At 45.8% G+C, this 65,791-nt stretch overlaps 3 protein-coding genes across 3 annotated transcripts; all 3 read left to right on the top strand.

Annotated features, from left to right (window-relative positions):
* The first annotated feature begins 16,114 nt into the window (after nucleotides 1-16,114).
* LOC114773832 (macrophage mannose receptor 1-like) lies at nucleotides 16,115-25,208 on the top strand. Its single transcript, XM_028965996.1, has 4 exons — nucleotides 16,115-16,174; nucleotides 23,718-24,110; nucleotides 24,244-24,573; nucleotides 24,661-25,208. Exons 2-4 carry the CDS (start codon nucleotides 23,747-23,749, stop codon nucleotides 25,026-25,028), a joined length of 1,062 nt encoding a protein of 353 aa, XP_028821829.1. The 5' UTR covers nucleotides 16,115-16,174; nucleotides 23,718-23,746; the 3' UTR covers nucleotides 25,029-25,208.
* Nucleotides 25,209-29,929: 4,721 nt separating this feature from the next.
* On the top strand, nucleotides 29,930-31,744 carry LOC114773831 (macrophage mannose receptor 1-like). Its single transcript, XM_028965995.1, has 4 exons — nucleotides 29,930-30,036; nucleotides 30,300-30,695; nucleotides 30,828-31,157; nucleotides 31,245-31,744. Exons 1-4 carry the CDS (start codon nucleotides 30,000-30,002, stop codon nucleotides 31,610-31,612), a joined length of 1,131 nt encoding a protein of 376 aa, XP_028821828.1. The 5' UTR covers nucleotides 29,930-29,999; the 3' UTR covers nucleotides 31,613-31,744.
* A 12,169-nt stretch (nucleotides 31,745-43,913) lies between these two features.
* On the top strand, nucleotides 43,914-45,938 carry LOC114773833 (macrophage mannose receptor 1-like). The gene is made up of 4 exons (XM_028965997.1): nucleotides 43,914-44,007; nucleotides 44,215-44,610; nucleotides 44,744-45,073; nucleotides 45,165-45,938. The coding sequence occupies exons 1-4, from the start codon at nucleotides 43,971-43,973 to the stop codon at nucleotides 45,530-45,532; spliced, it is 1,131 nt and encodes a 376-aa protein (XP_028821830.1). The 5' UTR covers nucleotides 43,914-43,970; the 3' UTR covers nucleotides 45,533-45,938.
* The last annotated feature ends 19,853 nt before the right edge of the window (nucleotides 45,939-65,791 follow it).

The following is a 65,791-nucleotide window of genomic DNA, read 5'->3' as shown; positions in this document are numbered from 1 at the left end:
CGCCGGGTCAACAAGCCGTCCATGAAGACAGATAGAAAATCACAACGTCACTGCTGATTAACATCAATGTCATAAAACAATTCAGTTTTCTCCACCACGCTGCTGCCTGGCGCCAGATTTATTTGGGTAAGGGTGGGTGTGTGTGTGTGTGTGAGTGTGTGTGTGAGTGTGTGTGTGTGTGCACGTTACATAACAGGTGTTGTATTCACCTGCAATGAAAAATGGGGCCGTAATAAATCCATATTTCTTCGACGAGATTAAGTGATGTGGACGAGTTCATGCAATTGGACTGATCCTGACAAAGTGCTCCAGATCAGCTGGACCACTGCAGACCAGAAGAGCAGAGCTACGGAGAGCAGGTGACTACAGGGATGAGTGGATGGAGAAGATCTCAGGTCCACGTTGCTGTTGTACTTGTGCAGAGATCATCCGATGCCACTTGTCCCCAAACATGTACAATCTTCTGTCCCACCTGCTTCCTTCTGCAGTCCAAGTTGACTCTCACGTTCCTCATGTGATCGCAGAGCCCTAAATTCCCAGCCGGTCATCTTCCATGCGTGTCACCCGGGAGGACAATCCAGATCAGATTGTAAATGGACACGCTGGACTTTTCATCTCGACACTGATGGGCATCCAAGACGAGACGTCGCTGTTCACCGCTGATGTTCCTATTCAGGTCCAACACTTGACATGCTCTGGTCTAATTTGATTACATTTACAGCATTTACCGGACGCCCTTGTCCAGAGCACCTTACAATCAGTAGGTACAGGGACAGTCCCCCCTGGAGACACTCAAGAGTTCTGCTCAGCGACACAGTGGTAGTGATGGAGGTTACTAGGATACTATCAGCCTGGTTAGAAAACCCTGTTCCAGGTAGAACACGTTTGCTGGAGTAATGCAGCCTCATTCTGAGTCTGGAACAGGGAGCCGTCAACCTGACTGGGTTTCGGATCCGACCTTACGAGACCAGATCTTTGCGTAAGAAGCTTTCTGATGTTGCCCACCGCTCACTCAATATAATATTCTGGAGGCTCAGCAGCTGTGAACGTGTCCTGCTCACAGATCAGAGTGGACACATTTTTTACATTTTTACATTTACAGCATTTACCAGACGCCCTTATCCAGAGCGACTTACAATCAGTAGTTACAGGGACAGTCCCCCCCTGGAGACGTTCAGGGTTAAGTGTCTTTCTCAGGGACACGATGGTAGTAGGTGGGGTTTGAACCTGGGTCTTCTTGTTCACAGGCAAGTGTGTTACCCCACTAGGCCAAACAAAGAGAGAAGGCAGTCGAGTGCGGTGCCAGCGTTGGTGCCACTGAGGTGCCACTGAGCAAAGCACCGTCCCCACACACTGCTCCCCGGGCGCCTGTCATGGTGTCCACTGCTCACTCAGGGTGATGGGTTAAATGTAGAGGACAAATTTCACTGTGTGCACCGTGTGCTGTGCTGCTGTGTATCACGTGTGACAATCACTTCACTTTCACTTCACTCAAACCCGAGCAAGAAATGCAGTAACTCAGCGGCGGAACAGACGGCCGGAGCGACGAAGCCAGAGAGACAGGGGAGCGGCACAGTCTGGTGGCTCCAGACGCTGGTAGAAGAAGACAGCAGAACGTTCTCCTCCCAGCCACAGCGCGTGATGCTCCTGAAACACAGGGCTTGTGGGCAGGAAGACGTCTGAACGGCAGCATCAGACGTCCACCTTCATGATTTAACCAGGTCTGGCGTCCTCAGAAGTCCATCTTCTCGACTGAATTAGAATTGGAATTAGTAGTCCGCCGCCAGTACTGAATCCGTGGGCAGTTTAATGGGTCTGTGCTTCTGAAGAACAACGTCGGCAGTGTTCTACAGGTACGTGGTGATGGTGGGGCTGTTCCACCAGCTGGAAACCCCTGAGCAGGGAGGGCCACAGTGAGGCAGACCTTTTACTTAAAAACGAATGCAACTGCACGGGCCTCCATTTCCCAGACTTAATGCACAACAGCAGCCCGTAAGCCCCTCCCACTTGGCGGAGTGAGACCCAAGGTCATCTTCTTCCAGCCGACCGAAAACCACATGAGGCGCGGCCCCAGCGTCAAACGTGGAGTCTGAGATCTGGATCCAAACACCATTAAGCCATCAGAACCAATCAGGATGCAGTCCCCTCAAAACCCAAATGAAACTGTGCAGCAGCCAGACGTCTTCTGCTGAATGGGCTGGAACGTGGATCACACACACACACACACACACACACACACACACACACACACACTTCTCTCCCACATGCAACACACCGCAGTGGTGGGTTTTTTGGGATAGGGGTGATTACGCTCCCGTGGCCCGAACGACATTAACTTGTCATTTTATTATTGAAAAGGTTCTTTAGGGGTTTCCATGGAGATCATGAGATTCTTTCTGTGACACAAACACACACACACACACACACACACACACACACACACACACACAGATGTAATTTGGATTTTGTTTTTCCTTCCTCTTCCAGCACAGCTACACGATCGCATTATCCTAAATGAACTCAAGCGTCTGGGTGAATTATTTTCCATGGCCGCAGACGACCCGTTCACGAGTGTGAGTGTGTGAGTGTGTGAGTGTGTGTGTGTGTGTGTGTGACTGACTGGGCCACTCTGGCCTCTGGCTGCATGATGACATTATGAGTAAAGGACATAAAATCTTAAAAAAAGGGGGCTGTGATGATTCCGGCTGTTTAAGGAGCGTTTCCAAATAATGAAACATGAAAAGGAGAATAATTCCCCGTTAAAGTGGGACAAAGCTGTAAACGAGGTGATTTAGGAATTTTCTTCAGGACAAGGTGACATTAAAAATGTCAGACGTAATTACCTGGGAGCAGGTGTGTGTGTGTGTGTGTGTGTGTGTGTGTGTGTGTGTGTGTGTGTGGTTCGCAGCTGGTGTCACGGTTACCTTGACCTCCATTTAAAGCCCGGCGTTCCCGGCCTGGCGTTCCGTTCTCCGGCTCTCGCCTCGGGATGTCCTCAGCCGCGCATTCCGCTCTCCGGCACTGCCACGTCAATCAGAACTCAGGAGTCGCCCAGCTGTATGACTGACAGTTTCATTTAAACCTGCACACACACACACACACACACACTGAAGTAGTGCTGAAAAGTGCAAAGGCATTCTGGGAAAATGAATTCAAGGTCATTCGGGTTAGTTGCTCCTGACAGGTGTGTGTGTGTGTGTGTGTGTGTTTGTGTGTTTTTTCAGCATCACAAATGTTCAATAACACACACACACACACACGCACACACAGACACACAGACACACCCCAGGTGAGGTGAGCTGATACAGACCGGAAGGCCGTTTGGGAACAGATTCGCTGACGCTGAGCGTACGCGGGCTTTGCTGCAACTGCATTTCCTGGAAGCCGAACAGGAAGTACGCGTCTCGTCTCCACGGCGGCATATGTGGGGATCACAGCCAATAATTAATTACAATTCGCCACATTAAAATACATCATACAGCACTTCTGACACGATTGGACGCCATTTGATGTTCTGAGATGGTTCCAGGTTCGTTGAATGGGTTCAGAAACATGGTCAACACAGCAGGTGAGGAAACTTGTTCAGGCACGAGGCCAGAAGTGTGTGTGTGTGTGTGTGTGTGTGTGTGAACAGTGGCTAATAGCACATTTTGTTGACCTCCTAATCTGCAGTGGAGGAACATTTTGAAACGTGTGAACGCAGGCGCCTCTCGGGACACCGCAGAACTCCGGTTCTCTTTTCCCTTTAGAACGTCTGCAGGAGCAGCTTGAAGCGTCTGTTGTGTTTCAATTTCACAACCACATGATAAAATGAAAAACGTGAAGGTGATGAACAAAGCACACTGATGTCACACACACACACACACACACTCACACACACACACACACACACATGGAGTGTTATTTATAGGCTCCGTTGTATCACTCATCAAACCAAAACATCACACATATGGAGGGTGGAACACGACAGCGGAGAACGTCTGAGACGTTTCACAGATACACACACACACACACACACACACACACACACATGGTGAGACAGAGAGAGAGAGAGAGAGAGAGAGAGAGGGGTGAGAATGGTGATTACAAGTCCGTGATTGGTCAGGGTTGTGTTGAGGGGGAGTAAACTACTAAGGTCATCTGAGGTCATCAAGTTGTTACTCAGAAAGTGTGTGTGTGTGTGTGTGTGTGTGTTATGAGTGTTACTGTATCCAGGTTCTCTGGGAGTTCAAAGGTCTGACGGAATGGAATTCTTGACTGGAAAAAATGTGAAGGATCCAGAGTTCTGACCACACACACACACACACACACAGAGAAAAGCCCAGAGTAACGCACACTTTATTAACAGTTACAGAGCACACACACACACACACACGCACACACACACAGAAAAGCCCAGAGTAACACAAACTTTATTAACAGTTACAGAGCACACACACACACACACACACACACACAGAGAAAAGCCCAGAGTAACGCACACTTTATTAACAGTTACAGAGCACACACACACACACTCACACACACACACACACACACAGAGAAAAGCCCAGAGTAACGCACACTTTATTAACAGTTACAGAGCACACACACACACACTCACACACACACACACACACACACACAGAAAAGCCCAGAGTAACACAAACTTTATTAACAGTTACAGAGCACACACACACACACACACACACACACACCAGTTTGTCCAGTTCACTGCACAGGACCTCATTTACCAATCGACTCCGAGGACACCGTTAACACACCCTGTGGTAAACCAGCATGTGTGTGTGTGTCTGCTGGAACCTCATACATCTTCTCCTTATTGGCTGCTGCACTTGTCAGTGTTTATAGTTAGAAGAATGTCGCACAATAACCGTATTTTCGCTCAGAAACGTCTGTTCTGCGGCTGTTCTTTATAAAGCGCTCCGGCTGGTCCAATTTAACGCCGCCTTTCATCGTTCTCCACTTCTCCCCCCCGCCCTCCGTCCTCGTCCCTCGTCACAAATGAGCCGTTTCCCTCTCGAGCCACGCTTTGCTCTTTTCAGGCATGAAGGAGCGCTGTGGCGGCGAGGGGCGGGGCGGCGAGGGGCGGGGCCGGGTCACCGAGGACCAGCAGAGGATGACGGGGCTGGCAGAGCAGAGCAGGAGCGAGACGGCGACTAACTGACGGTTCAATTACTCTACAGAGCAGAGTTTCAACGGGGGTTCTACACCAGACCAACACCAGGTTCTGGAGCCTCATTCAACTCCTGGTTTTCACGGAAATCGAGCGTGAAAACTAGGAGCGAAGCTCCTCAACCACTGAGACCGAACAAGTACTGAAACTGTGTCACCCCAGCAGGTAGACAGTACATCTGTTCACTATCTGTTCACCTCTGGACCTGGAGGCCTTCTCAGACCCCCTGAGGGCAAACACACACACACACACACACACACAAATACACAACGTGGTGTTCCAGGCATCGGCACAGAACCACGTTCCGTTTTATTGGACACTTCAGTGCGACTGAGGAGCTGAAAGGAGATGATCCTTCATCTTCAGAAAGGGCTCCCAGGTCTGCATCCACAGATACGACTGTTACATTTACATTAAATTACATTTACATTTACAGTATTTACCAGTACTTACAGTCAGTAGTTACAGGGACAGTCCCCCCCTGGAGACACTCAGGGTTAAGTGTCATGCTCAGGGACACAATGGTAGTAAGTGGGGTAGTAACCTGGGTCTTCTGGTTCATAGGAGAGTGTGTTACCCGCTAGGCCACTAACACCGTTGACTGGAAGCAGTGAAATGTGACTTTACGATTCCTTTCCGTACGTGACACCCGCGTAACGGCCAGTAAAGCGGGGGGCAGTGGTGGCCCTGTGAAGGGCTGTGGGTTCAAGTCCTGATGCGCCACCGAGCAAGGTACTGTCCCCACACGCTGCTCCCCGGCCACCTGTCATGGCCGCCCACTGCTCACGTGTGCCGCGCATCACAATCGCAACCACTTCACTTTGGCTGTAAAAGCATGAAAATCCCTCCTCTAATGAGATTAGAGTCCCCTCATTTGTACCCGCCGCAGATTCCTTTTCACGTCCCAGAACCCGATCAGGGTGGAGCAGCAGAGGAAGTGGAAATAATGGACAAACGTCTCCAGTGCATCAGGTGGAGCTTTTAGCCTCTCGAATTAATTTGGCGCCATTAGTGCAGCCTCACGGGCCGCGGGGGGGAGGGCGGGGCGAGGCGTCTTCGTCTCAGGCAGAGGTGCATTGTGGGCCCATGGGGCTTTGAGCCTCTCCGAAGCCATTGCGCAGACATCGATCTCAGCGCCGACTGTGAAATTGAACTGTCAGGTGTTCCGCCGAGCTCTGATATCACATCGATCTGGAGGCGCGGGGCATTCTGGGAAAAAAAAAGAAGCACAAAAGCACAACAGAGAGACACACACGAGGGAACGAATACATAACTACTGCCTGGCTGTAGGACTTAACACACACACCACACACCACCATCACAACCACCGTCGGCCCTCCTGAGAAATACAGCAATCATGACGCCGCTCCTGACACCAACATCATTTTCAGGAAGAGTCGGAATGTCATGAGATATAACATTTGTTGTCCCAGTCAGACATCAATAAAGACAATTTGAATTAAACTCCACCCCTGTCCCCGCCCCGCTGCCGAGATCTTGAACAAATGGCCTCGTCCTGAATATAGAAGGTGACCACCTTTTCATCCGCTGAGGTCCACCTCCTCGCACCAGGAGAAGGCCCCTCTGACTGAGCTGTGTAGCTGAAACCCGACGTTTGGTTGCCTTCTGTTGCATCAAGTCAACTTAATTTAAACACATGGTGGTAAACACACACACACACACACACACACACACAAATCAGAAAACACACATCCTCCACCCGCCTGCACCACTGGACTGTCATGGGAAATATATGCAAAGCCTCCAGTACTCACCAAATTCATTTATTTACCCTGTGTGTGAGTGTGTGTGTGTGTGTGTGTGAGAGAGAGTGTGTGTGTGTGTTTTATAAACAGCAGTCGTTCTGTTCCGTTTCTCATGGTGACATATTTTTCTCCTCATTTGCTCTGACTTGATGGGTTCTCACTCTGGTTCTCGGACGTGGAGACTCAGGACTGACATGAAATATATTAAATTAAAACAATTTCATTAGAAACGCTACATGTGTGGGTCACGTGAAGCAGGACTGAGGAAGCTGCTGAGAAGAAGTAAATAGCGAGATAACGGGAGAAGAAATGTTTTATATATAAGGGTAAATACGTAATGGCTGTGTGTCTCAATGTGTGTGTGTGTGTGTGTGTGTGTGTGTCACATAATGAATGCAAAGCCAGCTTAGCCCAACTCCATCATTGACACCCCGATCGTCTACGTCACCTCAGGGAACAAAACAACTAAATCCTTAATAAAACTGGGCCTGCGATTTGTGTGTGTGTGTGTGTGTGTGTCTTATCTGATGCGTAACCTTGTTCTGTTTGCATTCTTGTCGTCTGCTGATCAGCCTGAATCAGTTTTCGACGCAACAAAGCGCAGGGAAAATAATCACAAATACAAATATAAATGCAGCAGCGCAGCCACTGACGCCCGGCAGAATTATCATAATCATATTTTCATGTTTACCTACTCAGCTTCACACTCACACACACACACAGTTACACGCACACACACACACACACACACACACACACACACACACACACACACACAGCAACAGACCTGGGAAATCTGACCAGACGTATTGGAGAGATGAACTTTCTGAAGATCTCCTCTCATGTGCTGTAGTGATGATGATGGTGATGATGATGATGATGATGATGATGATGAGGGGGTGCTGACCAATCAGAGAAGTTCTTGTCCTGCTAATGGAGATGAGGATCTCCACTGACCCTTTACAAGTTCAAGAGCTAAAATGGAAACGTTCGTAGAGGAAATTCCTCTGATCTCCCATCTCACCCACATGGAGAGGGGAGAGTGTGTGTTTGTGTGTGTGTGTGTGTGTGTGTGTGTGAAATCAGACGGTTGTCTCTCCTGCCCAGTGTCCACTGTTTTATTTGGCATATCCAGACCAGACCCTCCTGAAGAATGCGGCTTTAATCCTCAAATCGCTGCACAAACATGGCACTGCCGTCTCGGCCGCTCAGCGCCACATTCATCCACGTCACCATCAAACAGCACGGGTCTGGCGGTTAAACAACCAGTAACTGGTTTTATTAATCAAGATACACACACACACACACACACACACAAGCAGGATGTTCAAAGAATGGAAGCAAACATCTGAATTCAGGACACACATCTTTTAAACTTGGAACATTTTCAGTAAATAAGGATTTTAGCTTGATTTTTTGTAATCTGCTGCAGGTGGTTTTAATTCTTTTTTCATTCCATAGCTGTGAGATGAAGGTGGAAGTGGTGGATGAGGGTAAGATGTGATGCTGCTCCACATGCTAATATGGTTTTAATAACTGTGTAATACACAGAATAGTTGATGGAGGGGTGCTTTATACACATAATAGGGCAAAAGGTAAAAACCACTGAAAAAGACACATTCCTGCATTGCCGAGGTACCAGACCATGGAGCAGATGTGATGCTGGTGAACATGGACCCACCACTGGAGCTCTGAGTAACATGAACCAGAATTCAGTATTCAGTATTCAGACAGGCAGACAGATAGATATAAAGACAGACAGGTGGACTGATGGACTGATGAATAGACGGCTGGACAGATGGATGGATGAACGGATTGATGGATGAATAGTGTATGAATGGATGGATGGCTAAATGGATGGATGACTGCATGGGTCAATGGATGGGTAGATGTATGGATGCATGTAAGGAAGGATGGATAGATAAATTGATGGATAGATGGACACATGGATGGATGGCTGGATGTAGATGGAAGTATGGATGGATGGATAGATAGACGGACAGATAGATGGACAAATGGATGGATGGATTGACAAATGGATAAATTAATTAATGGATGGATGGATACATGGATGGATGGATTGACGGACAGATTGGGATGAAAGAACAGATGTATGGATAGATAGATGTATGGATGGATGGACGGACGGAATGCATAGATGAATGGATGCATAAATAGATGGATGGACGGATGGAGATGGAAGAATAGGTGAATGGATGGACAGATGAACAAACAGATGAACGGATGGATGAAAACCCTCAGTTCCTTCTATGAGAAGGTCTCAGACCATAATTGGCCTTTAGAGTATAAATATGCCATCAGCTCGGGATGAGGAAAAAACAGATTCTGGCTGATGGGGCGAGGACATAAATCAAAAGTAAAAAGCATGCGAAGGGACGAGTGAAGGGAGGCGTATGGTTTTGTGGTGTGGCTTGTACTGCTGAGCCGACCATAAGCTGCAGGATGGGGTTCTTCTGCCAAACCTCAGCGTTCCGTCCCTCCTCTCTGTTCTCGCAGCGGGATCTGCGGCGCAAAAGGAAGTTACAAAGACGCGACTGTTGAGGACCAGCGTCCTCCGCGCCGAGGAACATGGGGAACAATTTTAGGTTCCCTCCATCACCCACACAGCACATAAATCTCACAGGCGGAGCTTAACCCCGAAATCCAACATGACGGCGTCTCAACCTCACCTCCATCACGAGTGGAAGAACACATATGTACAAACACACACTCCATACACACAATATACACAAGAATGTATCACACACACACACACACACACACACACACACATACTTTTATATACAGCATATCCCCACAGATTGATATGATGAGAAGCAGCTCCAGACGTGGAACCACGATGGACGAATTACAGATGGAGTATTGTGAAGTGGGGCAAACGTTTTAATATCTTTTTATTGCTCAGCTCATTAAGTGCTGAGGTCGGCGCTGTAATTGCTTCCCTGTGTCTACAGAGCGTTTAACGTGCCATCCGCCTGACACCAGCTCGCATGTCCCTGCTGCCATTTACTGACCACCTCCATCTCATTCCAGCAGCAACACACACGCACACACACACACACGCGCGCGCATACACACACACGCATACACACACACACACACTCTACTCCTACAACATTCAAAGTCAATATTATACCCAATACACACACTAACATTTACATTTACATTTCCAGCATTTATCAGACGGCATTATCCAGAGCGACTTACAATCAGTTATTACAGGGACAGTCCCCCCCTGGAGACACTCAGGGTTAAGTGTCTTGCTCAGGGACACAATGGTAGTAAGTGGGGTTTGAACCTGGGTCTTCTGGTTCATAGACGAGTGTGTTACCCACCAGGCTACTACCACCCCTAGATTAGATTAACACACAAAGTTAATCTAACGCATTTACACAATTATACACACCCACGTGCATGCAAAAAAAAAAAAAAACACAATTGCTGAGCCTGAAACACACTCCAGCACCAGCCATATGGACCTCATTAGATAAATTACTGAAGAGGAAAGCAAAGCATCTGGGTGGGAGAAAGTGGGTGGAGTTCGACTGCACAGTCGTCACTGTCACAAGCCATTAAGCACTTGCGATTCGCCGCGTAGCGGAGAAACAGTGACACGTCAGCTCGCCGCCGTCATTTCTCTGCATCTGTCACAGACGTCCGGCCAAAAACAACCTCCCCCTCCCCGCCACTCCAGCCACTCGCCCGCGTCCTCGTCCTCGGTTCTGCTGACCGCAGCCTTTTTATTTATTCCCCCCGGTTTATTTATCTTGCTGAGAAACACACAGATGGTTCCACCTCGAACGGGACAGGGACTGGAGGCCAAACACACAAACGCGAGACGAGAGAAAGTGAGAAGGAGCAGATGACTCTGGACGTTTGCAGACTTCACGTTGGAACAGAACCCGACGGGGGGAAAAAACCAGGAGAAGGAACCCATGACAGCATCGCGAGGCTCCGACTCAAACCAAACACGGAGCAGCAGACCTCAGCAGAACCAAGGTGCAGCTCCAGCTGATGGAGGGCGGCCAGCGTGGATGGAACAACCGAGGCAGCGCAGTTCACGCCGCGGGCAGCACGAGTTCAGTGGGGTTAGAAAATGACAGAAACTTGTTCCCTAACAGGGTGGGTGTTGAATACTCAGAATACACAGTATTCTGTACTCAAAACTCCTTTGAAATGTGTGGGTAAAACAGCTGGACAGCAAGGCGTGGCCTCATGCCTCCAAGATTGTGAGTTCCAATCCTGACTTGGACAGTGAATGTCCACAGTGCACACAACCAAATGTGTCCTCTGCTTTTAGTCTTCACCTTGGTGAACAGTGGGCACCATGACAGGGGACGGTGCCATGTGTGGGGACGGTGTTTTGATCAGTGTCACCTCAGTGGCACCATGGCGGATTGGGATTCGAACCGGCAACATTTCTGCCCCTTGTGTGGGCAGAGTTTCTGTGTATTCTCCGGGTTCCATGGTTTCCTCCAATTTCCTTCTTTTAAAAATCAACATGAATCTGTATCCATGTTGGATTCTGCATTGCCATTAAGGGGCAATTTTGGGGCAAATCTGGCTAAAGGTGTGACAGTGTTAGCACTAGCATCATGCTACCTGTCACAAAAAGAAAACATGGACGAAATCAACATTGATCAGTTTATCAGAGACAGAGTAGAAAACAGATCAAGAGGAAACAAAGAACGATGTTCCGATATTGTGAAGAAAACGTTCTTCAGTGATCCGTTTTATTGCTGTTCCTCTGAAATGTTCTAGTCCGTCGCTGAGCTAAACTCGGCCGCATTACGTAGTTGCTGTGTGGCCTGAAGTGACCCCGCTGTGGTTTCATGGCAGGTCAAAGGTTACTCGAGCTCCACCCACAGCCCGGTGTTACAGTTCACTGATGACTCAGCAGGACAAGCCATGATGCACATAAAACACACACACACACACACACACACACACACTGATTCATTCAATAATCTGAAATAAGCATGCAAACACACCGGCACACCTCATTAAATACACAATTATATTCATAGACACACAACACCAAAATCTAGCATATCCAGTAAACCAGAAACACACACACACCTGCATTCACAACACAGAGGCGTACATGGAGCTGAAACACTGACTCGCGCTGTTGAACATAATTCTGGAGGAGAGGAGCAGCGTATTATTAATACTGATACTGCGCCTCCATTCAGGGAGGATGGGGGACACAAAGGGGACACCTGGAGATCTGGAGGGAAACAGATGTCTGCTTTCTGTGTGTTTTTGACAGGATTTTTTTTTTATTTTTCTGTAGAGGTTATTGTAAACGCTTCCTCTCCCCTTCATTACAGATCAGCGACAGAACAGAGCCCTGAAGCTCAGAAACCAGACCGTCCACACTAAACTGGTCCGTTACCACATGGGGTGACAGACCGTCAACCTGAAATGAGGAGCAGCGGTGGCCTAGCGTTTCCGTAACCAGAAGGTTGCCGTTTCGAATCCCGACCCGCCAAGGTACCACTGAGGTGGCGCTGAGCAAAAGCACCATCCCCACACTTTACTTTACATTACTTTACTTTTACTTAGCAGATGCTTTTATCCAAAGCGACTTACAGGAGGAAGACACCAGCAAGTCTCGTTTGATTTTTATAGATTTTGAGTTTACAAAAACTAAGAGTCCTGATAAGGACGAACTTGTCAGGAATAGAAAATGCTCGGAGATTGTTAAGTGCTAGACGAAGAAAAACCATAATATTATTTATTTATTCATTTTTATTTTGTGCAGTGTGTACGCATGTGAGTGTGTAAGTGTTAGATTTGTGTGAAATACTTTTTGAATAAGAGGGTGGGGAGCCGGGGAGCACACACTTCTCCCCGGGCGCCTGTCATGGCTGCCCACTGCTCACACAGTGCGACGGGTTAAATGCAGAGGACACATTTCACTGTGTGCTGTGCTGCTGTGTATCACAATGACAATCACTTCACTTTCATGAAGGGGAGGAAAGGGCTCAGAGAGTCACAATACAACTGAAACAACGCAGCAGGTCCTTCTTACTCAGGTCTTTTTCTGGTAGAACATTATGAGCCCCTGTGTCCTACTGGAAGGTTTATTTTTTTTATACACACATACACACACACACACACACACAATAGTTTATGGTGTTTGACAAAGAGACACAGTGCCCAAACAAACCGAGTCAGACACTCTCGGTCGTGGGTGGCCAGGGTTTGTGGATGTGCGGGTTCCGAGCACAGACTGATGAAACCTTTAATGCTGGATAGATGTGCATCATTCCTTCCTAGCAGCAAAAGCTACATAAGTAGCGGAACTTCAGAAGCAGAACTTTGAAGGTGTTCCGGTGGGATGGAGCATGGTGTTCGTTCTCCGTAATCCGTACACTCTGCAGAAACAGTTCAGAAGCGGCTTGAGGGACATGACAAGGCATTCCAGGTTTTCCCCAGATCTCAATCTGATCAATAATTAGCGCCGGAATGACTGAACACTGCGACTGGGTCTTCTTTTCTGACCCGGGGCTTTGTTCTGCAAAATGAATCCTGACTGGCTAAAAGTTGTGTTAAATCATGCCACACACACACACACACACACACACACAAACTCTCAACACCTCTACACACCCAGAAACACACGGCCGATGAACATGAACAGACTGGACTTCCTTGTGAAGGTGGCCTTGAGCGACAGACACGCAAATCTGGATTTTGAATATCAGCATCATCTTGCTCTATAATATGTTGCGGGTGAGCGTGTGTGTCCGCGTGTCTTCGTCAGAGACCGCAAGAGACAGTACTCACAAAGACACCCATTCAGATGTCTAATAAATACATCCAGAATTAAAGTAGATCCCAAATTGTTCTTCTGCTTTTCATGCTTTTAACCCGGAGCTGACCTACTCTGCCACTCACGACTAGAACGCGCTGTTACGAATTTCCATCCGTAGTGGAGACGCTGGCCTGATGGTTCTTCTGCTCAGATGCCAGCCGCGAGGTTTCAGAACACGCGAGGTCGGAGTGAAACTCTGGCCTCTCCATCTGCAGCCTCACCTCCCTGTCCTCCCCTCGCTTCGCCCTTAACTAATGCTGTTTGTTGAGCATCGGTTACACCGGCCCGGCCCGGTCTGTTTGGACTGAACGGCCGCCAAAATTCCGCATGGTTCCGAGAGATAGAAAAATCCTGCCGCTTCCAAGGACAACAGAGAAGAGATGAGAAAAGAAGAGACGAGCGGAGAGAGGAGAAGAGGGTTTTATATCATTGTTATTTGTGTCATCAAATCCTGTACCCGGTCCCCATAAAGAATCCGGTCCCCATAAAGCAACACGCACTTTACACCTAATTGTAGGTGCAAAATGCACAAATAGTTTGTGGCACTATGAAAAAGGAGAAACAGACCGATTTTAAAAGCTTGTGGCTAAAAAGGGATAAATTTAAAGATGTAATGTACATTTGGGCATGGCCGAAAGACTTTGTGAGATGTCCTGTCCTCTGTCCTCAAACAGCGTATACAACCTAATCCTTTTATTGCGCTTTTTGGAATCAGCGATGATGCATGTCATATCTTTCGCTTCCCCTTTAGCCGGACGTGCAGTCTTACTCAGAAGGAAAGGTGCTGCTCTTCCCACCCGTGGTCAATGGATGAGGGACCTTATGTCCTGTCTGAGCCTCGAAAAGATAAGATACTCGTTCAGTGCATCTGATAAATGCTGTAAATGATAAATGCTGTAAATGTAAATGTAAGTATTTTACAAGCCTTCAGTCTCAGAATCCGACTATTAGAATCACCCAGTAAAGTTCCAGAAACTATATTGTCGTCTGGTTCTTTTTAATTAACCAATCTGGCATGAGGACGGGGTTATTATTATGTGTTATATAGGTTGTTGGGTTTAGAATTGCATGCGTTATTATCATTATTGTTCTTCGAATATGACTAAATTGCCATTTTTCCTAGAATACTCTACTGCAACGTTACCCGATCTTTGTAACTCTTACAGAATTTATTTACTTAGTGAGGTCTTTTTTATATTGTGTGCTTGGTATTTTTTTCTTTTTTGTTGTTCTCTTTCTCTTGCTTAAAGTCAATCAAAATATCTTTGGGAAAAAAAAGATTTTGTGAGATGTGATACTCATCTAATTTGCATATTATAATGTTATCAATGTTATCTGTGAACGTATTTCCTCGGTTTCACAAATAAACTTCTCACTGTCGCATTTGTCAAACAGACCCAGCCACCATTGCCATTGCTATTTCCAGGCCTATTCAGATCAAGATCACCCCTGCTGTGATCTACCACGTCTCCCACCTCTTTGGGGTACGGGATATAGAGAACTTGTGCTCTGGTTACTTTCGGCACTATTTCCCCCCACCCCTGCTGGCTCGACCTCAATGTCCTGTGGACACCACCACCACATTCATCACTACTTCCCCATTCCAGTTGGGAAAAGCGTCTAAATAAACACCCCGTGCTTCATGCAAGGAAGTGAAAGAGATTATTTTTGTCATTGTGAGACACTGCAGCACAGCACACTGTGTCACGGTGAAACGTGTCCTCTGTATTTAACCATCAGAGAAGTGTGTGAGGACGGTACCTTCATCAAGGGGATCTCGGTGGCACCTTGGCGGACCAGGATTCAAACGGGCAATCTTCAGATTACGGGGCCGCTTGTTTGACTGCTAGGCCACCAGTGTCCTGGGAGAATCACTAGAATTACGAGATGACCGATGGTCATTTCCAAAAGTCAAATATTCATCCTCACAGTTCCAACTTTTTATCAGCCACTGAACTTCATCTCATCGAGAGATGGTGAACATGCTGACTTCAGAAACCTGGTAAACCTGGGATTTAAATAAGAATTTGAATAACAGCCTCAGTGGCCTCTGGCTCTGTACATAGTGGTACATCATTTGCATCCCGCGGAGATTCAGTCGCTACTCATCCTGCACCCAAATCATCATGGAAAAGTAAAAAGAGCCGCCACGACTGACATTTCAGATGCAGACGACTGAATTGATGAATACCGTCGCGCGGGTCCAGTTCCAGGCAGGTACCTGGTTCCCTGGTTCCTGACATTTGAACGAAATGAAGTTAAAGTGGAGTGTGGGGATGGCTCGGCCAATCGCGCTCGTCCCCGTGCCGCGATAAGGTCAGCTGTCAGGAGGCGGTGTTTCTCGAGTGGAGCCTGTACGCAACCTTTACTTTCACGGCCTTTATTACGGTACGCACGAGGGCCACTTTACACCCTTCATCTGCAGAGCGGCCATCACACGACCAGCAATCCCTACACGGCCAAGTACTCTGGGAGAGGACAGAGAAAAGGGCGGTAGTATACTAGCAGGTAACACACTCGCCTATGAACCAGAAGACCCAGGTTCCAATCCCACTTACTACCATTGTGTCCCTGAGCAAGACACTTAACCCTAAGTATCTCCGGGGGGGGACTGTCCCTGTAACTACTGATTGTAAGACGCTCTGGAAAAGGACATCTGGTAAATGCCGTAAATGCAGGAATCATGTGGGATAATAAAGATTTGTTTTTATTAACTTCATAATTTTAATGTTTCGTTTCTCTTAAGGCATGATTTTGTAATTATACTGGGTTTAATTCATGTGCTATATCTAATTGATCTTTATTTGCAATCTAAATAATGTCACATTACATCTATTGGGGCAGTGGTGGCCTAGCGGTTAAGGAAGCGGCCCCGTAATCAGAAGGTTGCCGGTTCGAATCCCGATCCGCAAGGTGCCACTGAGGCGCCACTGAGCAAAGCACCGTCCCCACACACTGCTCCCCGGACGCCTGTCATGGCTGTCCACTGCTCACTCAGGGTGATGGGTTGAATGCAGAGGACAAATTTCACTGTGTGCTGTGCTGCTGTGTATCACATGTGACAATCACTTCACTTTACTTTAGTGCCTTTATCAATTACTTCAATTACAAAAAAAATCTAATCAAATTAAGTAGACCAGACTTCTTGGGTCCTTATCATGTACACTTAGTTAATCTCTTTTTTTAACATGAAAGTTGTGTTGATCAGATACAAACCTGAAAAACAATACTCTTAGCAAGCCAGTACAAAATCAGACCAGTTCTGGACGTGGTTCCTTCAGTTTTCTTTCAAACATTCGCTCGGTATCTCACTATGGGAACGCCCTCAGCGTGACCGATCGCGGAAGCACCAATGACACCACGTCCGTCGCAGACGGACCAATGGCAGCTGCACCCCGGGAGCCCCGCCTCCCTATATCAGGTGCCGCCGCCCACCGGAACGGCCTTCTCGCACTCTTCCCCGTGAAGATCTGCGGTCTTTCCTCAGTGCCCGGATTGTGGCTGCCCCCTGCTTACAGTTCACAGGCGAACCGTCAAGGACCTCGCCACAGAACGCAGGTCTGCGGTCACCCTCCACGTGGTACCGAGAGGTCTTCCTTTGTCTTAGTTTCTGTGGAGGAACAGTGGGCTCACCCCCCGCTGCCCTCCGAATACCGCCTAACGCGTCAAGGCGAGGGGTAGGAAAGCAGAAAAAAAGCGAAAGGACGCAATTCGACGCTAACGCGTTGTGGCGAGTGTCCCCGGCCATTTAGAGCTCTCACCAGGTTCTAATGGCCAGCCCCTCTCCCGCCGGGTCCTCCGGGACAAAGGGCGTCGTGTCCCGCTATTGCCCCGCTGCCTGTGGTTTCAGTATCTCAGGCAAGGACCCGCACCCCATGTGCATCACGTGCATGGGGGTGAAGCACGCTCGGGCGTCGCTTGCGGACCCGGATGGCTGCGCTCACTGCAAAGCCATGTCGGTGAAAACCCTGGAGAGGAGGCTGCGTATCGCCGCGTCCACACGCGCCGACACGTGTCTGCTGCCTAAAACCGCGGCGGAGGGCGCCTCAAAACCCCCTCCACCCCGCGCCTCCACGAGTTGGGCGGACATAATGGACGTCGAGTCCCCTATGCTGCCCCCGCTGTTCGACGAGCACGTGTTCGAGGACAGGGAGGAGGCAGACGTCGAGGAGGAGGATGACGATCAGCTCCTCCGAGACGAGCCAGAGGAGGACGACGAGGATGCCATTCTCCCGGATGCGCAGCCCTCTAGACCTCCCAGCGCTCACGGCAGCGAGCCCTCCACGGGGGACTTCGGTTTGGTCGAGGTGTGTAAAAGAGCCGCGGCCAGGCTGGGCATTGCATGGCCAGCCCCCCGTGGTGACCTCGGGGTTGAGAGGGACTTTTTCGACGGGAAAAGACTCCCTTCTCGTCCGCCCGCATTCAGCCAATCGCTTCCCGCGGTGCCTGCGTGTGTGACCGAGGTCAGACGGTCCTGGGATAAACCCTTTTCTAACCGCGTTCCCGTCAAGGGCTACTCGGGTTTGGATATTGGCGACATGGAGGAGCTGGGGCTCTCCAGCCCCCCCACGGTCGAGGCTTCGGTGGCTCATCACCTCCACCCGACCAGGAGGGCTACATTTTCGACAACAGGACCGTCGCTCCCAGGTAAAATGGATCGCTTTACCGCGTCCATTTATCAGAGGATTTTTAAATCTTCCGCGCTTTCCGCCAGGGCGCTTAATGTGACCTCGCTCCTGACGGCGTACCAAGCCGAACTGCTCGAGGAGCTGGGAAAGCAGCTGGACTCTGGCAACCCCGATCCAGCGACCTGGGTGGAGATCTGCATGATTTCAGACCTGAATCTGCGCACTTCACGCGGCGCGATTCAGAGTTGTGGCCGTGCAATGGGTCTCGCCGTCGCGGGCGAGCGCTCGTTGTGGTTAAACTTGTCCAGTCTCACCGACCGGGAGAAGGTTGATTTTCTCGACGCGCCGGTGGACTGTAAGAACCTTTTTTCGGCCCAACAGTCGAGGCAATGCGGCAGAGGTGCGATCTCCAGAAGAAAGAAGGAGAAGCCTTCGACTTCTGTCTGCCTCGCAAGCCGGCGCCGCGCGCCCCTCCCCCGCCCCCCCGCCCGGGACCCCCGCCTCAAAACCGGGGTTTCCGATCTGACTTCAGGTCACCTGGCCCGCGGGCCACGGGGAGGGCAGCTGAACCCCAAGCTCAACACCGGGCTACCAGCTTCAGACCAGCCTCCCCCCAGCGGTAAGAAGCGCCGGCAGACCTAGGGATTCGTTTCCCTCACAGCAGGGGCATCACCAGCACCACGTGGTCTCTGGCCTCCCCCCTCCCTTGACCGACGTCACGCTCGCCCCTCCCCCAGCAAAACGGGTGATGGTGTGCACGTCGGCAGAACGTTCTGTTCAATGTTCAGCGGCCACTTTTGTTCCCCCGCTTCATTGCAGGACCAAAGCACCAGTTCACACCGTGCTTCCTCTTACGCCCTCCCCTCAGCTCGTTCGGTCGAGTTTGAATGTGGAGCGGGTGAGACGGGTTTGTCCCAGTTAATTTTCCGTTCCCTTGCCGTTCTCAGGGTTCATTAAAAATTGCGCTGCCGCATCCACGCCTAGGGCTGAGGGCGCAGGCGCACAAACAAAAACGAAACTTAAGCAGAGAGTGTCATGCCTCTGCGCCTACACCAGATGAACCCCCTTGCGCGCCGTGTCGACAGCTGGCGCGCATGCGCAGTTCACCCCTGCGTCCTGGCGACGGTAGGGAAAGGTTACAGGCTGCAGTTTGCGGCACGTCCCCCCGCGTTCAACGGGGTGGTTTCGTCGCTGGCAACTGGGGATGCCGCTCAGGTTTTGGAGGCAGAAATAACCTCCCTTCTGAGCAAACGGGCAATAAGGCCCGTCCCCGTGGAGGAAATGCAGCGGGGTTTTTATTCTCGCTATTTCCTGGTTCCAAAACGGGACGGAGGGCTCCGCCCTATTCTGGACCTGCGTGTACTCAACAAACACCTCAGGCAGTTCAGATTCAGAATGCTCATTCACAAGGGCCTTTTTCGCTCGGTTCGTCCCGGCGACTGGTTCACTACAGTGGACCTGCAGGACGCGTATTTTCACATAGGAATCTATCCTGCCCACAGGCGGTATCTCTGGTTCTGTTTCCACGGTGTGGCTTACGAGTTTCTCACGGTTCCGTTCGGCCTGAGCCTCGCGCCCCGTGTGTTCAGCAAATGTATAGAAGCAGCTCTGACCCCGCTCAGATCCTCGGGCGTCAGGGTTCTGGCTTATCTGGACGATTATCTGCTCTGCGCCCGATCGCAGGCAGTGCACGAAACGAAAGTACTGGTGACCCACCTCACCAGCCTGGGTTTCAGTATAAACTACGCCAAGAGCGCACTGGTTCCGTCCCAGACCGTAGAATATCTGGGCCTCCAGATAAATTCTGTGTCTTTTCGTGCTTCACTGTCCGAGAGACGCATACTGTCGTTAAAACAGTGCGTTGGTCTGTTCAGCAGCGGCAGAGCGGTCCAGTTCAGGACCTGCCTGCGCCTGCTGGGACTCATGGCTTCTACTGTTGCAGTGGTTCCGCTGGGACTGTTGAACATGAGGGAATTTCAGCGCTGGGTGTCAGCGCTGCGTCTCTGTCCCCGTCGGCACCTCGGCCGTTCTGTCACGGTCTCGGAGGACTGCCTCACGGCTCTCCACTGGTGGCAGAGGGCGGGCAATTATTTGTCCGGCGCGCCACTGGGTGTCGTGTCCGTAAGGAAGACAATGACCTCGGACGCCTCCCTCACGGGCTGGGGCGCCGTGTTCGAAGGCAGGACGGTCAACGGGCTCTGGCCATCACGGCTTCGGGACGCCCATATAAACTACCTGGAACTGTTGGCGGTTTTTCACGCTGTGGTGCATTTTCTCCCCCACCTGCGGGGCTGTCATGTTCTTATCAGGACGGACAATACAACCGCGGTGGCATATGTCAACCGGCAGGGCGGGACGCGCTCACGCCGTCTGCACGGTCTGGCGCGGAGATTAATTCTTTGGAGTTACGCGCACCTTGCGTCACTGCGTGCGACGCATGTGCCGGGTTTGGTGAATTCGGGGGCGGACCTCCTCTCCAAGGGGAACCCCCTGTACGGCGAGTGGAGGCTCCACCCTCAGGTGGTTACTCAGATCTGGGAGAGGTTCGGCAGGGCTGCCGTAGATCTCTTCGCCTCGCGCGGAGACGCGCAGTGTCCCCTGTCCTTCTCTCTGAAAGACAGCGACGCGCCGTTGGGGGTGGACGCGCTGATGTACGCGTTCCCACCCCTGAGCCTGATTTGCCCCACACTCTGGCAGTCTGACTCTCCTGCTGGTGGCCCCCCGCTGGCCGGGAAGGCCGTGGCTGGCAGAGATATTTCAGCTTCTGTGGGACGAGCCCTGGCAGCTCCCGCCGCGCAGGGACCTTCTGTCACAAGCGCGCGGGGAGATTTTCCACCCCTCTCCAGGTCTGCTGAATTTGTGGGTCTGGCCCGTGAGAGGCTGAATTTGGACGCGGCTGGTCTCCCTGCCAGGGTGATCACCACCATCCAGAGTGCCAGGGCTCCATCCACGCGCACACTGTATGACAGCAAGTGGCGCGTTTTTGAACAGTGGTGCGAACAGAGGCGGGTGGTGCCCTTTGTGTGTTCGGTTACTGTGGTGTTATGTTTCCTGCAGGACATGTTGGACAAGGGCAGGGCATTTTCCACTGTTAAAGTGTATCTAGCTGCTATAGCAGCATGCCACGTGGGGTTTGACAACACGTCTGTTGGTCAGCATCCTCTCGTGCGCCGTTTTATGAAAGGCGCCCACCGGCTCCGGCCGGCTAGTCAGCTTTTCGTCCCTTCGTGGGACTTGCCCTTGGTCCTGCAGATGTTCTCAGAACCTCCTTTTAAGCCTCTGGAACAGGTGAGTGTGAAACTCTTGACTCTCAAGACAGCTTTGCTTCTCGCGCTGTCCTCAGCGAAGCGGGTGAGTGAGATTCATGCGTTCTCTGTTCATCCTTCTTGTATGAACTTCGGCCTGGGCGATGCTAGAGTTGTGCTGTTACCTAACCCTGCATTTGTTCCCAAGGTTGTTAACTCTGCTTATAATTGTAGCGCTGTGGAGCTGAGCGCTTTTCACCCCCCTCCATTTGCTTCAGAAGAAGATCGGCGGCTGCATTGTTTGTGTCCGGTACGTGCTTTGTGGGTTTACACGGACAGAACCAGAGGTTTCAGGAGGAGTGACCAGCTGTTTGTGTCCTGGGTTCCTCCATACAGAGGTAAGCCGATTTCATCTCAGCGGTTATCACGCTGGCTGGTGGAAGGTATCGGCATGGCCTACCATGCACGGGGTCTCCCGCCCCCGCAGGGGCTTAGGGCTCATTCCACTAGAGCCACGGCTACCTCTTGGGCTTTATTCAGGGGTGTTTCTGTACGTGATATTTGTGCTGCTGCTAGCTGGGCTACGCCACACACATTTATTAGGTTTTACCGACTCGACGTCACAGCCCCGCCGCTCGCGCACGCTGTGCTTAGTGTTGGTGCCGCTGATTAGAGTTGTTTCAGCTCCGTGTGCGTCCGGAGGTACTTCGGAAAGCATGCAATATGGGAGTTGGCCATATCTTTCCCATAGTGAGATACCGAGCGAATGTTTGAAAGAGAACATGAGGTTACTCGACGTAACCCCGGTTCTCTGATAACATGAGTGAGGTATCTCACTGCTTTCCCCTCCTTGCATTTGGCACAGGGAAGAGCATGTTAGAGAAGGCCGTTCCGGTGGGCGGCGGCACCTGATATAGGGAGGCGGGGCTCCCGGGGTGCAGCTGCCATTGGTCCGTCTGCGACGGACGTGGTGTCATTGGTGCTTCCGCGATCGGTCACGCTGAGGGCGTTCCCATAGTGAGATACCTCACTCATGTTATCAGAGAACCGGGGTTACGTCAAGTAACCTCATGTTCTGTCTGTACAAGAAAGAGAGTTTAAAATTTCTAAAATCTGATAACAACTTTACTTGTCTGAATGAACTTTTCTTCTACATGAGTTTAAAGAATTAAAAGTGGCCAATATTTTACTTATAATAAAATAACTGAACAATTTACCATTCAGTCACAATGTCAATCAACACACAAACTTCATACTTGCTCATTCATTCAAAATAAAGAAAATCATGAATGTGAAAACACTAAATGGAGGATGCAGAAGGCCATCAGATTACAATGAAAATATAATTTATAAATTCTATGACTTTTTAACATGCTTTAACAGTTAAACCAACTTATTTTAAGTGAAAAGTCATGATGTGAGTTTTTTTTTTTTTATTATTATTTACACCGCAATGTCATTATTAGGTTTTCAGGTTTGAGTTTTATTTTGTGTCTCTGTGTGTTTCTGGTGGGGCAGGATATACAGAAATTGTATGCAAATTAGAGAATACTGTAGAAAGGTACTTATAAATGGGCACAGAGTCTCTGTTCATCCCATTCTGGTTATTCTGTTCTCCCATCCAGAATATTGTCCTCAAAATCCATCTGATAAAAGTCTGATTTAACTTTATGTCCTTAAGAATGGATCATTTTATTTTCACCGTGCTCTTATTATCAGGTATGAGTTTATGTTTATGAACTTTACTATGAACATTAATATAGTCTGTGTCTGGTTTGACTGTATTTGCCTGATTCTTGTAATGGAATTTATTTAAATATTGTCTCAGTAAAACTAAATGTAATTTGAGTACAATCCTCTAATAACTTATATATATATATATATATATATATATATATATATAGATATATATATATATATATATATATATATATAGATATATATATATATATATATATATATATATATATATATATATATATATATATATATATATATATATATATATATATATATATATATATATTTATTTCTCTTCAGATGTGTCTTCATGTGCAGGTCTCCAGTATCACTTTGTGAATGAGAATATGACCTGGACTGAAGCCCAGAGCTACTGCAGGGGGAATTACACTGACCTGGCCACTGTTGAGGACACAGAGGACATGATGATGATGGTGGACATCACTGTACAGCAGGATTATAAAGGTCCAGTCTGGATTGGACTTTACTATGGGGACACATGGAGATGGTCCATACAGGACAACAAGTCCTACAGTCATGCAGATACAGGATTCAGAAACTGGAGTCAGACTCCACCTGAACTCAGACAGCCTGATAATGGTGGTACACCGATTACTATAGAAATAAAGGCGGCCTGTGTAATGATAAATAATGAAGGCAGCTGGAATGATGCCGGATGTTCGACAAAATATCCAACTGTCTGCTATCAAGGTAAGAAAATCGCTGAATTAATAAAGCTGAGGGAGAAGAGAGATGTGTGACTATCTGGAGCTTCTCTACTGTTCCTGTAATGATGGCAGCATATAATGAATGTATCTGAAAACTGCAACTATGTTCCTCACAGAGAACAACGCTGGTGGCATTTATGTCATTAACTCCACCGGAAGAACCTGGACAGAAGCTCAGATCTACTGCAGACAGCACTACACAGACCTGGCCATCATCAGGAACAGTGAAGACAATCAAAACGTCACAAGTCAGTTGACAGGCAATACTTGGATTGGTCTGCACAGAGACTGGGTGTGGTCAGACCAGAATAATTCTACATACAGGAGCTGGACAGCAGGACTTCCTCTTAATAATAAAGCGAGTTGTGCTGTAGCTGATATCAGTCAGGGAGGAACATGGATGGGCACAGATTGTAGTGCTCGGTTTCCTTTTATCTGTTACCAAGGTGAGATATAAACTCTAGAACCTTCATACAGAGTTCACCTGATCTGTCTGTAAGATCTTCTCTGTTCCTGTACCTGTTCTCCTCCAGATAATCTGGTCCTGGTCCGTGAGAATAAGACCTGGAAGGAGGCTCTGCTGTACTGCAGACAGAACCATGTGGACCTGGTGTCAGTCGCTTCTGAGAAGGTCCAGCGCTGGGTGAGGGAGATGGCGGGAGAAGCCTCCACTCCTTATGTCTGGATGGGTCTGCGCTACAGCTACACTCTGAACTTCTGGTTGTGGGTGAGTGGAGAATTCAGCTGCTACCAGTCCTGGTCCACAGGTAACGGGACGGGCTGGTACAGAGATGAAGGGGGCAGGAGGGTCTGGAGCACCGGTGCCCAGCAGGCTGGAGGAGAACAGAAGTGGGTCAGTCTGTCTGAGGACACTAAGCTCAACTTCATCTGCATAAAATAACACCTTCATGTCATTTAGATCAAACTACATGGAAACTGCTGTTTAATATTACAGATTTTTTTTCATGAATAATCTTTTTGAGACAAGATGCTGAGATGAACGTTGTTTTTTTATTCCAACCCTTTATGAAGCACCACTGTCACACCAAGTCAGATCCAATCATTTTAAGGCTGAGACCAACATAATGTCAAATCATTTGTCTTTCAATCTTTTATTTAATAATTCTTGCTTGAATTGACTTTTCTTTGCCATTGACCTAAAAATATAAAATATGTATTTGTTTTTTCAATAAATCTGCATACAATTAAATATTCAGGCTTTCTAATGTCTTCTCTACATTTCATTTATTTAATTTCAATTAAATTCCTTCTTACTGTCTGTTACTGAAACTCAATGAAACACTTAATAAGGTAGACAAGGAAGGATACAACCTCGGCTGGCCTCTCAACCCCCACCACCATCTCTGAAAAATACAGAAGCTCCTCCACTTCCTTCAGAGGCTGGAGAAGGACAGCATCCCCCTCTCATCTCCACCACGTTTTTCCAGGGAACCACAGAAAACATCCTGTGGAGCTCCAGAACTTCCTGGTTCAGTAGCAGCAACAGAAGCAACCAAAGTTCTGTTTAATCCTGGAGTGCCCAAACATTTTCCCTTAGTGGGCCAAAATGAAAATCTATCGGAGGACCGCGGGCCAAATGTAATATTTTACACAAAATACAAAGACTAATAGTAAAGTAAAATACTTTTATTTATCAAACAGTTATCTAACCTTCATTTCTCTGTAAATAACATTAAACTAAATATGAGAAATAAGTCATATATAGGCCTTTAGAACATTTAGAAAACTTTTGTAATCACATATAGTGCAAAATGTCAAAGAGTGCATATCCAACAGCAACACAACAACAACAGTAGCAACAATATAACTGCACCACTAGTGAGAGTGTCACAGGGGGAATTCGATGACGCACTTGTCTGTCAGGTGTAGTGACATGAATTTATTCTTTAGCTCAGAATCACACCTCTACGTTCCCTAAAGTCCTCAAAGCGCAACGCAAAGTCCTGGTCCAAGTGTCTGAGAAGTGCTGCATATTCAGGCAGTCTCTGCTTCACAAGGTTGACCTCTCTCAGACTAGGGAAGTGTGCAAGGTTTCCTGGGAAGAAGTGAGAGAGCTGCTAAGTTGTCAAATAATAAGAAATATTGCAACATAAATGTTGTTTAATGTACTTTGAAAATAATACAGCCTTACAATTTTATTACAATACTTTTTAACAATACTTTTTAACTGCACAATAGTGGAATATGGAAATGTTAATAAATGCACTTACTAACATATTCCACATAATATCAATCCCAGTAACTGCACTTTTATCAAGTGAGGTGCATGTACATGCTGCCACCTTTGCTCTCCATTATCACTTAATTAAATCATAAGAATTTTTACAATCACAAAAAAATATGCAAGTTCCAAAAGACAAACAAAGCGCATGTCTGCCTGTCAATCAAGTTCAAGAACCATGGACAACGCTGTCCCTCCGCAACACAGTTAACAAGGACGGGACTTATTTACGGCATAAAATACAGCATGATAGACATTATCACCATTAAAACTGAATGTGTATGTGTGTCTCTGTGTGTGTACGATGTAGTAACCTACCTGCTGACAGAGTAGCTGCAGCTTTGACCTGAAAGCCGTTATGTGGTCAAATGGCTCAGTGATGATCTGATCCTTCCCTTGAAGCTGAATATTCAGGGTGTTGAGCAGGTCAGTGATGTCCACCATAAAAGCCATGTCACAAAACCAGTTTTCATCTGTGGGGACTTGAGTGTCACTGTTCTTGCTTGTCAGAAACACTGCGATGACACGGCGCAGCTCAAAAAAATCCACCTCACCTCTTGGTGGTAAAGCACATCCTTGTATTGTGAATCAACCTCCTCTAGAAGATCTCTGAACTGGCGGTGTGAGAGCGCTTTCGAACGTATTTATCGCACCAACTGATCTGGCACATGGTTGCTCTTGGTGCAGGATGCAGTGGTATTTTTGCCACCTTACCTCCACATTGGGGAACCTTCTGGGAAATGGGTGAGGCAAGGCCTGCTTTCCTCCCAACCATGGCAGGTGCTCCATCAGTTCTTATCCCAACCAATTTTTCCCAGCTCAGCCCGTTCGTATCCAACACTTGCTCAACGGCTGCAAACAAATCCTCACTTTTTGTTGTGCTGCGCAGTGTCTCAAATCCAGCCAGCTCCTGAGTTATTTCCATGTTTTCGTTTACTCCCCGTATGAAAACCAAAAGTTGTGCAGAGTCCGAAATGTCCGTGCTCTCATCACACGCCAAAGAAAAGGCGACGAATTCAGCAGCCTTTGCTTTAAATTGCTCCTTAATGTCTCGTGTCACAGTGTTTGGTGAGAGGCTGATCCGGGAGAAAGTTTTTGCCTGTGACGGGCACATGATGGTCGCAGCTATGGACAGACACTCCTTACCAAAGTCACCTGTTGAAAATGATCTCCCAGTCCAGGTAATTAGCGCATTAATCTCAAAGCTGGCCCGTGTCGCTCTGTCCTGGACTGTCGAGGGCCGTGTAAGAGTCCCTTGTTGCCTGTGAAGTTTAGCCAGCAGCTCCCTGGTCTTGTTCTTTCGCGCATCACCTTTGAATTGCAAAAATGCTGCGTCCTTCGTCTCATAATGACGACGAATGTTATGCTCCTTTAGTACCGCAACAGACTGGTTACCAATAAGGCAGACCGTTTTGGCATTTATGTCAGTGAAAAATATTCTTCCTCCCAGAATTTTTTAAAATGTCTTTTGTCTGTGGGCCACTGACGATGCCGCTCCATGTTGATAGTGGCTTAAGCTAGCAGCCCGGTGGTGACCCGCCACAAACTGGTTTGATCCCGTATGGTGGCAAGAAAGACTCATGGGACTTTTTGCAAATTGTTAAAATATGACTCTTTATGAAGAGTGGAAATGTACATATGTGCACAGATATACTCTACATTACCCTTATAGTTGCTTGTATTTCAATTTTAGTCTTAGATATTTCAAATGTAATCAAAGCACCAGGTGAGGACTGTATAGTATATATTAGTTAGGCCAACGTACACTAAAAAGTAAACGCACTGATAGCTAAACTGGGATTCCTGCTCCAAACAAATATTCCAAACCAGTGTGAGACTGGAGCTGACCAATCTGCCCAGTACTGTAGATGGTTCCTTCAGCTCATTCAGCACCACAGCATTCTTAACTCAAAGAGTTTGGTGAAATAAGATGAAGAGGCCTCTAGCAAAGCCAGTCGTATGACAGCAACTTGCAACTCGCTGTGTTCAAATGCTCTTTCCTTCTTTGCGTGTTTCTCAGCATCAGCTGTTCTGCACCACTGACTTTACTTCAGAAAAAAGGGGTTACACTTTCATCGAATTACTTTATTAAACACTTTCAATAAATGAAAAAAACTCACATTTGTCTCTTTTATTTCCTCCTGGTCTAATTTGTGTGGATAAGGGACACCATGCAAATGATCTTTCCAAGAGCTGTGTGGATGACGTGTATATAGGTTATCAGTACATTTGAAGCAAATTCAAATGAAAAGCTTTCAAGACAGATTTGTAGGAAGGAGGAGAGAAAAAAACAATCAAAAATACAAGAGAAGAACTTGTCACTGTTCATTTTTTTTTAGTTCAAGGCCAACTGCGTACGTTCGGGGGAAAGGATTGGTGCTTAAGTCACATCCAAATACAAACAAGTGTTTAATTGATAACCATTATTTGCATATGATCTGATATGATCTGATAAAGGATAAATCAATAATTATGGTAATTATAAACAATAAATAAAGAATAAAATTACAAATCAACAAACATTTATTGTTAAAATGGTCAAATGCAAGAACTCAATATTTTCCATTTTCACTTTATCTAGAGAAGTTGTGCACAATTTAAAAACAAGGGTTCGAATTATTGAAAATCTAGTGACAAATGAATTGAAATTCACATCCATGTCATTTTCTTATATGATAAGCATTAAAAGTAACAAATATTTTCCTTATAATATAAGAACTGAACGATTTACCATTCAGTCACAATATCAATAAACACACATACTTCATACTTGTTCATTTTTCATATTGGACTCTAACACACAAAATTTTAATTTCTTTCACATCCAAACAGTGGAAAGTGTGAAAGCAGCGGGTTACAGGTGTACAAAGTGTCCAGTTCATTTTGAAAAGTTTAAGGAATTTAATTTGCATTGTCACACCCTGCACAGTCATATAAACAAGATGACACCTGCGTCCTATATAGAGAGTTGAGTAATAAAATGAAACAAATATCAGACACATTTCCCTGACATAAAATCATATTTTCAGCCGGCTTTTAAGCAGATGTTTACATGCAAATTTATCCAACAGGATAATCACAAGTAATCTTCAATTCAGTATTAAATTAATGATGTTAAAATCAAGCCATTTAAAGTCTTCACAGGTTAAAAGCAGGAAAAAAAACGATGTGTAGCTCACAAAACAAGAACTTTACAGAAATAAGTAAAAATGAAAAATAAAGATAAACCATAAATGTGAAAACACTAAATGGAGGGTGCAGAAGACCATCAGATTACAATGAAAGTATCATTTATAAAATCTATGAAAATGGCTTGAAAACATGATATTACAGTTGAAGCTGATACATAAACTAACTTATTTTATTTGAACTCATGATGTGCAGTTTTTTTTTTTTTTTTTATTACTTACACCGCAATGTCATTATTAGGTTTTATTTTGTGTCTCTGTGTGTTTCTGGTGGGGCAGGATATACATAAAGTATATGCAAATTAGAGATTACTGTAGAAAGGTACTTATAAATGTGCACAGAGTCTCTGTTCATCCAATTCTGGTTATTCTGTACTCCCATCCAGGATATTGTCCTGAACTCCATCTGATAAAAGTCTGATTTGACTTTTTCTCCTTGAAAATGGATCATTTTATTTTCACCGTGCTCTTATTATCAGGTATGAGTTTATGTTTATGAACATTACTATGAAGATTAATATAGTCTGTGTCTGGTTTGACTGTATTTGCCTGGTTTTTGTAGTGGAATTTATTTAAATATTGTCTCAGTAAACTAAATGTAATTTGAGTTCAATCCTCTAATAACTAATAACTAATAATAATAGTAATAATATTTTAATAATTAATAATCTAATAATATCATTATATCCAAACACATAATATATCATTATGTCATATTACAAGTAATTTTTTTTCTCTTCAGGTGTGTCTTCATGTGCAGGTCTCCAGTATCATTTTGTGAATAAGAGTATGAACTGGACTGAAGCCCAGAGCTACTGCAGGGGGAATTACACTGACCTGGCCACTGTTGAGGACACAGAGGACATGAAGATGATGGTGGACATCACTGTACAGCAGGGTTATAAAGGTCTAGTCTGGATTGGACTTTACTATGGGGACACATGGAGATGGTCCATACAGGACAACATGTCCTACAGTCATGCAGATACAGGATTCAGAAACTGGAGTCAGAAACCGATTTATTATTTTGGTATATGGTTTATTGGATTTTTTCTGGAGGGGTGTGTAATGATAAATACTGGAGGCGACTGGTTTATTGGCAGATGTTGGAACAAATATCCAACTGTCTGCTATCAAGGTAAGAAAATCTCTGATTAATAAAGCTGAGGGAGTAGAGAGATGTGTGACTATCTGGAGCTTCTCTACTGTTCCTGTAAAGATGGCAGCATATAATGAATGTATCTGAAAACTGCAACTATGTTCCTCACAGAGAACAACGCTGGTGGCATTTATGTCATTAACTCCACCAGAAGAACCTGGACAGAAGCTCAGATCTACTGCAGACAGCACTACACAGACCTGGCCATCATCAGGAACAGTGAAGACAATCAAAAGGTCACACGTCAGTTGACAAACAATACTTGGATTGGTCTGCACAGAAACTGGGTGTGGTCAGACCAGAGTAGTTCTACATACAGGAACTGGACAGCAGGACGTCCTCTTAATAATAAAGCGAGTTGTCCTGTAGCGGCTATCGGTCAGGGAGGAACATGGATGGGCACAGATTGTAGTGCTCGGTTTCCTTTTATCTGTTACCAAGGTGAGATATAAACTCTAGAACCTTCATACAGAGTTCAACTGGTCTGACTGTAAGATCTTCTCTGTTCCTGTACCTGGTCTCCTCCAGATAATCTGGTCCTGGTCCGTGAGAATAAGACCTGGAAGGAGGCTCTGCTGTACTGCAGACAGAACCATGTGGACCTGGTGTCAGTCACTTCTGAGAAGGTCCAGCGCTGGGTGAGGGAGATGGCGGGAGAAGCCTCCACTCCTTATGTCTGGATGGGTCTGCGCTACAGCTACACTCTGAACTTCTGGTTGTGGGTGAGTGGAGAATTCAGCTGCTACCAGAACTGGTCCACAGGTAACGGGACGGGCTGGTACAGAGATGAAGGGGGCAGGAGGGTCTGGAGCACCGGCGCCCAGCAGGCTGGAGGAGAACAGAAGTGGGTCAGTCTGTCTGAGGACATTGAGCTCAACTTCATCTGTATGAAATAACATCTTCATGTCATTTAGATCATAAAAACTACATGGAAACTGCTGTTTAATTTTACACTTTTTTTTCATGAATAATCTTTTTGACACAAGATGCTGAGATGAACGTTGGTTTCATCCCAACCCTTTATGAAGCACCACTGTCACACTGATACAAGTCAGATCCAATCATTTTAGGGCTGAGACCAACATAATGTCAAATAATTTGTCTTTCAATCATTTATTTAATAATTCTTGCTTGTATGGACATTTCTGTGCCATTGACCTACAAATATAAAATATGTATTTGTATATTCAATAAATCTTGTATATTCAATAAAATATTCAGGCTTTCTAATGAGTTCTCTACATTTCATTTATTTTTTAAATTCCTTCTCACTGAAACTCAATGAAATGCTTAACAAGGAGGGATACAATCTCGGCTGGCCTCTCAACCCCCACCACCATCTCTAAAAAATACAGAAGCTCCTCCACTGGAGGCTGGAGAAGGACAGCATCCCCCTCTCATCTCCACCACCTTTTTCCAGGGAACCACAGATATATCCTGTGGAGCTCCAGAACTTCCTGGTTATGTAGGAGCAACAGAATCAATCAAAGTTTTGTTTAGACCATATGGAGGACAAAATGACAAAAACTGGATTCAGTGTCTCAACCCTCACTCACTGGACTCATATTCCATGTTGTGCCACAGAGTACATTTTTTGATAAAAATTCTGCACTCCTTGCATAACCAAAGTTTCTTTTTTGGACAGTGTATGTTTTTTTACCTGATTTATATCTGCAGTTCCAGGTTCAATTTTACGGTGTAGAGAACGTTGCCTGATGATCATGCATCGTTCTGGTGTTAGTGGTGGATGTTAAAATCTTAATACCTTCACAGATTAAGAGAAGGAGACTTAAAAACAAACCAGATCTGAAACGACAATCCTAAACAAGTAAAAAGAGTGTCGGGTAAATGCTATAAATGTACATTTAAAATTTGGTTGTATTACTGTACCAGGCCACTTCCTGCCAAGTTCCAACCCTGTTAGTTTTGCTTGATACCAAAAAAGCATTTGATCAAGTTGAGTGGCCTTTTTTTTTAAATACTTTAAGGTATTCAGCAGACGCCCTTTTCCAGAGCGACTTACAAGTGATCAATTCTGGTTCACATACTATTAATACCATGAACTAGGAATCTGGACCCCCAACTATGAATACAATCTTTTTATTCACAATGTTGTAGTTTCTATACATAAGTCAGAGAATAAGAAGGTTACATGTTGATCTAAATATTCTCTAAATGTCCTGAGCTGCCGTTCAAAAATTCTCAGTTAAAATTTTAAAGTGAAGTGATACACAGCACACGGTGCACACAGTGAAACGTGTCCTTACAGTGTCCTCTGTATTTAACCATTACCCTTGGTGAGCAGGCACCTTGGATTCGAACCGGCAACCTTCTGTTTACAGGGCCGCTTCCTTAACCACCAGGCCACCACTGCCCCCAGTGACATCAGGCTTAAATTGTATGATACCCATTAAGTCTCTATATACAGTTGTCATTATAAATGGTTTATTGTCTCCTGGTCCATGAGAATAAGAACCTGGAAGGAGGTTCTGCTGTACTGCAGACAGAACCGTGTGGACCAGCACGAGTTTTCCAGTACGTAGTGGCTGGCAGCAGGGGTGTCCCTTATCCCTGCTGATTCTCAGCTTATTCATTTACATTTACATTTACAGCATGGTGACGCCCTTATCCAGAGCGACTTACAGTCAGTAGTTACAGGGACAGTCTCCCTGGAGCAACTTAGGGTTAAGTGTCTTGCTCAGGGACACAATGGCAGTAAGTGGGATTCGAACCCGGGTCTTCTGGTTCATAGGCGAGTGTGTTACCCACTAGGCTACTACCCCCTTGAACCCCTTAATTAGATGTAATTCAGATATTCAGGGATTCAGATTCTACAAAGTCACTCATTTCATCTCTTTATATGCGGACAACGTGCTTCTATTTCCGACATCCATAAGTTTCTGTGGCTCATGCCGTAGACGCTAATAATAAAGTTAACATCCTCTCTGGCTATGAAATCAATTATGCCAAATCAGTGGCATTGCCCTTGCACATTCCACCGGACACGTGGTCCACAGGTACGGTGTCTGTTTCACATGCATCATATTGGTTTTTAATATTCTGCCAGAATTTGAATGATAAAAATTATTCTCCTTTGAGGGGCTTCTGGGGCTTTGCATACTTCTTAACGCTGTTAACATTAATATAATCTCTCACTTACTATTTGTTTCAAAACTTGCCCTTTTATTTAAAACCCTCCTTTTATATATATTTGGTCTTTTGGTGTGTGTGTCTTGTTTTATTTACTTTACTTTACTTTACTTTACTTAGCAGACACTTTTATCCAAAGTGACTTACAAGAGGAAGATACCAGCAATTCTCATTCGATTTCTATGGATTTTGAGTTGCAAAACTAAGAGCTCTGATGAGATCCAACTTGTCAAGAATAGAACATGCTCGGAAGTTGTTAAGGGCTAGACGAAATATTTTGTGCAGTGTGTGTGCGTTAGTGTTAGATTCGTCTGAAATACTTTTTGAACAAGTGGGTTTTTAACTGCTTCTTAAAGGTGGTGGTCGTCTCGGCTAGTCGAATGGAGCAGGACAAGTTGTCCCACCAGAGTTGATTGGGATCGGAGATCCTGTGAAGAGGGAATTTTCAGTCTCATTTCGTTTGCAGATCTGAGAGGGCGTGCAGGAGTGTAACTAGTAGTGTGTTGGTATAAGAGAGTGCACTTCCATTACAGCCCTGTAGGCAGCATCAAGGATTTAAACTCAATGCGAGCAGCTACTGGGAGCCAGTGGAGAGAAGTGAGAAGAGGCGGGACGTGGGTGTGTTTCGACTGGTTAAAGATGAGACGGGCTGCCACATTTTGGACCATCTGGAGTAGTTTTATGGTGACTGCAGAGGCTCCAGCCAGGAGAGAGTTACAATAATTGAGTTTAGAGATGACCATTGCCTGGATGAGGAGCTGTGTAGCCTGTTGTGAAAGGAAAGGCCGAATCTTGCGAATGTTGTAGAGAGTGAACATCCAGGATCTGGAGATCGCAGCAACATGATGGTTTAGACTCAGTTTGTCGTCAATCCAAACACCAATGATTTTTACAGATGCCGTAGGTGTTAACATTAGCGAGCCAATTTGAATTGAGAGGTTTTGTTCCCCGGAAAGATCAAAACCTCAGTTTTGTATAAGTTTAATTGGACGTGTCGCTCAGACATCCATGCCGATATGTCTGAGAGACAGGCCGAGATTTTGACGCAATATTTTTTATCTTCTGGGGGGAAAGACAAATAGAGCTGGGTGTCATCAGTCAATGAGTTATAAGAGAAGACATGGGATTGGATGATGTGACCAAGTGAGCGAGTGTATATTGTGAACAGAAGGGGACCAAGGACAGAGTCTTGTTGAACCCCTGTGGTTACACTAGAGAGGGCAGATGTCTCACATCCCCATGATACCTTGAAAGACCTGTCTTGAAGATAAGAGGTGAACCAATTTAGTACAATTCCTGTAATTCCTAAATCTGAGTGTGGTGAGAAGAATTCCATGATTAACTGTGTCAAAGGCAGCAGATAGATCAAGTAAATGTGATATGTGATAACGGTGACAAATGTACATGTGATATAATGCTAAAATGGCAGAATATTAAAAACCAATATGATGCATGTGAAACAGACACTGTACCTGTGGACCATGTGTCCGGTGGAATGTGCAAGGGCAATGCCACTGATTTGGCAAAATTGATTTCATAGCCAGAGAGGATGTTAACTTTATTATCTTTATTAACTATTTTTGATTTCAATTTGTGGTCTTCTTTTTATTTGTTAAGTGAGTACCTGCGCTCAGTTTAAAATATATATATATATTTTCAAATTATTCAATAATTATGTAATTATAAACAATAAAAATACAATAACAAAAACAAACATTTATTGTTAAAATGGTCAAATGTGTCACATTCCCCTCTAGCTCAGGTGATGAATGGAGGAAGCAGGTTGAAAAATGAGAATGGCATATTTATTTTAAACTCAGGAAAATATTAAACAACTGAAATGTCCTTTCTTGTAGTGCCACGCCTCTCCTCAAGAGGTCATGGTGCAGGATCCTCAGCGAGGCCCTCAGCGGGAGAGCCGAAGATCGCCTTTGTCCTCCACTGGCCTCGAACCGGTGTCTCCGGGAGCTGCGGCATGGTGGAGCTGTAGTAAGACTAGAGGGGAGAGTTGAGTCCCTGTCCTACCGTGGGGTTCACAGTCACTGCCATTTAAGGACAGCATGCGGCGATGAACTCAGGACTAAAGGGACCGGCTGGTTATAAAGAGGAGTGGACAGACCCATTACCGCTAAACTAACCAATCACCGATCAGAAGTCATTACCCCACTAAGCACCCGTGATTACCACCACTTACCTGTGATGAAGAACAGGTGGGAATAATCAGGGTGCTAGTGAGCCCCAGAAGAACACACACTAATACATGGGAGAGGTCGACCGTTGGGGGCGTGGCAGAGGTGGCACGAATGTTACAGTAACCCCTCCTCCAGGACCAGCCCCCGAAGGGGGGCGAGAGCGGCCTCCTGGCTGCGCAGGGCAACGTCGAGGCCTCCCACCGCGCCGTGGTTGGACTGGCCGACTGGGCGGACGGCCCCGAGGTCTGGGTGCTGGGCGATCCGGCCGATCCTTCTGCTCTTGGCTGAGGACGTCACGGGCTGGAATCCAACTCCGTTCCTCGGGACCATACCCCTCCCAGTCAACCAGGTACTGCAGCCGGCCCCGACGCACCCGCGAATCGAGGAGTTGCCTCACCCGATATGCAGGAGCCCCCTCGACCTCCACCGCCGCGGGGAGTGTAGGGGTAGCTTCCCCTTCATCCAACGGTCCAGGGGTGACAGGCTTAAGAAGGGACACATGGAACACAGGGGAGACTTTCATGTGCGAGGGTAACTGCAGCTTAAAGGAAACGGGATTAACTTGTTTTAGGATAACAAAAGGACCTACTTACTTGGGGGATAACTTTGATGGGAGATGGAGTTGGAGATCCCGGGAGGAGAGCCAGACTCAATCACCGGCCTTTAAAACAGGCGCATCTCTACGACGCCTATACGGCACGCTGGATGTTACAGTGTGCTCCCTCCCAGACCCTTCTCTGCCCTTTGGAACCAATAGTCCACCCGAGAGACCTCAGATGGGGACAGATCCCAAGGACACAGAGGTGGCTGTCGCCCGAGCACACACTCAAACGGCGTTTGACAGGTAGCGGAGTGACGCAAAGAGTTCTGGGCGTATTCTGCCCAGACTAAGCAATCCGACCAGTCGTGCTGCCTATTGTAATAGTATGCCCGGAGGAACCTGCTGAGCGCTTCCTGTATGAAGCGCTCAGCCTGACCGTTGGACTCGGGGTGGTAACCTGAGGTCAGGCTGACGGAAACCCCCAGCTTTTGAAAGAAAGCCTTCCACACCCGCGATACAACAGGAGTGTATCCTTTTGATTCCGGGAGGTCCGTGACGAAGTCCACGGCAATGTGGGACCACGGCCTTTCCGGAACCGGCAGGGGTATGCAGGCAGAACAGGTGGGAATAATAACAACAACAACAACAACATTTATTTCTTATATAGGCCAAAATCAAGAGAACTTCTTCTTCACTTTACCTAGAGAAGTTGTGCACAATTTAAAAACGAGGGTTCGAATTATTGAAAATTTGTAAGTACACTGTAAAAAAAATCCGTTGAATTTACGGTAAAAAACTGGCAGCTGTTGTATCCAGAACCTTACTGTAAAATAAAACGGTGAGAACATTTTAGTGATTACGGAACAGTACTGTAGACACCATACATTTTACAGTTAAAAACTGATATAAATACAGAATATAACACTAGTCTTTCTCTGCAGTTACCGTAGAGTTTGAATTTAATAATTGTTAAAAATACAGTATATAACAGTGATATTCACTATTATATTCCCTTTACTTAACTGTACATTACACAGTGATAACAGCTAAGTGTCGCTGTTAGATTCTGTAATGAAAACAATTATTAACTCTAAAATATATCACAAAAATGGTTATAACCTTAAAATTTGCAGTAAAGTTCTGGTTGCCACAGCTGCCAGTTTTATTTACCATAAAGTCAATATATCGCTCAACCGATGATGCCATCTCCACTGCACTCCACTCAGCACTCACACATCTGGACAAAAAAGACTCATATGTTCGAATGCTGTTCATAGACTTCAGTTCAGCATTTAACACAATAATCCCACAACAGCTCACACAAAAACTGAGCCAGCTGGGGCTCAACACCTCACTGTGTAACTGGCTGTTGGACTTCCTCACAGGAAGACCACAAGCAGTACGGGTTGGCAGCAGCACATCCAGCACCATCGTCCTTAACACGGGGGCTCCTCAGGGATGTGTGCTGAGCCCCCTTCTCTTCACTCTGCTGACCCATGACTGCACTCCGTCACACTGCTCCAACCTCTTCATCAAGTTTGCGGATGACACGACTGTGGTGGGACTCATCAATAACAGGGATGAGTCTAACTACAGAAGCGAGGTGAGCCGCCTGGCCAAGTGGTGCGGAGACAACAATCTCTCCCTGAATGTGGAGAAGACGAAAGAGATTGTAGTTGACTTCAGGAGAGGAAACACTCAGCATGTTCCTCTGACCATCAACGGTGCATCTGTGGAGAGAGTGAGCAGCACCAAGTTCCTGGGTGTGCACATTACCGAGGATCTCTCCTGGACAAAAAACACCACTGCATTGGCCAAGAAAGCACAGCAGCGTCTTTACTTCCTCCGCAAACTTAGAAGAGCAAGAGCACCAGCCCCCATCATGCACACATTCTACCGAGGAACCATCGAGAGCATCCTGTCTAGCTGCATCACTGTGTGGTTTGGAGCCTGCAATGCGTCCTGCCAAAAAACTCTCCAACGCACAGTAAGAGCAGCTGAGAGAATCATCGGTGTCCCTCTCCCCTCCCTCCAAGACATCTACAGTACACGCCTCACCAAGAAAGCCCTCGGCATAGCAGCTGATCCCACCCACCCATTGCAAACCTTCTTCAGCCTGCTGCCATCAGGGAGGAGACTGCGGAGTCTCCAGGCCAGGACCAGCAGACTGAAGGACAGCTTCACCCATCAGGCGGTCAGGAAACTCAACTCCCTCCCGGCTCTGCCCCCACTCCCCTCACTCCCCTCTTCTGCTCCACAAACTTTCTGAACTCTAAATCACACAAACTGACCATGCACCAGTCACTCTGTGCAGCTCTGGTCTGCCATCTACCTCACTTTCAATTCGTCACTTTAAACTTAAAACTCTGTTGCACTATTGGTTTTTGCACTCTCCTGGTTTTGCACTCTCCACCATGTGCCCTTATTTGTATATGGTGTTTTTAAAAATTGTATATTGTGCCTTTCTTTTTAAATTGTATTTATACTCTGTATTCGTTACTGTTACTGTTTTTGTATTTAATGTTATTTTTATGGGTCAGAGAGTAACGTAATTTCAATTCTCTGCATGTCCTGTACATGTGGCAGAATTGACAATAAAGTTGACTTGACTTGACTTGACTTGATAATTATGCAGTTATTTGAAAAACCTTGCATTTACACTTCTACTACATCTTACTAAAAAAATTACAAAGCGGAAAGAAACCAAATCTTTATTCACAATATTAGAAGAAGAATATAAAACAAGTTGTCTGTATATCTTTGTGTCTGTGTGCAAAAATGTTAAATACTATCATATAACAGTTGCAACTGGCAACTATTAGCACATTTCTAAACCATTTCTAAACTACTGGCACATTACTAAAAAATTTCTAAGCTACTGGCACATTTCTAAATTTCTAAACTACTGGCACATTTCTAAAACAGGAAATTCCACTCAAATTAAATTAAATAACCAAAAAAGTAAAAAAAAAAAAAGACATCTCTTAAGTCATGTCCATGTGCATAGAATGACTGTCTTCACCATATCCCTCCCCAGTCGTGGTCAGACAAGTCAGAGATCAATGTCAAGACTTTTGGGTTCACAGTGAGCCGCTTCTTGTTTTTCCTCTTCTCGACTTTTGTTCCCTTTTCGGGATTAATGTTGAAAAAACACCTTGAAAAAACACAAAAACACAAATTGACAAATGCAATGAAAAAAAAAGATTCTAGAGACAGTTATTTAGTTTTATAAATATGTTCAAATGAGCAACGAAAGAGAGACACTAGAAAAGACACAAAGTAAGTATAATATTTGTATAGTCTTGAGTTTAATTGTTGATATTCCATACAGATTGAAGGAATTTCAAGCAGTACAAAATAACAATTGGAAATGGAGAGCAGATTTTTACAACTTGGTTAGTTTAATGGTGAATTTAGTTTGAAGAATTTTGAATGTCATGTCTACATACAGTGGGGGACATACTTATTTGATCTGCTGCTGAATTTGTAAGTTTGCTGACTTACAAAAAAATTAACAGTCTCTAATTTATGAGGTAGTTTCACTTTTAATGAAGAGAGAATATCAACCAAAAATCAAGAAAAAACATGTTACATAAAAGTTAAAAATTGATTTGCATGTCATTGAGTGAAATATGTATTTGATCCCAAATATGTATAGGAGCTAGACTTCTGGCTCCCATAATGCACACAGATTACAATCAATCTATCAATTACAGATACTCCTGATCTCAACTCGTTATGTGTATGGAACGCACCTGTCCACAGAATCAGTTTCGTCCATTCCAACCTCTCCAAAACCATGGGCAAGACCAAAGAGCTGTCAAGAGGACATCAGGGACGAGACTGTAGACCTGCACGAGGCTGGAATGGGTTACAAGACCATCAGCAAGAAGCTTGGTGAGAAGTTGACAACAGTTGGTGCGATTATTTGGAAATGGAAGATAAATATAAAATGACCTTCAACTCAGTCTGGAGCTCCATGCAGTATCTTGCCTCATGGGGCGAGGACGATCATGAGAAAGGTGAGGGATCAGCCCAGAACTCCACGGGAGGAGCTTGTTAATGATCTGAAGGCAGTTGGGACCACAGTCACTAAGAACACCATTAGTAACGCACTACATCATAACTGGATTGAAATATTGCAGGGCCCACAGGTTCCCCCGGCTCAAGAAGGCACATGTATAGCCAATCTTAAGTTTGTCTTTGAACACCTAAATGATTCAGAGAAGGCTTGGGAGACAGTGCTCAGATGAGACCAAAATCAAGCTCTTTGGCATCAACTGGACCCGCCGTGTGAGGAGGAAGAGAAATGCTGAGTTTGACCTAAAAAAACACCCCCATCCCCACAGTGGTCCCAACTGCCTTCAGATCATTAACAAGCTCCTCCCGTGAAGTTCTGGGCTGATCCCTCACCTTTCTCATGATCGTCCTCACCCCATGAGACAAGATACTGCATGGAGCTCCAGACTGAGGGCAATTGATGGTCATTTTATATTTCTTCCATTTCCGAATAGTTGTCACCTTCTCACCAAGCTTCTTGCTGATGGTCTTGTAACCCATTCCAGCCTCGTGCAGGTCTACAGTCTTGTCCCTGATGTCCTTTGACAGCTGTTTGGTCTTGTCCATGGTGGTGGAGAGGTTGGAATGGAAGAAACTGATTCTGTGGACAGGTGTGCTTTATACATATAACGAGTTAAGATCAGGAGTATCTGTAATTGATAGATTGATTGTAATCTGTGTGCATTATGGGCACACAGCCGGTCTGTGGGAGCCAGAAGTCTGGCTGGGTTGTAGGGGATCAAATACATATTTCACTCAATGACATGCAAATTAATTTATAACTTTTACGTAACATATTTTTTCTTGATTTTTGGTTGATATTCTCTCTCCATGAAAATGAAACTACCTCATAAATTAGAGACTGTTCATTTTTTCTTGAGATGTGAGACGTAAATGAGGATTTAACTGTAAACGTCTTTTTACAGCTTTTCACCGGACACTGTACAACTCGTCCTTCTATTATATGCTCTTTCAAGTGAGCAAACACTTATTTTACAAAGTGATTCAGTACACATAAAAGATGTTAAAACGTTTCTACTGGCAAAGCAGGGCGTTTGTGTGATATGCCTTCGATAGAAATGCAGCTTAAACGCACCATAGTTGCGAAATGACCGCGTCTACACATTTGAACATGGCGCGTGGTTCATTACGGTGCAGTCTGCAATGAAGTACATAAGCCCTTAAAGTATCCGACGATTTACCACAGAAATTGCAATTGAACATCTGGGAAGTACTTGGCAGTTAGCCCACAGGATTCAGAAAACAATAATTGTAATCAATTATTAGCCTAATCGATAAATACAGCTAAAACTTCTTATTACAGCTAAAACTGCTTAGCCTTACTGAACCACACGGACTTACTAGCATGCCTAGCAGATAACTTCACAGGCTTGGCGATTCAAATACTACAAAATATATGCCCAACGCCCAACAGATGGCCTGTACAGTATACTGTTTTCTAACAAGCAAAAGAGCAAACGCGAATTAATAATTTTGGAAATAATAAAATTTTAATCATTAAAAAATAAGCACACTACCCCTTACCAAGGTTTGTTAAAATGACAATTTATCAAGAAAATCCATTGCTAACCATAACCAAAGCATTTACCAGTTGCTCGGCTTTGAAATGGAGAGCCACCCGTCCGTCTGCACCGCACTGGAGGGAAACTCTGACAGGAAAATGTCTGTGGTTTTGGCGGGAAACCTGATGAAGTTGTGATTGGACAAATTTATATAGGAGTTTTAAACATTCTAAAACAATTTAGATACACAAAGAAAAGCCATTGCTAACCATAACCAAAGTATTTACCAGTTGCTCGGCTTTGAAATGGAGAGCCACCCGTCCGTCTGCACTGCACTGGAGGGAAACTCTGAGGGGAAAATGTTGCCGGTTTTGGCGGGAAACCTGATGAAGTTGTGATTGGACAAATTTATATAGGTGTTTTAAACATTATAAAACAATGTAGATACACATAAGTAAGATATACTCACCAATTTAACAGCCGGGGAAACGTTGCGAAGAAAAATATACAAATGTTTGCTGTTGTCAGTGGGACGGAAACCTTCAGGGCATTCTGTGTTTAACCGCCACAATTCAAATTATTACAGTACTGCAACGTAAAATATTTTTCACATTACTCGACAGTGTATATTATGAATGTGTTATATTTTACACTGGCCAAAACAGTTAATTCAATTGTAATATATGTTAATTTATACGGTACAAAAATGTTTACCAAATTAGAGTTTTTTAAAGTAATTTACACAATAAAATACAGTTAGATAATTTAAGTTTTTTTACTGTAGGTTTTTTACATTAATTTACTGTTAAATTTACGGGCATTTTTTACAGTGTAATAAATGAATTGAAATTCACATCCATGTCATTTTCTTATATGATAAGCATTAAAAGTAACACATATTTTACTTATAATATAAGAACTGAACAATTTACCATTCAGTCACAATATCAATAAACAATCAATTTCTTTCACATCCAAACAGTAGAAAGTGTGAAAGCAGCGGGTTACAGGTGTACAAAGTGTCCAGGTCTGAGGACATTTTGAAAGTTTAAGGAAATTCATTTGCATTGTCACACCTTGCACAGTTATATAAACAAGACAACACTTGCATCCTATATAGAGAGTTGTGTAATAAAATCTAACAAATATCAGACACATTTACCGGACTTAAAATGATATTTTCAGCCGGCGTTTAAGCAGATTTTTACATGCAAATTTTTCCAACAGGATAATCACAAGTAATCTGCAGTTCTGGATTAAATTAATGATGTTAAAATCAAGACAATCTTTATAGATTAAAAGCAGGAGACTTATGAAAAAACAGATATGTAGCTCACAAAACCAGAACTTTACAGAAATAAGTAAAAATGAAAAATAAAGAAAACCATGAATGTACAAAAACACTACATGGAGGGTGCAGAAGACCATCAGATTACAATGAAAGTATCATTTATAAAATCTATATCTATGGCTTGAAAACATGATATTACAGTTGCAGCTGATACATAAACTAACTTATTTTATGTGAAGTCATGATGTGCAGTTTTTTTTTTTTTTATAATTTACACTGTAATGTCATTATTAGATTTTCAGGTCTGAGTTTTATTTTGTGTCTCTGTGTGTTTCTGGTGCTGCAGGATATACAAAATTATATGCAAATTAGAGAATACTGTAGAAAGGTACTTATAAATGTGTGCAGAGTCCCATTCTGGTTATTCTGTTCTCCCATTCAGAATATTGTCCTGAACTCCATCTGATAAAAGTCTGATTTGACTTTTTCTCCTTGAAAATGGATCATTTTATTTTCACCGTTCTCTTATTATCAGGTATGAATTTATGTTTATGAACTTTACTATGAACATTAATATAGTCTGTGTCTGGTTTGACTGTATTTGCCTGGTTTTTGTACTGGAATTTATTTATTTATTGTCTCAGTAAAACTAAATGTAATTTGAGTACAATCCTCTAATAATAATTTTGATATTACAAGTTATTAGAGGATTGTACTCAAATTAATTTTTTTTTCTCTTCAGGTGTGTCTTCATGTGCAGGTCTCCAGTATCACTTTGTGAATGAGAATATGACCTGGACTGAAGCCCAGAGCTACTGCAGGGGGAATTACACTGACCTGGCCACTGTTGAGGACACAGAGGACATGATGATGATGGTGGACATCACTGTACAGCAGGGTTATAAAGGTCCAGTCTGGATTGGATTTTACTATGGGGATACATGGAGATGGTCCATACAGGACAACAATTCCTACAGTCATGCAGATACAGGATTCAGAAACTGGAGTCTCGGTCAGCCTGATAATGCTTATATACCAATTAAGACAGGAATAGTGGAGGCCTGTGTAACGATAAATACTTATAGCAACTGGAATGATGACGGATGTTGGAACAAATATCCAACTGTCTGCTATCAAGGTAAGAAAATCGCTGAATTAATAAAGCTGAGGGAGAAGAGAGATGTGTGACTATCTGGAGCTTCTCTACTGTTCCTGTAATGATGGCAGCATATAATGAATGTATCTGAAAACTGCAACTATGTTCCTCACAGAGAACAACGCTGGTGGCATTTATGTCATTAACTCCACCGGAAGAACCTGGACAGAAGCTCAGATCTACTGCAGACAGCACTACACAGACCTGGCCATCATCAGGAACAGAAAAGACAATCAAAACTTCACAAGTCAGTTGACAGGCTATACTTGGATTGGTCTGTACAGAGACTGGGTGTGGTCAGACCAGAATAATTCTACATACAGGAACTGGACAGCAGGACGTCCTCTTAATAATAAAGCGAGTTGTGCTGTAGCTGATATCAGTCAGGGAGGAACATGGATGGACAAAGATTGTGGTGCTCGGTTTCCTTTTATCTGTTACAAAGGTGAGATATAAACTCTAGAAACTAGAGTTTAGAAGAGTTCACCTGGTCTGTCTGTAAGATCTTCTCTGTTCCTGTACCTGATCTCCTCCAGATAATCTGGTCCTGGTACGTGAGAATAAGACCTGGAAGGAGGCTCTGATGTACTGCAGACAGTACCATGTGGACCTGGTGTCAGTCACTTCTGAGAAGGTCCAGCGCTGGGTGAGGGAGAAGGCAGGAGAAGCCTCCACTCCTTATGTCTGGATGGGTCTGCGCTACAGCTACACTCTGAACTTCTGGTTGTGGGTGAGTGGAGAATTCAGCTGCTACCAGAACTGGTCCACAGGTAACGGGACGGGCTGGTACAGAGATGAAGGGGGCAGGAGGGTCTGGAGCACCGGCGCCCAGCAGGCTGGAGGAGAACAGAAGTGGGTCAGTCTGTCTGAGGACATTGAGCTCAACTTCATCTGCATAAAATAACATCTTCATGTCATTTAGATCATAAAAACTACATGGAAACTGCTTTTTATTTATGAAAAAGCTTTTTGACAGAAGATGCTGAGATGAACGTTGGTTTCATCCCAACCCTTTATGAAGCACCACTGTCACACTGATACAAGTCAGATCCAATAATTATAGGGCTGAGACCAACATAATGTCAAATCATTTGTCTTTCAATCTTTTATTTAATAATTCTTGCTTGTATGGACTTTTCTCTGCCATTGACCTACAAATATAAAATATGTATTTGTATATTCAATAAATCTGCCTACAATAAAATATTCAAGCTTTCTAAAACACTTAAACACTTAATAAGGTAGACAAGGAGGGATACAACCTCGGCTGGCCTCTCAACCCCCACCACCATCTCTAAAAAATACAGAAGCTCCTCCACTTCCTGCAGAGGCTGGAGAAGGACAACATCCCCCTCTCATCTCCACCACCTTTTTCCAGGGAACCACAGTAAACATCCTGTGGAGCTCCAGAACTTCCTGGTTCAGTAGCAGCAACAGCACCAACCAAAGTTCTGTTTAGACGATATGGAGGACAGCAGAGAAGATCAATACTAGAAATCAACTACGAAACATATCAAATATATAAAAATACACTGCGAACAGATCAAAACCTACTTCATAAAAAAACACCTGTTTCTCTTCACATGTCACTCCGGGCTAGCAGGTAAGGAACCGGTCCCCTTGATGAAGGTCCACCAGTGCTGCCCACTGCACACCAAGGGTGATGGTTAAATACAGCGGACACATTTCACCGTGTCACTGTGTGCTGTTGTCAGGACTTGCGTCATCTGGAGACAATCGAGACAGGAGGATAAGGGGTGCCAGGGTTCCGACATTTTTGTGAGACCTTCTTTTTGGACCTGGCAACTTACATTTACATTTACGGCATTTAGCAGACGCCCTTATCCAGAATGACTTACGATCAGTAGTTACAGGGACAGTCCCCCCTGGAGACACTCAGGGTTAAGTGTCTTGCTCAGGGACACAACGGTAGTAAGTGGGATTTGAACCTGGGTCTTCTGGTTCATAGGAGAGTGTGTTACCCCCTAGGCTACTACCACCCCACGCAACTGATGTGTTCTGAGTTCTGGCAATCGCCACACGCGTGTGGGCTAGTTTTCATTCTCCCAAGCTATTTCTCCCGTTTTCAGCCATCGCGCCGCGTTTATTTGTGTGTGTTAATAAATCAGGGTTTTCGTTATGTTCAGTCTCTGTGCTTCCTTCTCCCGTCAGCCCCAAGTGATAAATGACATCTATAGAAAATTGGAGGTATGGACCACCAGAGAACCTCAGGATCGACCCTTTGTTTGGTGGTTTGGCTTTATGTTTCCCATAAATCTAAGCAAATCATAATTTTCTGTAAAGAACATATAACATGTCACACTGGGCCAGAAAAATATGAACACCACCCAGGGATATGAAAAATGTAGGGAAGCCCTACATTCAATAGACTTGATATGCAACCCTCATGTAAAGAAAACTTTATGCAAGTGACATGATACATATCAGATATGATATGAAACAATATTGCTGATAATATTAGTTCAAGTTTGAGAAAAGTGACTGTCACTGTGATCAGCAGCAAGCACAGCACACAGTGACATGGTGAAATGTCACCCTTGGTGAGCAGTGGGCAGCCATGACAGGCGCCCGGGGAGCAGTGTGTGGGACCTTCATCAAGGGGACCTCAGTGGCACATCGGCAGTTCAGGATTCGAACCCGCAACCTTCTTCTTAGGGGTCTGCTGCCTTACCTGCTAGGCACCCACTGCCTGGTGAAAAACAAAGTTTAAAGTTCGGCCAGATATGATGGGAATGCAGAAGCTTTCAAATAATATGGTAAAAAACTTTGAACCATGCTTTTGCGTTGGTGCCATTGCATACATATTTCACACTCATCATATACAGGACGTATTATAAATCTCATCAAGTGTGCAAATAGATTATTCAATTTCTTAAATAAAGGGTTAGTGATTGTCATTGTGATACACAGCACACAATGAAACGTGTCCTCTGCTTTTAACCATCACCCTTGGTGAGCAGTGTACCGCCATGACAGGCGCCCGGGGACCAGCGTGTGGGGACGGTGCTTTACTCAGTGGTACCTTGGAGGATCAGGATTTGAATCGGCAACCTTCTGATTACGAGGCCGCTTCCTGAAACGCTAGGCCACCATGTGAGATTTCGCTGACAAGGATGTGCAATAAAGATAGTAGTGATAATTCACGACCAGATTTAATAATTTTTTTGAGAAATGCCTATGGATCGGAAAGCAGACCAAACAGTGGAGAAATATTTGAAATATCTTAAAGACTTGGCTAACATCATCACCTTACTGTTTCTTTTAAAGCTATAGTGCATCCCTGCTGCCTTAGGGGCAGATGTGATGAGCCATTTCGGGCAGCTAATCACCGGGCCTACAATGGGCTGGCATATGCCAGCACCCCGTCTGATTGGTCCGGCCCACAGGAACTGCACCGCTGGCCAACGAGAGGATTTCTCCTGCTGCGCTGCCCAAGCTGGAGAATCCCTCACCGTGGAGAGGAGCCACGGAGGCCGTGCAGGCAGCCGAGCTCCAGCCACCGCTCTTCCACCAGGAGACCACAGGGGGAGAGCCGGCGTTAAAAGGCCAGGCCAGGGCATATCGCAGTGGCCTCGGGTCAAAGCCAGCAGGCCTCCAGCTCTGGAGGCCAAATAGCCACAGGGAAGGGTCCCCACCGGCTGGCGAGAGGTGACAGAGGGTAATGCATTCAGCTTTCGTAAATATGCAGGGGTCTGGAATCCATCAGAAGACTTTGAACTTTCCACTTCGTCACTGATGGCTTCATGTTGAACGTATTTCAGTGGCACATATACATGGATGAGAAAAAGTTTGGAGAATGAAAACAAAAACAGAAAGATCATTTCAGTAAAACATCTACAAAAAAAGCATTTCTATCGATCCACACAGTACAACCAGAAGGTAAATTTAACAAGTCATAAAATTGAATTTCATAAGGTTGCTCTTGACTACATGTTACATTGAAACAATGAACGAGATTTGTTACTGATTCTGCTGAATCTGATATCATCTTGACAGTAACTGTCGCTCTTCGTCTTCTTTTATCCACAACACTCATGATAATAAAAAAACGCAGTGGAGTGAAAGAGGGAGATGAATTAGACATGGGCTACAGTGAAACTGTGCATGCATTGGTGGGACAGTGGTGGCCTAGCGGTTACGGAAGCCCCGTAATCAGAAGGTTGCCATGGCGCTACTGAGGTGCCACTGAGCAAAGCACCCTCCCCACACACTGCTCCCCGATCACCTGTCATAGTGCCCACTGCTCACTCAGGGTGATGGTTAAATGCAGAGGACAAATTTTACTGTGTGCACCATGTGCTGTGCTGCTGTGTATCACTAGTGACAATCACTTCACTTCATATTCAAAGATCAGTTTAACAAGTGGAGCCACCACAGGTCTAGCGCCCCTGCTGGCTGGCTGGCTGCAGTATAGTTCGCAGCTCCACCCATTGATATTTGTTCAGGTTCCAAAATCAATTTTCTTTTGTTTCCCCTTCACCCGATGTAGAATTGGGACTAAAGTGACATTCTCCGCAGCTGGAGGTAACAGGGTCGCGTCTCATAACGTTTCGCGTTACTCGCGGGAGGAGCACCGTGACGAATGAGGTCTGAGCGGCAGGTACAGGGCAGACGGGAAGTGCCGTAATCTGCTTATTCTGGTCTGGCCGGTGGCAGGTGTGGTTCGCCGTGGGCTAACAGACAGGCCATTGTGCCACTTCCTGTCGGAGGAATCCCCCCAGCCAATGGGAGGCTTATCTGCATGCGCCACAAGTGTTTGCCAAGGGAAGTGAGGTCAGTATGAATGCAGCGGCGATAACGGGCTTCCACGTCTGCACATGCACAGTTTCTAGAAGCGCAGAGACAGAAGCGCAGAGACAGGACACAAACACAGGGGGACAAGGAGGACGAAAACGCACGCTCAGGCGAAGAACCATAAACCAGGTGTCCGTATATTTGGGGCAGTGGGCGCCCCCGTAAGCAGAAGGTTGCCGGTTCGAATCCCGATCTGCCAAGGTGCCACTGAGGTGCCACCGTCCCCTCACACTGCTCACCGGGCGCCTTTCATGGTGTCCACTGCTCACCAAGGGTGATGGTTAAATACAGTGGACACATTTCACCGTCTCACCGTGTGCTGTGCTGCAGTGTCTCACAATCACCTCACTTTTTTTTTTTTTTAACAGTCACCTGACCAGCGGCTGCAGTCCATGATCAGAGCCCTGATATCAGGCTGAATGGTGCATGCTGGGAGCCCAGCAGCACCCGGTCATCATGCTGACATAAGACCATGTAGTTAAAATGAAGCCTTTATGATTATTAAAACCTGGTATGTCTGGGTATGACGTTGTATTGCCATCGCCATTTAATAAGCATCCCACACTCATGATTCAAAACCCATATTAATATTACCAAATTCACGGTAAAAAGGCAGCCTGGAACGCATTAAAATATATTTTCTCAGATCGTTAATTCCGATCCTAAGAGCCTCAATAGTTTCAGTCAATCACGCAAAACCCCGAATACTAAACCTTCCCCCAATTGAATTTAATGGAGGCCTCTGCTGCCGTTCGGCATTAGCGGCACATTTAGTCCATACGAGATAAGGCCCGGCATTCTGGAGACGCGGGCGAGAGAGGTAGAGAGAGAGAGAGAGAGACGTGATGAAAATGGCAGAGTTCATCCCTCATTCATGAGCCGTGTGAGAGACAGAGGGAGCCTCATAAAGCGCCGAGGGTAAATACGGCCGTGTTTGAGCCGAGGGCTTCTGATGAGGGCGGCCGAGTCGGGGGGGAATGAGACCCGCGTCCCCGACCCTGTCACAGGCGGTTTGGAAAGGCTGGTGTGAAATGCAGGAGAGAGACAGAAAAAAAAAAAAATCAATCTTCACTTCGGCATGAATATTAAATATTTCCTTTTTCTTCTACAGAGAGAAAGACAGAGAGCTTCACTCTGGTGGCTCCTCTCTGTGTTGAAATCTGTGTCGATAACCTTTTGCCTCTTCCATGCCGAAAGTAAATGGGGTTTCCATGACAACAGCCATCTGAATACGAGTGCATCTTTATTGAAAGTGACATATTAATAAACTCTAACCTCCCAAGGCACAGTAATCAGCCCTCAATTACATTTTCTCTCCTTCATCTGTTTTTTTTTCTTCCTCGTCCCTCCTGAACTCCTTACCTCCTCATTTCCTGCGCCGCCGTGTCCTGCGGTACCTGAGCTCTCCGATCCGTCCGTCCGGCGAGGCTGCAGATCGTCCTTCTTCTTCTGTTAACAGGTTCCTATGGCCTGTTCCCATCCGGAACATTCCAGACTTGCCTGGGAATTATCTGGTAATATATGTTCTTAAAATCGCTTCGTCCTCAACGTTAATGCATCTGCAGACACGCTTACACTAGTGCTGGTAAAACGGTGTAAAGTGCAGGTTCAACATGCAGGGATTCATCAGATAAAACCCCAACCCTAATTCTCATTCCTGCTAATCTTATTTAAAACAGATGTTTTTCCTCTTGAACAAAGTTAATACTCATATTTGTAAGTGGCTATATGACTTCATGCACTGTACATCATTTCCATATTTTCATAAGTATGTTGACTTCTGCATATGAAGGTGAGCGATTATGTTATATGGTTCTAACACATATTGTGCTAGAACAATAGTGTGTGAGTATGAGAACAAACGTCTCACATTTTACATCTTAAATTATATAAATCTTCTGCTCATATTTGAACCAATTTGTAAAAAAAATATTTCTCTCCAGATCGGGCTCTGTTCAGTTCTGCAGGTCACTGTACATAATTATGGCGACGAGGATAAAGTACAGTTACAGGGACAAATACTGACCAATGAAGTGATGAATTTGCTGGGCCAATTATCTGGAGAAGCTTTTTCTCCAGATAATTTAATAAAAATCGACAAGTCAAAGCGGCACACTTGACAATGACACGGTGACAGGCCGCCGTTGACAGGTCTGGTGACCGGAGGTCGGATTCTGAGGACGACATCGTTTAGTGGACGGGGGTGGGGAGGTGGCTTTGGAAGACTGAGCCTTTTTTCACGATGCCATGGTCCATTCCCAGACCCATCGGGCCTTTGTTGCCCACCGCTGCCTGTGCCATTGTGGCCAGACAATGGCTGACAAAGTGGGCCGATGGCATAAAAGCAGGAAGTGGGCACGGGTAGGAAAAGTAAACAGAGGCTGACTTCCTGCTCTCCAGAGACGAGCCCGGAGCTCATTGTTCGCCGCGATCGGCTTTCAGGAGCCTCACCGCAACAATGCTCTTCATCCTCTCGGGCCCTTTTCTAAAGAGACGTCCGCGTTGGAGCCTTATAGCGCAGATCAGAAGCACAGAACGCACTCAGGGGAACAATGGCAGGTGACATGAAAGTGTCATCACGCTGCATGCTTTATTCTCCACTCTCGGATCAAGTCCTGGGTATAAGCGCTTGAATTCGTCAAATCATTACACACACACACACACACACACACACACAAACGTTGAAGAGCTCCAGGTCGACCACAGGTCTTCTGTTATCCAGCGTCCCCCGGTCCATTTACTGAAGGGTGATGATGATCTGATGGTTTCACGTTTGCATCATTTGAGTTTCGTACAGTGACAGGGACGGTCCCCCGCTGGGGACACTCAGGTTTAAGTGTCTTGCTCAGGGACAGGATGGTACTAAGTGGGGCTTGAGACCGGCTCCCACACTGACGTGCTGCGTTACTTTTTATTCTTCCCTTGTTTATGTCACGCTGAAGGGACAAGGCGGAGCGAAGATGTGAGTGAGTGTTGGCCTTATGTTCTACGAACGTATCATAACCGTAACTGCAACGCGCCACCGATGCAACGCGCCAAGTTGTTGACAACGTTGATTAACGTCAAACAATGATGAATGGAAAGGTGAAAGGTGAAAGGTGAATTGGGTTCACAGCACAGTGCAACAACGACTGAGCACTGTGCCCCACCGTCACATAACCGGTGTCACATGACAATTTATTTCACTCAATTACGGAATCTCTGAAAATCCAGACAGTAAACTCGACATGCCGACATTAAATGCACTCCGCCCATCACTGGCTGAACACACAACTTTACTTTACTTTACTTTACTTTACTTTACTTTACTTTACTTTATTTAGCAGACGCTTTTGTCCAAAGTGACTTACAGGAGGAAGACACCAGCAATTCTCGTTCGATTTCTATAGATTTTGAGTTACAAAACTAAGAGTCCTGATAAGGCCGAACTTGTCAGGAATAAAACATGCTCGGAAATTGTTAAGCGCTAGACAATTATTTTTTTTTCGTGCAGTGTGCACGCACACACACTGATGGTCGGAACATCCGTCTTTAGAACACCTTCACAAACCGACCTGCCACATCATGGAGACGACGATGTGTGTGTGTGTGTGTGTGTGTGCAGTTTACTGCATCTCCCCACCTCTCTTTTTAACTATGAGTGTGTGTGGGTGGAAGTTGTGTGTGATCAGAGGTGTGTGTGGGTGTGAGAAGATACATTTTCACCATTCTTCCTCTCAGACGGTTGCAGGAGTGTTCCGGCTCTCGTGTGGAGATTTAAATTTCTGCAGCGGAACTGTTTAAAAAGCCGCCGCTTCTGTGCTTCCGTTCCTGTGCTCTGTTGTGGAGCTCCGCCTCACACTCGTCTCTTCTGCTGCACACACGCGTTTATTCTGCTGGAGCTCAGGTGACCTGCCTCACCGAAGACGTCTTTATCTCTCTGTGGGTGTGTGTGTGTGTGTGTGTGTCGTGTGCATAGGGAGAACTGAATTATGTGTTTTTATGTCAGCCGGTCCTTTCTGTAAATATTTTAAACTCATAAGCCGATGACACTCGCGCACACACACAGGTCCAGACGAACTACGACAAGAGCCACCTGCTATTACTCATGATTCCTTTGAAGTGTGTGTGTGTGTGTGTGTGTGTGTGTGTGTACGGTTTGATCACTTCACAGATACTGCTGTGCTGATGTGTGTTTATTTTCATATTCGTCTGTATGTTCTACTGCCAGGGAGGACACACACACACACAAGTTTTTTGGTTTTGTTTGGTGTGTGTGTGTGTGTGTATTTCGAGGGTGATACGTGTTGACTGAACACGGAGCACAAACATTCATCGCGGCCACCTGAACCGTCTCACGCGTCTTTCTTTACGCTTCTTGCGTGTGGGCGGCATGATGGAGAGGAGGGCTGACGTGGGTAAAGATCTTCACTCACCGCGTCAAGATCCACAGGGGTCAAGAGTTAAAAAGAAAAAAAAAAACAGAACTTAACTAAAAATTGGAGCCTTAATGATTTCAGCTGCGAAAAACATTCGTTTCAATGTGTCAGTTGTTCCAGTTCAACGTTCATTAAAATGTGTGTAATGGTTTAATTTTTTATATTTTTAAAATATTCTGTGTTGCAAAATGTAACAAGCAGTGTGAGTCGTCAAATTCAAATTCAAATTTTATTTGTCACATACACAGTCATACACGGTATGATATGCAGTGAAATTTTTTTAGCGACTGCTACAGACCACAGTATTGCAAATGTTGCAAGTATACAGTGAAGACCAATATGCAAATATTGCAAACATAACCAAATATTACACCTTTACGTCTTTAACATAAAATATGTGTAACAGGTAGAGTGAAGGTGTGCAAGTGAGTGAAAGACAATGTATAAAATGTGAAAGTGCTGGAGTGTATTGGAGTTCTGTGAAGTATGTGGTTGAGAGCACCTGGAGATGCACGGAATAATCTGCTCCGGCGCTTTTCTCGGCCTGGTCCCTCCTGAGGTTAAATTGAGGCTCAGAACCGAGAACGTTTCACTGCTCACTTTTAGCCGCATTGTGTCCAGTTTCCATTAAAAACTAGAAACAGAAGCGGGAAAGACGCAGCAGGGCGACTTTAAAATGAACATCCTTTCGGCCAATCAGCACGCAGCTTTCATCAAACCGCTTGTCACAATGGGTTAAAAAAAAAGATTTAGTTACTAAGCAACAGCCTCCGTGCGTCTGTGTGTAGCTGAAGTAAAGAACGGCGTGAGTGTGCGGTGCAGCGGGGAACGTGCGAAGCGCTGGAACTCGGCCGGGCGCCGTGACCATGTGAGGTGGGCGACGGAAACAGATTTTCTTTTACCGGTTTTTAAAAAACAAAACGAAATGGAGATCGGCAGAACATGACCCCCGACCCCGCCCACCTGCTGTCCACCCACGGGTGTTCCGTCTGCTGACCACTCCCTGGGTGACCAGTGCTCAATCCGCCAAGGTGCCACTGAGGTTCCCACACACTGTTCCCCGGGCGCCTGTCATGGCCGCCCACTGCTCACCAAGGGTGATGGTTAAATACAGAGGACAGATTTCACTGTGTGCACCGTGGGCTGTGCTGTTGTGTATCACATGTGACAATCCCTTCACTTTATTGACCACACGCTCAGGACAGAGCTACAGGTCAGCTGTGCAGTTGGAAGAGCAGAAAGCGTCAGGCAGCGGTGCATGATGGGAGATTTTGTTAGTGGTGAAACGTGCGGGGACTCTGCACGATTATGAATATGAGAAGGTGTGTGTGTGTGTGTGTGTGATTTAAAAGAAAGGACCAGCTCATGTGTGGCCGCGACTCAGTGCAAGAGGATCATGGGAAGGTGTGTATTGCCAGTGGGCTGCAGCGTCGAGGGGGGGGCAGCTCATCACGCCGTGCATCGTGGGTAGGCCTCCTCTTGACTGCAATTACCAGACTGATAATTAACTCCTCGTTACGCGGCGTGATAAATGAGCGTTCGGCTGCGCTCCTATTATCCACGCCGGGAGAGAATAGAGACTTGCATCATAATTATCGCACGATAATGAAAAAGAACAATACCTTCCCGCCGCTGACGAGCAGCGCTGACACCGGCGCACTTTAATACACTCCATTTAACCATGTACACACACGCACACACACACACACACACACACGCAGAACAGTAACTGATTACAGACGACAAGCGATTTATGCCGAATGGCTACAGATTCCACACGTTACCATTCCGTCGTGGTCCCGTGAACACCGGACGGAGACGTGGACACGTTTCCATAGTGTTGTGTGTGAGATGTGATGTAATAGATACCGGCCGTGATCAGGATCCTGTGCTAAACTGGCCCAGAAGGGCGTGTGTGTTGTGTATACAACATACAACCATATATTTTTATGCCTTCGCACCACATATAAAATCACGGCAGGAATACATTGGAATTTGGCGGTCACATGTCAAGGTCACTGGTACGTCACCATCCAACCTCTCCAAATGGGACAAGTTCGTCTGTGGTGGTTACAGAAGCCTGCATGTGACCCTGAGCAAAGCACCGTCCCCACACACTGCTCCCCGGGCGCCTGTCATGGCTGCCCACTGCTCACCAAGGGTGATGCAGAGGACACATTTCACCATGTCACCATGTGCTGTGCTGCAGTGTTTCACAATGACAATCACTTTACTTTACACTTTTCCTCCTCAGTAGCAGTCAATATTAGAATTTTTCTCGGACACGTGTCCTCAGTTTGTGTCACTTCTTGTCAAAACAGTGGCGCATTTCTATTTTCGACGTGCAGCATTTACTGATAAAAGTATCGTATTTAATAACGCACCGCGAGTAAATCACAGCGCCGACGTCCTGTGAAAACGCCGTCATGTCCGTATTTTAATATTTACCGGCGAGAAGAGATGTCACCATTAATCACCGAGCTCTCCGGAGAACAGAGGGACGAGTTGGAAATGAAATAATTAAGAGCGATCTAATTATATCAGGCGGTGTGTACACGCTCAGATCTGCCAAATTGTGCTCCGGAGGGAGCGAGACGTGGATAAAGAGGTGAATAATCCGAGTGGGGGGACAGTTACTATATTAAACGGTTATTTATAGTCATTTGTACCAGTACTGAACCTGAAAGTGTAACAACATGCAGGAAAGTGGAACTGAATCAGTTAGAAAGTTCTAAATTTAAAATGCCTTTTCCCTCAGAGAAGATTTGCAGATTTATGGTGTAAGATGGGAAGTCGTTCTGTCAAATGGTCTCCCCCTGAGCAGGAGGTGTGAAAGGCCAGCCATTAGTTTGGGGTCCCCCGCTTTGTCATTGTCGGGCTGCGACACCCCCAAACAGGAGACACCAAGGGCGCGACAGGGCGTGACAGGGTGGAAACAACGAATTCTGATTGGTCTGTGGCAACTTCCCGGGAGTCAAATGTATAAAGGAATTTTCTCTGGTGGGCTCTGGTCACTTCTTTTTCCTTTCAAATCGGGAACTGGGGGGGGGGGGGGGGGGGGGTTCTGGGTCTTCCCTCCTGGACCGGGCCACCTCCCTGCAGCTTGGATCCTGGTTGTTTTCTCTCTTCCTCTTTCCCTTTCTCCTGTCTTTCATTTTGCTTTTCTATGTCACATTGGTACCATTTTTACAAACAATGTTTACATGTAACTGCAATAATTATATTACTCTTTTATACAGTTGCAGCAAGTATTTACTGGAAATTTCCAGAAGCTCCCCAGCACCTGTTCACGCGGGCCATGACTGTAAGACACACCTGATGTCACGACGGGGGACACACGGAATTAAAAAACAAGTTCAAGGGCTCACAAATGAAAGAAAAAGGCGGGACAGTCACGGGTTCAGAGTTCAGAGTTCATGCACCGCTCGTTCCTAATCGACTGTCCTGATGGATGTGGGCGGGTTCCCCGTGGTCTGAATCGTGAGAAAACGGCCGTGAGCAACTCCCCCGATCACGCACTGGTGCATTATGGGTCGCATGGGAAAGCTTTACTTGACAGTCAGACGTCAAGTAATGAATGCGGCGACGACAAATCTGTTCTGATTCGTTTATTCATGCCGCCGCTCACCTTATTTAATCTCATTTGCTGCTACTTATTAGCTGATGCACGTGCATTTTAATACCGGCGGCAGGTGTCGGGTGTCCGGACGTTCGCGGCGCTGCGTGGGAATCGCCGCCGCTGCCATAAATATTTATGTGTTTGGAGTCGTGTGCAAATGGTGGAAAATTGGGCCCCGCATGGGACTCATCTTTTCAAAACCGCAGACAACTCCCAGGATTTAATTAGGCCTGCTGGTGAGGAGGGAGCCGGGAGGGGCGGGGCAATCGCAGCGGTGACATCATCGCCACCATACGGGGACAACACACACACACACAGATGTGTTTACACTCCACACAGTCATTTAAGCAGAATACGAGGCGTAAGCGAGACTCTCCGACGTTGCGGTGCTGCGGCGCGAGTCTGTAATTGTCTTCTCGTTGCACAAGACGGAGGGCAATTAAAGCACTTAAACCCACACACTGGTACCTGCACCGTGAGATCATTTCCCAGAATCCTCTTCCAGCGGCCGTGGCGCTGTGACTCAGCTCAGACGCAAACTACCACAGCGGCACGAGCAGCAGGTCTGAAACCGAGACGGACGGAATCAACGTCGACGTGAGAGCAGAAGTCTGAGTCCACGCGTGGTGCTGCGGTGGCCATGAACCAGCTCATCCGATGGCCATTTATTAAACGCCAAAGCTTCTGTCTGTCGGGACGCCTGCCGGATCTCTGAAATGGTGACTCGAGCACGGTCTGTTCCAGAGTGATGCACTCCAACAAAATGTGTGTGTTTGAATGTCTTCATGTGTGGGTGTAGCGGTAGTTGAGAAGGTGTGTGTGTGTGTGTGTGCTGTTGTGGACGCTTCGCTAAAAGCCCAAAACCGACAGTAAATTTGCTCTTGCTATAGAAGCAGCACTACTGTCAACCAGCCGAAACACCCCCACGTCACGCCTCTTCTCACCTCTCCACTGGCTCCAGGTAGCTGCTTGCATTGAGTTTAAATCCTACAGGGCTGTAAATGGAAGTGCACCCTCTTACAACAACACACTACTAGCTAGTTACACTCCTGCACGCCCTCTCAGATCTGCACACGAAACAAGACTGAAAATTCCCTCTTCACGGGGTCCCAATCGACTCTGTTCTCCTTTGTTGTCCCTGGCTGGTGGGACAACTCACTTGTTTAAAAAGTTTTCCAAACGAATCTAACACTTACACACACACACATGCACAAAGTTCGGTCTTATCAGGACTCTTCGTTTTGTAAACTCAAAATCTATAGAAATCGAATGAGAATTGCTGATGGCTTCGCTTTGGATAAAAGCATCTGCTAAGCAAAGTAAAGTAAAAAGTTAAGTAAAGTAAAGTAAAGTATAGTAGAGTAATGTACTGCTGTGCATATCGTCATGGAAATGGTGCCACGCAATCTCTGCCTACCGGGCGGGGAGTGAGAGATAAACAAGCAGCTGCCTGGCTGCAGAACCAGATCTGATCACGTGACCGTAATCATCAACATCACTGGAATGTCCTCACATCCTGCTTGGGGAACAAGGAGCTTCAGGTTCTGCGCAAATGTGAGGTTCCAATGACCTCACATGACCTTTAACTCCTTCTCACATCAACATGGATCCATGGATGGTTATAAGTTATGAGCAACAAAGTTAATTCAAGCTTTATTAAAGCTTTATTCAATTATGATGATGATGATGATAAGCCTTTATTTCTGTTGCAATATACCATGTCAATACTACAAGTACTGCTTCCAAACACACAACACAGTACATTGGGGGGGTGGACAGGTCAGGAAGATGGGGGATAAGATCAGAAAAGCAGGCGGGGTTACATGAGGAGAGAGGAGGAGAATAAATAAAAAACCCCGGAATCTACTCCAATGGTGAGTACATTTGTGGGAACACCTCAGCGATCCAAGCACGTAGTCTCTACACAACATAAGAAGTAAAAGTCATATTTTTTTTTTGATGATGATGAAACATGAATTGAATGACAGTTAAAACCATGAGCAAGTTTGTCTGTTATCTTCTACAACAAGCCAATAAAAACAACTAGACATTCTCCAAATTAAATTTCACTGATTACCAACTAATCATGAATTTCCCTTCCTCAGCGTTTGGTCCAGTTCAGCCGGTATGAGGAACTCCATACAGAAGGAAGTTCCAGGGTGTCATGTCCGCGAGCTGACGGGGGAACGAAGCACAGAGGTGGGACATTCTGGAAACAATGATTTATGAAACACACGGCACGAGGGCCAAAAACAAGGGAAAATGGGGGAGAACAAAAACAAACCCGCAGGCGTGTGGCGATTGCCAGAACTGAAAACAACACTACTCGTGAGTTGCACGGTCCACATAAAGTGTCGCAGCTTCGATGGGCTGCTCAACAAGCTCTTTATGACTGCGCTGCTGTCATGCAGATTGGTGGCAGGTTCGTCTGCAGCTGCACCCAATCGTGACACAGGATGTGGTCACATTCCCATCTAAGGGGGAAGGGACATGGACAATGTGAACCAGAAATCAAGAGCTCCTCCCCTTCCGGCCACACACACACACACACACACACACACACACACACACACACACACACGCAAGCAGAGGGATCCCCACTAACACACTCCATAGCACTAAGCACCCAGGGATGTAACTGGGGGTGAAGGCTGAGGGAAATGGGTTTGAAAGACACCTGTTCTTTTACATAGTGAGTAAAGTCAAAGTAAATAAAAGTAATAAAACAGCAAAAAATTTGGACTATGTGCTGAACTGTAATCTGTGTATTTTTTATTAATACTAATGTCATTTCATAAGTTTATTGACACTACAAATGCAGATCTTGAGACGTTGCTAGTCTAAACACAGTCAGGGAGGGCAGGAAGCGCCTCTGACCTCGGGGTAACGGTAAAAGGTCACTTCAGCCATTTGTGTCTTTCCTCCCTCCATCTTTGTGTCTGAGAAGAGATTGGTTACAGTCGGCCTTTACTGTGACACTGAGGGGAGGAGAGGGCGGTAATGACCCACTGCTGCAGAACGTGAAGGATGATGGATGTTTTTATATGCCATGTGACAGAAATTGAGAAAATGCGGCTGAAAAGAGACAAAGAATCAAAGGAACATTAAAAAAAAAAAAAGACTTGTTATCCACGTACACACACACACACAGGTCCATCACGGATCCAAAAACCCTCTATGCAGTCAGATCACAAAGTGCCCTGTACAAAGGCTATTAGGGGTATAGCAAACGGAGGGAAACAGAGGAGAAAGGGAGGAGATGGTGCGCTACACCTGGGCGTGTCACGAATTGACGGGAGGATGAAAAAGTAGGGTGTGTGAGGGCTGTCAATCAGGCCTACAGGCTCCTCCCTCCTTTTAAATCTGTGTGCATGAAAACACCGTTAAGGTAGTAGTTCCTCTTCTCCAAAATACAGGTAACTAGCAAGCACACACTTCCTGTCTCTAGCTCTTTATTTCTGTAAATGTTACCGTGTTAAAATAATAATGACTGATTCTACGGCAGTGTTTTTACAAACTATGGACCCCCCCTCATTAAGGTCAGGTCACTGCATGACCCCCCCTGCACCATTGAGTTCACAGCCCCTTTTTTAGGATTTTGTAGGGTTTTGAGCTCTATAAACATTCATGGTGTCATGTCCATCCTACACGCTTGATTACATCATGCTGTAGGTGTGGGACGCACCTACAGCACAAAGGACGCAGGGGATGCAGGAAAAGACAACAGGGTTCATTTTGGGGAGCAAACAAGAGTCAAAAACGCTGCAAAACCATCCACCACGCCTTCGCGCTGACAGAGGCTTACCCGTGCTTACTCGCAATCCCGTATGATGAAAGGCAGAGACATGCTGAACACAAGAGACACCAACCAGTATGAAGATGCGGGGAACACCTCAGGGGACGTGTTGGAGAACAGCTCTGTAGGCTCCAGATGACGCGGGGCTTTCGTAGGGCCCCAGGAGGGAAACATGCAATGAAACCCACAACCCGGAAGTGCAAGGTAGATCATGCCTAAGTGCACACTGCGGGGAGGCGGAGCGTGTTCTGGGGGCGTGACGATGTATTATATACGCCGTTCTCCACCCTCAAAACCAATCGGTTTCATATGCTAAGCTATGCTAAGTAATGAGGCAATGAAACTATGGACATTACACCTGCATTTGAAATCTAAACCTTTTTTCTCAAAGATATTTTTATTGACTTAATATAAAATGACACAATATTAAAATGATCTCACTAAGTAAATCAATTCTGTAAAAGTTACATATAAAGATCGGGTAACGTTGCAGTAGAGTATTCTAGGAAAAATGGCAATTTAGTCATATTCAAAGAACAATAATGATAAAAACGTGTGCAATTCTAAACCCAACAACCTATATAACACATAATAATAACCCCGTCCTCATGCCAGATTGGTTAATTAAAAAGAACAAGATGACCATATTGTTTCTGGAACTTTACTGGGTAATACTAGTAGTTGGATTCTGAGACTGAAGGCTTGTAAAATACTCCAGGCCCCCACACCGTGTGAAGTTCTTTGATGGTGTCACTAATCGAGTAGCGTATCTTTTCGAGGCTCAGACAGGACATAAGGTCCCTCATCCACTGAGTACGGGTGGGAAGAGCAGCACCTTTCCATCTGAGTAAGACTGCACGTCCGGCTAAAAGGGAAGCAAAAGATAGTGTTGATTTTAGGTTGTATACACTGTTCGAGGACAGAAGACAGGGTTTGAAATGAAGACAAATTAGAGGACTTCATAAAAACACACTGAGTTGGCCAAATGAGTTATTAATGCCTAACAGACAGTAACTATAACATTAACAATAATACTATGCAGCTATCTATACACGTGTGTTGCAGGGACTGTGTTCTGGAGGCTGAAAAAACGCTGACTCGAGAAATCTCACCACGCCGACAGCTGCTCTGCCCACTTGTCCTTCACCACAAACGGGCCGCTTTAACGCCGCTGGCATCGTGGAGAAACACCCATGTGCGATGGGCATTTCCGAGTCCTGAATCAAAGTCACCGCAAGGGAAGTGTGTGTGCGCGTGTGTGTGTCCTCTTAAAGATGTTAAAATTCTCCATTCAGCTTCGCCTAATCTGCCCACTTCAGCAGTGAGAGGATGCGTGATGTTCATTTTCCTGCCTTCATCTTCTCCGCTACGATCATTTAAACTCTCACGAGCAAACTGAGCCGAGGAGTGGAGGTGGAGCAGTGATGATGAAACATTGATGGAGATGAAGAGACATGTCAGGCTGGTGGGTGCAGGTAACAATGCCAAATTCCATGCCTTCGTTCCTTCATTACGAGAACATTCATGAAGGATAAATGCACAGCATTATGATAAACGATCATGAATTATGGGAAAATATCCACATGCCGCTTATTTCAGGAGAAACTGAAGGTTCTTCTCATTTTCCTCCTTTCAGAAACGCCTATTTCCTGGGATCAGATGCATTTCTGCTGTAGGTCTAATGCGCTTCGGCAGGCAATGCTCTGACAATGCAGAATAACTTCTTATTAAAATGTATAAATTGTGTGTGTATGTGCTTTACGTGTTTTTTGACGTAATAGACTTGCAGATCATGGATCAAGGTAAAGTCCCGCCAGTTGGTTTAATAAGACGATGAACTGTCTGGTCCTCATATGAAAAACATTTGAAATGAAGAATCTGGGTCACCTTCAAAAAATGGCAGCTTGGAGCGAGTGGCACAAATAAAACAAATAAGAAAAGCGCTGAATCTGAATGCAGTGAAAAGGTCACCATGTCCACCACCCACCTGTCAATCATCTGTTTGTCCAGCAGGGCCATCGCGTATCTGGTCAGCAGGGGGTCGGTGGCCTTTAGTGAAGACCAGGCAGAGTTTTCCTGAGCGGCTGCAGGGACGAGTTGGGCGTCCAGATACCTGGAGAGAGGAAGGGGGGAAGTGGGGAGCGGGCAAGAGAGGGAGAGAGAGAGTGAGAGAGAGAGGAAAAGCAAGAGGTAAGAGAGAGAGTGAGAGAGGGACAGTGGTAGATGGGGAGAGAGAGAGTAAAGGAGAGAGAGAGAGAAAAGGAGATAGTGAGGGAGGGAGAAGGAGAGAGAGGAAAGTGAGAGAGGGTATTATAAAAAAAAAGTGAAAATGTTTGTGAAAGTGAAGTGATTGTCATTGTGAAAGACTGCAGCGCAGCACATGGTGGCACGGTGAAATGTGTCCTCTGTATTTAACCCATCACCCTGAGTGAGCAGCGGGCGGCCATGACAGGCGCCCGGGGAGCAGTGTGGCAGTGGCACCTTGGCGGATCGGGATTCGAACCGGCAACCTTCTGATTACGGGGCCGCTTCCTTAACCACTAAGCCGCCACTGCCCCGAAGGGAATTACTTACAAACCCAGGCCGCGGCGGTGAGAGCGCCGAATCCTAACCACTAGACCACCAGGGACCTGTGATACATTAGCCATTTACAACCCCAATTCCGATGTTGGGACGTTGTGTAAAACATAAAGTTAGAAAAAGAGTAGAATGATTTGCAGACCCTTTTCAGCCTAGATTCAACTACAAATACAAGACATGTAGCGTCCAATCTGACGAACTTTATACATTTTTGCAAATCTTCACTCATTTTGAAAGACTGGTGATGTCATGAGATCTGCTAAAAAAATGAAGGTTGTGTTCACAGATTATTGAACATTTATTGGCAAAAGTCTGCAGAAAACAGCTGGATAACAGAGACGAGGAACTAACGCCGAATAATGAATGGAGTTTTTACGTGCTACATATACAAACATATTTTACTATACGGTGTCTGATAAATAATCTGTTCAGTTCTGTCATTGGGTAGGTTTCCATGTGTGTGTGTGGGTGTGTGTGTGCTTTTGTGTGATGGCGTTTCTATGAATCCTGACCAAAAGCTCCGCTGCAGATCTGTGGGATTAAGATGCAGCCATGCTGGAGCTACACAAACGCACACTCTTATCTAATCGCACACACACACACACACACACACACACACACACACACACGCAAGGTTTTGGCAGGTGGACGTGCCGGACATTCCAGAGCTGTTAGAAGGACGAGTCGATCTATCAATTCAGCTGAAAGATGAGACCTGAAAACCACGGTGTGTGTGTGTGTGGACAGATGGACAGAGGAAAAGTGTGTCAGGCAGGCGTATAAAAGTGTGTGTGTGTGTGTGTGTGTGTGTGCGTGTGTGGAACTACTCGGTGGAACTTGGTGTAATTATTTCCCCGCTGCTCCTTTAGGAGCCTGTTATTGTTTTATTGGTCCGCCATAAACGGCGCAGCTAATCCGCCTTATCCCAACATTACCTCATTAACACGGCATTCACTGCTCTCTCACACACACACACACACACACACACACACAGTTATGGGTGCTGTATTCAGCAGGTCAAAGGTCACCCGTCTGGCCTACCAGAGACGAGCAGCATTTCATTCCGCCTCTGATGCCGCTACTGTTCTCTGTTTTACACATGCGCGTATTTACACAGACGTACAACCGCTGCTGTGCTGTTTGAAGTGACGGTGTGCAGGTTTCGGGGGGGGGGCTTGTAAATCTGTTGCCGCGGTGACGAACAGTAGAAAGCAGCGCACAGGCTTACGCCCCGTTCCGATTAATGGTCTAACCTCTGCAGGCATCTGCATGGACAGCCCTGAACCAGTGGGGTCCAAACATCTACATCTAACTGAGAGTCTGAGAGAGAGTTAGAGAGAGAGAGAGAGAGAGAGAGAGGAAAAGAAAACAGGAGAGAAGGAGAGAGAGAAAGAGAGGGCAAGAAAACCACCTTCATTACAAAACAGTCATGTTACAAAAAAATCAATCAAACAAAAAAACTAAGAAAACCACACAATGTGGAAGCAGGTAAGACAACTCACAATCCAGCAAGCAGTTAAGCTGTACACCCCCCAAATGTCCATATTTCCTCCCTCAATTGTGTCCCCGATATCTTCACACATGCAAGGTAGAGACATTTGCCAGCCGCCGTCTCTAATTTGGTTAGTGCAGGTACATCCCCTCCCTCCGTTCACCAAGAGCCGTGGGATCCTGCAGGATGTTCTGCAGGTAGGGCCTCCATTCACCAAGAGCCGTGGGATCCTGCAGGATGTTCTACAGGTAGGGCCTCCATTCACCAAGAGCCGTGGGATCCTGCTGGATGTTCTGCAGTTAGGGCCAGTGGTGGCCTAGCAGGGGAGGTGGTGGCCTAGCGGTTAAGGAAGCGGCCCCATAATCAGAAGGTTGCCGATCCCGATCCGCCAAGGTGCCACTGAGCAAAGCACTGCTCACCAAGGGTGATAGGTTAAATGCAGA

This window comes from Denticeps clupeoides, unplaced genomic scaffold (genome assembly GCF_900700375.1).
Source record: "Denticeps clupeoides unplaced genomic scaffold, fDenClu1.1, whole genome shotgun sequence".
In the NCBI taxonomy this organism is placed as follows: Eukaryota; Metazoa; Chordata; class Actinopteri; order Clupeiformes; family Denticipitidae; genus Denticeps; species Denticeps clupeoides.
The sequence above is the reverse complement of the archived record's forward strand: the minus strand, read 5'-3'. Positions and strand labels throughout refer to the sequence as shown.

What these genes read in the sequence shown, in the direction of transcription:
- LOC114773833 (XM_028965997.1), top strand. Translation starts at nt 43,971, where the DNA reads ATGGATCATTTTATTTTCACCGTTCTCTTATTATCAG. An exon ending in CACCGTTCTCTTATTATCAG is followed by an intron (nt 44,008 to 44,214) that starts GTATGAATTTAT and finishes TTTTCTCTTCAG; the next exon opens with GTGTGTCTTCATGTGCAGGT. An exon ending in TCCTTTTATCTGTTACAAAG is followed by an intron (nt 45,074 to 45,164) that starts GTGAGATATAAA and finishes GATCTCCTCCAG; the next exon opens with ATAATCTGGTCCTGGTACGT.
- LOC114773831 (XM_028965995.1), top strand. Translation starts at nt 30,000, where the DNA reads ATGGATCATTTTATTTTCACCGTGCTCTTATTATCAG. An exon ending in TCCAACTGTCTGCTATCAAG is followed by an intron (nt 30,696 to 30,827) that starts GTAAGAAAATCT and finishes TGTTCCTCACAG; the next exon opens with AGAACAACGCTGGTGGCATT. An exon ending in TCCTTTTATCTGTTACCAAG is followed by an intron (nt 31,158 to 31,244) that starts GTGAGATATAAA and finishes GGTCTCCTCCAG; the next exon opens with ATAATCTGGTCCTGGTCCGT.
- LOC114773832 (XM_028965996.1), top strand. Translation starts at nt 23,747, where the DNA reads ATGACCTGGACTGAAGCCCAGAGCTACTGCAGGGGGAATTACACTGAC. An exon ending in TCCAACTGTCTGCTATCAAG is followed by an intron (nt 24,111 to 24,243) that starts GTAAGAAAATCG and finishes TGTTCCTCACAG; the next exon opens with AGAACAACGCTGGTGGCATT. An exon ending in TCCTTTTATCTGTTACCAAG is followed by an intron (nt 24,574 to 24,660) that starts GTGAGATATAAA and finishes GTTCTCCTCCAG; the next exon opens with ATAATCTGGTCCTGGTCCGT.